The 70,903-nt window shown below is 49.2% G+C and overlaps 2 protein-coding genes across 3 annotated transcripts in view; both read right to left on the bottom strand.

The window, feature by feature from the left end:
* Positions 1-1,321, bottom strand: part of RFWD3 (ring finger and WD repeat domain 3) — a 47,167-nt gene extending 45,846 nt beyond the window's left edge. Inside the window, exon 1 of one of the 2 annotated variants that reach the window (XM_025888933.2) lies at positions 364-1,321. The gene's annotated coding sequence lies outside the window, so the exon portion shown is untranslated. The remainder of the gene's footprint in view (positions 1-363) is intronic. The other variant, XM_025888932.2, reaches the window with a different exon arrangement.
* An 18,725-nt stretch (positions 1,322-20,046) lies between these two features.
* FA2H (fatty acid 2-hydroxylase) lies at positions 20,047-68,826 on the bottom strand. Its single transcript, XM_025889078.2, has 7 exons — positions 68,488-68,826; positions 41,690-41,782; positions 31,776-31,918; positions 31,069-31,175; positions 24,769-24,941; positions 23,061-23,313; positions 20,047-21,599 (listed from the first exon to the last, which is right to left on the bottom strand). The coding sequence occupies exons 1-7, from the start codon at positions 68,755-68,757 to the stop codon at positions 21,520-21,522; spliced, it is 1,119 nt and encodes a 372-aa protein (XP_025744863.1). The 5' UTR covers positions 68,758-68,826; the 3' UTR covers positions 20,047-21,519.
* Between the last annotated feature and the right edge of the window lie 2,077 nt (positions 68,827-70,903).

Raw genomic sequence — 70,903 nt, 5'->3', positions numbered from 1 at the left:
CGGAAAGTAACGCAACAAACGGGCGCTCAGCGGGAGAGCACTTATATTTGCACAGGAAGAGTTGGAAGACTGGCTCAAGAGAGCGGCCTGCGGCGAACTCCGCTCCTGCCTTCGCCCTCCCTCCCCCGCCCCCACCTTGGGCGCCTTCCCCGAGCAAGCCCGAAAGAGCTTGGGTTTGGGCACCACGGGCCCGACGGTTGGGGCAATCCGGAGCGGCCGAACCTCCCCAGGCCGCCGGGTTCGGTACCCGCCCGCAACTCCCCTCGTGGGGCGTCCCCGGGCCCCGCAGCCAGGGATCAAGCCCGGGAAGTTATCCTGGAGCCAGAGGCCCAAGGCCTGCGCAGACGCAAGCGCCCGCCTCACCTAGAGCCGGGAGGACGCCGTGAGCTTGCAAAATCGCCGCGGTCCCAGCAGATTTTTGGAAGAACTCGCACAGACCCGGGCCAACAGCCACTTCCTGAGCAGCTCAAGCGGCCCGCCTGAGTTGCGGGCGCGGCCTGCTCCTATTGGGCAGCAGTTCTAGACGGCGGCCAGTTCCCTGTCGTCTTCTTCTTTAGGTCGCCGCTGACTGAAAAAGCGGCTCTCTCATTGGCTGATATTTCGTAATCTGACTAGGCGGGACCACGCGCGAGAGGCCCTCGTTCAATTGGTAGAAACCTTCGCCAGTCACCTCGTGCCCAGCCCACAAGGAGAAAAACAGAACCAGCGTTTTACCGCTCTTTATTTGAACTTTCTGGCGGGAGAAAGTTGTAAGAAAAAGATCTCTTCGGATCTTTCCGGAGCCTGAGGCGTGGGACAGTCGCGTTCCTGTATATCCTCTGCTGAGGTGGAAGAGCTCATGGAAAACAACTTGCCTACACCGTCTCTTTAATCCCAAACCATTGCAATAAATTGCGTGCTACTCTATCGTCACATTACTTGACAGCAAACTTTTTTTAAGAATCTCACTGAAAGTCGAAATCTCACTTCTAGGAGTAAGACCTAGAAAATCTAAACCTCAGGCAGAGACGGCACATTGCCAACATTTTATTTGCTCAGCTGTCAATTCTCAGGGGAAGTGATGGCATAAATAATTGTAAGTCGTGGATAATCAAATATTTTCTCTGAACCTGTTACCAAAGTCAGCATTAGCATTTTTACTTTTTCTTCTTTTCCTGCCATCTAAGGGCCCTGCTACTGAATTACAGCATGGCTAATAGGAGAAACGAAACTTTCTTTTGTAAACAAACAGGTATGTTATGGAATAGAATGAAAAACGTCTGTACTCATATAAATCCTGCATGTTCAATACAGAAATATTAGAGGATGCAGAGAAGTGAAAAAGAAAAATTGTGTCTATCCCAGAGAAGTCATTATTAACTTCCCTTAAAATCTTCATCTACCTAAATACAGTGTTTTAATCTTAAAATGTATCTTGAATTCCTTTCCATGTTAATGAATGCATAGGCACATCATCAAATACTGAGTGACTCTTTGAAAAGAATTTAAATAAAAATAGGTAAAATATCACATGGTAGAAAAAACTGGACAACAGTTATGGCTACTTGGTGAGAAGTATACAGAATGTTTCTAAATGATTCTGATATTCATTCACGATCCACCTAATGGCCATGTTTACTAGCTAGGAGAGGAACAGAATACAGACACATGCCAGAAATTTATAGTCTTGTCTCCAACTACCAAAAGTTATATATAGCTAGAGGGAAAAGGTGTTGGCTGTGTTCCATTTTAGGGGTGACATTCCCACCTTTATGGGTGATTAGTTGAATACCAATGTGTCTACTGGCTCATTTGTAAAAAGACTGAAAAATAAATGCACTAAGGCTCACTTCATAGAAAGTTGTTTGGATGGAGGTCTTTTTCTTTTTCTCCACCAAAAGACAGGACTAATGAGTTCTTCTATACTGCATAATAGTAATTAGAACCTGCATGTATAATTTAAAATGCAAAATTTGAAAGAATTGTCAAGGTTAAACAAAAGATGCCAAAGAAAGTTTTATACTAGTGGAAACCTTATCCTCCCACTCTGGGAAGTCATTAATTTTCCTCTATCATTAGGAGTACCATTCATTCATTCACTCATTCATTCAGTCTACAAGTATTCAACAACTACTGCAATCCTGGCTCTGGTCTGTATGGTATGGATATAGTATATAAGACAGGGAAGACCTTGCGACGCCTGAGTGGCTCAGTCTGTTAAGCGCCTGCCTTCAGCTCAGGTCATGCTCCCAGGGTCCTGGGATGGAGTCCCACATGGGGCTCCTTGCTCAGCGGGGAGCCTACTTCTCCCTTTCCCTCTGCCTGCCATTCCCCTGCTTGTGCTCTCTCTCTGACAACTAAATAAATAGAATCTTAAAAAAAAGAGAGAGAGAGAGAAGACCTTGACCTAATAGAACTTCTATCCTCCATGGGGCACCTAGGTGGCTCAGTTGGTTGGGCTTCCGACTCTTGATTTCGGTTCAGGTCATGATCTCTGGGTTGTGAGATCGAGCCCTGCATGGGGCTCGGTGCTGGGCATGGAGCCTGCTTAAGATTCTCTCTCACCCTCTCCCTCTGCTCCACCCTCTCCATGTGTGCTCTCTCTCAAAAACAGAAAAAAGAAAAAGAATTAGCATCATAAATGATGTTTGGAGATAGGAAGGTAGAAACAAAACAAAAAGGTGGGAATTTCACTCCTAAAACCAGAATAAAGACACAAGTCATAAAAACAAAACAAAAAACCCTTCTATCCTCCTAAGGAGAGGCAAATCCTAAACCAGTAATCAAGAATAAATAAGGTAATTTCAAGTAGTAAGTATCATAAGAACAGTAAAACAGAGGGATATGAGTGGGAAGTGCTCAGGAAAGCTAGTTTCAATTGAGGGATTCAAGCAAGGACTCTCTGAGGTGCTGATATTAGAGCTGACACCTAACTACCTTAGAGAAAAGTTTGAGAAATGGTGTATAGTCAATAAATGACCATAATAAAAAATAGAGTAAGTTAAGTGCTGTGATAGGCATGGTAGTGGCCCAGATAATGCAACTGGATAGGACTTCAGGACACTGAGTTCTCCCTCTCCTCCCCCAGCCACCACTAATATCTACAAGGTGCTGCCCATTTTTGGATCTCATTTTTTTTTATTATTTAAAAAAAAGATTTTATTTATTTACTTTAGAGAGGAGGAGGGGGAGAGGCAAAGGGAGAGGAAGAAAATCTCAAGAGACTCCAACCAGAGTCTGGAGCTGGTCAGGGGCTCTATCCCACAACCCTGAGTTCATGACCTGAGATGAAACCAAGGGTCTGACACGTAACCGACTGAGCCACCCAGGCGCCCCGGATCTCATTTTTTTGCGTGGCAAAATTAGGTACCTGGACGCAGATGAAAACCTCTCTTTGTTTAAAGTGCAGCAAATCTGTGAAACTACAAAATGATGCAGAGCTTCAAAGCAGATTGGGGAAAAAGAATGATCTCCACCAAATGCTGACAACCAGAAGAATGTTCGGTCCTTAAGTCCTTTGGCTAATTCCCATATTAAAGAGATCATAGGCTTAAATGTAAATTCAAGAACTATAAAACTTCTGGAAGAGAGCAAGAGAAAATCTTCATGACTTTGGGTTAGGCAAAGATTTTTTAGATTTGACCCCCAAAAGCATGATTCATAAAAGCCAAAATTGATGAATTGTATTACATCAAAATTTAAAACTCTGCTGTTCAGAAAGACATTGTTAAGAAAATGAAAAGATGACCTGCATACAGGTAGAAAATATTTGCATATCATTTATCTGATAAAGGACTTGTATCCACAATATATAGAGAACTCTCAAAACTCAATAATTAGCAAAACAACCCAATTTAAAATATGGGCAAAAGGGGAAGCCTGGGTGGCTCAGTTGGTTAAGCATCTGTCTTTGGCTCAGGTCATGATCCCAGGGTCCTGGGATCAAGTCCGGCATCAGGCTTCTAGCTCAGCCTGGAGCCTGGTTCTCCCTCTGCTCCTCCCCCGACTCTTGCTCGCTTGCTCTCTCTCTCTCTCTGACAAATAAATAAAGTCTTTACACAAATAAAAAAAAGTAAAATATGGGTAAAAGATTTGAACAGACACTTCACCAAAGAAGATGTATAGATAACAAATTAATTGAAAGGATACTTAACACTATCATTAATCATTAAGGAGACGCAGATTAAAGGCTCAGCGAGATACCATTCATTATGTACTTATTAGAATTGCCAAAATTAAAAAGCCTGGCCAGGCACGCCTGGGTGGCTCAGTCGGTTAAGCGTCTGCCTTTGGCTCAGGTCATGATCCCAAGGTCCTGGGATCGAGCCCCACATCGGGCTCCCTGCTCCGCGGGAAGCCTGCTTCTCCCTCTCCCACTCCCCCTGCTTGTGTTCCCTCTCTCGCTGTGTCTCTCTGTGTCAAATAAATAAATAAAATCTTTAAAAAAATTTAAAAAAATAAAAATAAAAAGCCTGGCCATACCAAATGTTGGCAAGGATATAGAGGAACTGGAACTCTCACACACTGCCAGTGGAATGGAAAATGGCACAACCATTTTGCAAAACAGTTTGACAGTTTCTTAAAAAGGTAAATGTACACCTATCATATGATCCAGCTATTTGTTTCTCAGTATTTACCCAAGAGAAATGAAAGCATATGTTCAAATAAAGACTTATACGTGAAAGTTCATAGCAGCCTTATTTGTAATAATCAAAAATGATAAACAACTCAAATTTTCATCAACAGGCAAATGAATAGATCAGTTATGTTAAATCTGTACATTGCAATCATTTCCAACAGTCAAAAGGAATAAATTGTCACGACCTGCAACTACATGGATGAATCTAAAAATAACTATACTGAGTAAAAGAAAGCAAACTTTTGCACACCATATAATCTCATTTATATAAAACTTTAAAATGCATACTAATCTATAGTGACAGAAAGCAGATCAGTGGTTGCCTAGGGCGTGGGGGGAGTAGAAGGCAGTGATTATAAAGGAGATTGAGGACACTTTGGGAGTTGATGGGTATATTCATTATGTTGATTGTGGTGGTATATACATACATCAAAACTTACCAAATTGCACACTTTAAGTATTATAGTTTATTTTGTGACAATTACACCTCAAAAATCAGAATTGGCAGGAGTGGATTTTATGAGCATAATGGAATTTTCTGGCATGATGATAATGCTTATTCTCTTGATGGAGTTCGGATTATTCATGTGTACATACATACATTTGTCAAAATTCATCAAGTGATGTATTTAGAATTTGTGCATTTCACAACAATGGAAAATTTACCTGCCTGCCCCCTCCAAACCCATAAACAATTATTGAACTCCAGTTCGTGATAGAAATGCTGAAGTGTTTAGAAACAAAGTGTAGTGATGTCTGATATTTCCTTTTAAATGCATAAAAAATAGGATGGAGTAGGGGCTCCTGGGTGGCTCAGTTGGTTAAGTGTCCAGCTCTTGGTTTTGGCTCAGGTCATGATCTCAGGGTTGTGAGATTGAGCCCCATGACTGGCTCTGTGCTGGGTGTGGAGCCTGCTTAAGATTCTCTCTCTCCCTGGGGTGCCTGGGTGGCTCAGTCATTAAGCGTCTGCCTTTGGCTCAGGCCATGATCTCAGGGTCCTGGGATGGAGCCCCACATCCGGCTCCCTGCTCGGCAGGAAGCCTGCTTCTCCCTCTCCCACTCCCCCTGCTTGTGTTCCCTCTCTCGCTGTCTCTCTCTCTGTATCAAATAAATAAAATCTTAAAAAAAAAAAAAGATTCTCTCTCTCCCTCTTCCTCTGCTCACCCACCTCCCCCCGCCTCGATGCTGCTCACATTTGCCCATGCACTCTCTCTCTCTTAAAAAAAAAAAAAAGGATGGATTAAAGGATAGAAAGAGGCATGGATATATGGGTAGGTATGTGCTAAATATAGTACATTGCTAGTTGTAGAGTTTAGGTGATGGGCATACGGGTGTTCAGAGTATAACTGTACTAACTTTTCGGTGTATTTGAAATTTTTCATAAATAATGTTGGAGAAAAAATTAGGTACAGGGCCTTAGAAGATATTCTGTGCAAGAGAAGGACCCTGAATATTAAGTTGTATTAGTTTCACAGTGAATCCACCTCTGCCTGTGGGTCTGCCAGAGTATAAATAATAAATCTACAAGAAAGACTTTTGTTGCACTCCTACAGCAAAGACAACAAAGGCTCTTAAAGATGAAAATAGTAGTACCTGATAAGCTCTAGAAAAGAATATATATATATTTTTAAAGTAGACTCCACGCCCAGCCCGGAGCCCAACACAGGGCTTGAACTCACGACCTTGAAATCGAGACCTGAACTGAGATCAAGAGTCGGACACTTAACTGACTGAGCCACCCAGGCATCCCAAAAAGAATAATTCTGAATGTTCAACATGTCATATTTATTTTTCCCCATTTTTACTTATAGAAAAAATATGTTCTAGGTTTTAAAAAAATCAAGAATAAGTAAAAGGTAAAAAAAAAAAAAAAAGAAATCAGCCATAATTTTATTCCCCAGAGATGATTACTAGAATAGAATATAAGCTCTAAATGTGTTTTGTCTGTTGGTTCTTCAGTGATTGGAACGATGCCCAGCACATTTGCTGTTGAATGAGTTGGGATGAGTCCTGGGGAAAAAAAGCAACATGTAAAGGTAAGTGTTAGTGTACCCTAGGTACAAATGGTACACCATGAGCAAAAGTGTAAGAATTTCGGAACAAATGGGCCCCATGCAGGAAACACAGGAGACATACATCTGAGTCTGGCAGGGTTTAAAATTTGAGAGCTCCTAGGCTAACATATTGTGTTTGTCCTCTACAGCATTAAAATAATTTTTAGATGCCAACCTTTAAAAAGATGAACAATTTACAGAAAAATATGAATTTTCAGCTTTTTTTTTTTGGCAAAATAGAAAGCTCTGGAAACACTGGAATCTCATTCCTATGTGATAAAAATAGGCTGGAGCAGAGTGGAGGCTGTCTCTTCACAAAGTTCATCTGTTCACTGAAGTCCCTTCCAGGCAGAGCTTACTCATTTAGATCCCCCCCTAGACTCTTTAGGCAACCAGAGTTTGCAATCTCTGGTAGGAGAGCTCTGGGACCTAATAGCGGAAATCAGGTTTGAGTCCGAGATATAAGGCCAACTGTTTCCAAAGGAAGACTTTGTACCCATTTCTATGGGCTAGAGGAAGGATCGAACAGTGTTTGCTCAGTTACTACCCTTGTGTAGCAATTCACCCCAAAATTTAGTGGTTTAAGACAACAATTTACTTAGCTCATGTTTTTGTATGCGGGCAATTTGGGCTCGTTCAGCTGTGCGGTTCTTCTGGTCTTGCCTGGACTTGCTCGTGTGACCGCTGCTGGTCTGGCCGGTCCCGTATGATCTCAGCTGGGGCAGGCTCTCTCTGTTCCATGTGGTCTCTCATCTTCCAGCACACTAGCCCAGCTCATTCATGGATGAGCAGGGCTCCAAGAGAGGGACTGGAAGCTTGTAAGGCCTCTTGAAGGCTAGGCTTGGAACTGGAATACCGTCATTTCTTCTACATTCTTTTGGCCAGAGGGAGTCACCATGCCAGCCCAGATTCCAATGATGGGGAGGTCGACCCCACTTCCTCATAGGAGAAGCTGCAAAGTCACATTGCCAAGTGGGGTGGATATGTTTTGTAAAATATCTATCACAGTTACTATCAGAGGTGTAATTTTGACCATATCCTTTGGAGTGGGAGGGAGTCTGTATGACCAGAATTGTTTTCTGTTTGTAACAGGGAGGTCCTGCCTCCCTGTACCCACAAATAACTCCATGCCAAAGGATATGAGACAGAAAGATGCCCAGCTTATGCCTCTTCCCTGTTTCTTGTCCAGGAACACTCCTTAGTTTCCCTTTCAAATCACAGCTTAGTAAAAGGTAGACAATTTCTTTAAGATTTCTGTGAATGAATGAACAGAAAGTTAGGCAATAGCAGAGACCAGAGAGCCCAGCTAAAAACAAAAAGACATTTCTACACTGCACAATAACGTAGAAACTGCATTCCTCTTGGTCTGCCTGGAGCCTAAACCACCATCTGCATTCATGTCTTTGTGATATGAAGTTCCTTCTTACTTGGTCAACTTTTAAAATGCAACCAACTTGTGGGAGGGGGAAACTCACATCTTGGTGTGAATTAGTCTCCAGTATTGGATTCTCTAATACCAGGAGGACCCCAGATCGTAAGGGAGCCTGGAAGAGGAAGGAAGAAGACAAAGGAGAGTCTGAAGGAAAGGAAGCTACATAGAAAACATTGTCAGCTTCTCGTCCACCCTGAAGGCTAATTCTTTGGGAAGCACCATTGAGTCAGCTCTTCTGCTCTGCGGTGGCAAAGAGAAGTTTCTGATAGACGCCAGGCCATGATTTTGATTTTTCACTCCAAAAGGTTGGGGATGGGGGTGAAGGGCAGGGTGGGATGAGGGATGAGCTACCTTCTGTTAGAATGATTCCCAATGCACCACCTATCAGAAGGCCTTGAAGGACAGTCGTCATGCCAGAGACTTCTGCAGACAGTGCCGATGTCCTTGGAGAACTGCCTCAAAAGGCTAGATACTGTCTCTTTCTTTACTTCCTCCCTCAAGGCATTCCATCCACAATAATCAGTGTTCTCCACCTCCAGGTCTCTAAGTCGAGATACTCTCACATGTGTGCCCCAGAATGTATGCACAAGAATGTTTAAAGGGGTATGGTTTCCAAGATCAAAGTACTGGAACAACTAAAATGTCCGTCAGTAGTGGAGTAGGTAAGTAAAGCACATGGTTATCCAATGGTCTACTCTACAGCAGTGAAAATGAATGAATTGAAACCACCACATTAGCATGGACGAATGTAGAATCATAATGCTGAGCAAATGTAGCAAGTTATAGATTATGATATCATTTATCAAAAGTCCTCATACCTGAGAAACCAAATAATGTAGTATACCTAAGTTGTAAACCTATAAACAAATTTTTACCACCAAAGTTAGGACATCAATTACCTTTGGAGGAAGGGAGAGGGATGTGAAAAGGAAGGGATGTGTAGGTGGTTTCTGAGTTAATGGCAATTTTCTTTCTATTCCCTAACCAAGGGGTGGATGAGTGGTGTTCTTTTACTTGGCTTTTTTAATTTTTATTTTTAATTTTTTTTAAAGATTTTATTTATTTATTTGACAGAGGCAGAGACAGCGAGAGCAGGAACACAAGCAGGGGAGTGGGAGGGGGAGAAGCAGGCCTCCCGCGGAGCAGGGAGCCCGATGCGGGGCTCGATCCCAGGACCCTGGGACCATGACCCGAGCCGAAGGCAGACGCTTAACGACTAAGCCACCCAGGCGCTCCTTAATTTTTATTTTTTTAAAGATTTTATTTATTTATTTGAGAGAAGGAGAGAGAGCACGAGCAGGAGGAGGGCAGAGGAGGGAGAAGCAGACTCCCCGCTGATCAGGGAGCCTGACATGGGGCTCGACCCCAAGACCCCAGGATTGTGATCTGAGCCAAAGGCAGATGTTTAACCGACTGAGCCACCCAGGCGCCCCTGGATTTTTTTAAAAGAAACTTTACATATACATTTTATACAGTGCTGTAGTAGAATACAGATCACAATAAAGATAAGAAAAAAATATTCTGTGACTTTGAAATCTGTAGTAACTTCAGTGGAAACACTTCCCCAATCCAGGGCTGCTCTTTTGTGTATGGAGTTCTGTGGAATGCCTGAGAGACGTGGAGCTAGAGTGAGAGAAGGAGACTTTTCCAGGGAGGGAGATGATGTAAGGGAACTACGAGTAATAACATGGTGAGATAAAAGTCTGAGTAGGGGAAATTATCCCAAGGATATTAAAAAAAGGAAGGAAGGAAGGAAAGGGAGGGAGGAAGAAAGACAGAGAGAAAGAGAGAATATAGACAGGAGTAAAGTAACCTGCCTTTCCAACCTACTTCAGACTAAGCAATGACCTTAGGGCAGGGTTTCTGAACTGCTATTCTCATGATATTTGAGCTGGATAATTCTTTGTTGTAGGGGGATCTTCCGTGCCTTGTAGGATGTTGAGTAGCATCTGTCTACTAGATGCCAGTAACATGCCCGACCCTACCCCACCTCCCCTGACTTGTGAAAATCAAAAATGTCTTTAGACATTGCCAAATGTCCCCCGAGGAGCAAAACCACCCCTGGTTGCAAACTACAAAGGAAATCTTTCACAAATGTGAAATAACATGTGTGGCTCCTGCTCTTTGGACCACAAAATTACCCCCACCATTAACAGAGGGCCGCCTGGAGGGCTCACATGCCCAACAATCATCAATGATCTCCTGCAAGTGTGAAGGGCAATCATCACCCAGTGGCTCCTGGTGCTGGGCCATGGATACCAAGTGGCAAATCTTAGAATCACAGCCTGGCGTGAAAACAATAGCATGGGAGGCTTAAAAAGTTGCTCTGGTACTCAAACATCTCTCTGGATGCTGACGGTGGGCATCAGAACTAAGGACTCTAAGTATTTAAGAAATAAGAGCTTCCAGGGACCCCACTGACCAGCTCAGGCAGTGCCCACATTGAAGAACAAAGCTCCCGGGACAGCACTAGGCACCCCTAGTTATTACCGTTTTTAACGTATTTTAATATTTTGTAACGTAATTTAATATTTAACATTTTAATATAAGTCACCTTTCTTTTTAAAAAGATTATTTGAGAGAGTGAGTGAGAAAGAGAGAGAACACGAGGGGGGAGTGGGGCCCCAGAAGGACGCCTGGGTGGCTCAATCCGTTAAGCGTCTGACCCATGATCTCTAAGTCATTAGTTCAAGGCCCCATTGGGCTCCAGGCTGGGCGTGGAGCCTAGTTTAAATAAATAAATAAATAAAAAGGGTCCCCGAAAAGGAAGATGGCACTCATCGTTAGGAAGTGGAACGTATATCTTGGTAATTTCCCACTGACAACCTGGAGTTTGTCTGGGGCTGCTTCTGCTTGGACAATCCCCATCCTGCCCTCCCCACCCCCAGCCGGTTCCCCAGGCTCCTCCTCCGCCGTCCCCAACTCCCCATCCCCCGTTCTGCACCTTCCTTGGCGGGAGCTGCTCCCGCATCAGAGCGGAGGAAAGGAAACCAAGTTGGTTCCGAGTTCCAAAAAATGGGGCTGTGGGTCACCCCACTTCCCACCCCGCGTCCTTCCCTCGCTGCGCAGGATCCGGCTGCAGCCTCCCTGCCGGCCGCCTCCGGGGACCGCGGGCGCTCCGGGCCGACGCCAAGACCCACCCTCGTCCCTCCCGAGGGCGTCCGATCTGTCCCGTGCACAGTTCCAGGAAGACGCCTCCCGCTGCTCCGACCGCGGCCTCCCGGGGAGCCACTTGCGAAGATCAAGTCCCTGCACCTCCTTCCCTCGGTGCTCTGCGCTCCCGCTGGTCCAGTTTCCTTGAGAAGTGAACCTCGGGTCAGCACCCTGCGCCTGAACCCCACCCCTACACGTGTGGCCCCGCCCCCCGGCCAGCCTACTGGACTGCGTCCTTAGCTAGGACGTGGGCAAGGGTGTCTGACTTGCCTCCTCCGAGCTTTCCACGTTGTTCTTGCTGCCAACCACCCGGCTCACAGTGCCCTGACTCCCTAGAACCCCCTTTTGGCAGTTCCGAGCGAAGGCTCCTTCCTTCCTCCAGCCTTTTCCACACTTTCCCTCACTTTCCCAAAATCACTCAGTAACTACGTATAGAGTACTCACCAGTATCAGGCCCTCTACTGATTCAGAAAAAGAGTAAGGTCCAGAGAACTATTATAGCCGGAATACAGTATGGGAAGGATTGGATGAGCAAAAACAAAACAAAACTGTGGAAGCTGGAGAAAAGTTTCTTGGGTCTGCTTTTTTTTTTTTTTTAAGATTTTATTTATTTGAGAGAGAGAGAGAATGACAGATAGAAAGCACGAGAGGGAAGAGGGTCAGAGGGAGAAGCAGACTCCCCGCTGAGCAGGAAGCCCGATGTGGGACTCGATCCCGGGACTCCAGGATCATGACCTGAGCCGAAGGCAGTCGCTTAACCAACTGAGCCACCCAGGCACCTTTTTTTTTTTTTTTTTAAGATTTTATTTATTTGACAGAGAGAGACACAACGAGAGAGGGAACACAAGCAGGGGGAGTGGGAGAGGGAGAAGCAGGCTTCCCGTGCCCGATGCGGGGCTTGATACCATGACCTGAGCCAAAGGCAGACGCTTAACGACTGAGCCACCCAGGCGCCCCTTGTGTCTGCTTTTGTGTGCTTGAAAATATGGGGGTGGGGGTGTGAGGGAAGAGACGTACCTAGGAGGGGGAAAGCACCTCCCCCTGTTAGGTCAGTGCTCAGCTTTCTTTTACAGTGTGAGACATGTTTTATTAAAGTTAGCTGTGTTCCCAGCGAAAAAGCCTAACTGATGTCATTCATTTACTCATCGGACGATTTTCCTCTGAAAGGACAGGACTGGATTGCAGTTTGAATTGGGAAGGCAGAGGTAGAGGACGCCTGGGGTGTTTGTTTATTCGTGTATTGTTCTCCATCTATTGTGTCACGTTTTCTTCTTACCTGAGGTTCCCTAGAAGCAGAATCTGAGAAAGAAGTGCAGGTACATGTGATCTATGGAAGGAAGGCTCTCAGGACAGAAGTTAAGATCCGGCAGAGGAAAAAAAGAAAGCTAAGCAAGGATGTGGTCTCAGGGGAGACTGGCTTCGGCCAGATTCCATGGGGGGATCCAGAGCAAGAGGCAGTGTCTGTTCTGCCTACGATAAATCACATGTTAGGTCAGATAAAGTCTTCACAAATTTAAGAACACTGAAATCATATCAAGTATCTCTTCTGACCACAGTGGAATGAAACTAGAAATCAATAGCAGAAGGGAAACCGGAAAATTCACAAATATGTGGAAATTAAACAACTCTAGAACAACCATTGTGTCCAAGAGAAAGCAAATCAAAAGAAAACTACAAAATGCCTTGAGACAAATGAAAATGAAACACAACATACCAAAACTTACGGGACACAGCAAAAGCAGTACTAAGAGGGAAGTTCAGGGACGCCTGGGTGGCTCAGTGGGTTAAACGTCTGCCTTCGGCTCAGGTCATGATCACAGGGTCCTGGGATTGAGTCCTGCATTGGGCTCTCTGCTCAGAAGGGAGCCTGCCCTGCTTTGTGCTCTCTCTCTCTCTCTCTCTCTCTGACATGTAAATAAATAAACTCTTTAGGGGCGCTTGGGTGGCTCAAGTCGTTAAGCATCTGCCTTCAGCTCAGGTCATGATCCCAGGGTCCTGGGACCGAGCCCCACATCGGGCTCCCTGCTCAGCGGGAGGCCTGCTTCTCCCTCTCCCACTCCCCCTGTTTGTGTTCCCTCTCTCACTGTGTCTCTCTCTGTCAAATAAATAAATAAAAATCTAAAAAAAATTAAACAAATAAAATAAAATCTTTAAAAAAATAAAAGGGAAGTAATTTCATAGTGATAAATACCTACATTAAAGAAAAAGCTCAAATAAGTAACACAGTTTTACACCTCAAGGAACTAGAAAAAGAAGAACAAACTAAGCCCAAAGTTAGCAGAAGAAAGGAAATAAATATTAGAGTAGAAAGAAATGAAATAAAAAATAAAAAAAATAATAGAAAAGGGGGCACCTGGGTGGCTCAGTAAGTTAAGTGTCTGATTCTTGACCTTAGCTCAGGTCTTGATCTCCGGGTCATGAGTTCAAGCCCTATGTTGGGCTCCATGCTGGGTGTGGAGCCTACATGAAAGATGAAAGAAGAAAGAAAGAAAAAAGAAAGAGGGAAAGAGAGGAAGGAAGGAAGAAAGGAAGGAAGGAAGAAAGAGAAAGAGAAAGAAGGAAAGAAAGAGAGAAAGAGTGAAAGAAAGGGAGAAAATAGAAAAAAAATCAGTGAAACCAAAAGTTGTTTTTTTAAAGAAAAGATAAAATTGACAAACCCTTAGACTAAGAAAAAAAGAGAAGATTCAAATAAATAAAATCGCAAATGAAAGACCTTATAATTGATATTACAGAAATAGAAAGGATCATAAGAGACTATGATAAACAACTACATGCCAACAACCTAGATAACCTAGAAGAAATGAATAAATTCCTAGAAACATACAACTCACCAAGACTAAATCATGAAGAAATACAAAGTCTGAACAGATCTATAACTAATATGGAGATAGATTGACTCAGTAATCAAAAACCTCCCAACAAAGAAAAGTTCAGGGCCAGATGGCTTCACTGATGAATTCTACCAAACATTTAAAGAATTAACACCAATCCTTCTCAAACTGTTGTGAAAAATTGAATGAGAACACTTATAAACTCATTTTTTGAGGCTGCATAACCCTGAAACCAAAGCCAAAGGCACCACAAGAAAACTAGAGGCAATATCTTTGATGAATATAGATGTAAGATTCCTCAATAAAATATTAGCAAATCATATCCAACAGCATATTAAAAGGATCATACAGCATGACCAACTGGAATTAATTCCTGGGATGCAAGAATGGTTCAACATTTGAAAATCAAATAATGTGATACACCACATTAACAGAATAAAAGACAAAAAACATGATCATCTCAATAGATGCAGAAAAAACATTTCACAAAATTCAACATTCTTTCATGATAAAAACTCTCAACAAACTAGAAATAGAAGAAATTCTCTCAACTTAATAAAGACCATATATGACAAGCCCACAGCTAACATCATACTCAATGGTGAAAAACTGAAAGCTGTTCCTCCAGATCAGGAATAATGCAAGGATGCTCATTCTCACCACTTCTATTCAACATAATAATGGAAATTCTAGCTGGACCAATTAGGCAAGAAAAAGAAATAAAAGGCATCCAAATGGGAAAGGAAGAAGTAAAGATGTTTGCAGATGACATGATCTTATAAATAGAAAATCCTAAAGACTCCATTAAGAAAAAAATTCTCTCCTACTCCCTTTGCCCCTCCCCCATTTGCATTCTCTCTCTCTCTCTCTCTCTCTTCCTCAAATAAATAAATCTTTAAAAAATGAATTAGGGCACCTGGGTGGCTCAGTTGGTTAAGCGACTGCCTTCGGCTCAGGTCACGATCCTGGAGTCCCGGGATTGAGTCCCACATCGGGCTCCCTGCTGATCAGGGAGTCTGCTTCTCCCTCTGAACCTCTTCCCTCTCATGCTCTCTATCTCTCATTCTCTCTCTCTCAAATAAATAAATAAAATCTTTAAAAAAAAGCTTAAAAAAATAAAAATAAAAAATGAATTAACAGCAATCCTTCTCAAACTCTTCCAAAAATAGAAAGGGAGAGCATACTTTCTAAAACATTTTAGGAGGCCAGCCTTACCCTAATACCAAAGCTAGACAAAGACACTACAAGAAAGAAAACTACAAATGAGTATCATTGATGAATACAGATGCAAAACTCTTCAAAAGAATTTAGAAAACTGAATTCCAGAACATATGAAAGGATTATATACTGTGATCAAATGGGATTTATTCCAGAAATGCAAGGCTGGTTCAACATATAAAATCAATGGAATACACTATATTAATAGAACAAAGGGGAAAAAAATCCACAGGATCATCTCAAAAAAAAAAAAAAAAAGAAAGAAAGAAAGAAAGAAAAGAAAAGAAAAGAAAGAAAGAAAAAGGAAAGAAAAACATTTGACAAAACTCAACATGGCTCTAGCAGCCATGATGGAAACACTCAGCAGACCAGGAATAGAAGGGAACTTCCTCAATATGATAAAGGACATTTATGAAAAACCCATAGCTGACATAATACCTAATGGTGAAAGACTGGATGCTTTCCCCTTAAGATCAGGGACAAGGATGCTCATTCTTACCACCGTTATTCAATATTTTACTAGTTCTACCCAGAGCAATTAGTCACGAAAAAAATAAAGACATCCTAACTGGATAAGGAGATGTAAAACTATCTCTGTTCACAGATGACAAAATCTTGCACATAGAGAACTCAAAGAATCCATAAAGTCTATTTTACTAGAGCTAATAAATGAAGTCAGTAGAGTCGCAAGATACAAGACTAATACAAAAATCAGTTGTGTTTCTATAAATCAGTCATGAAAAATAAAAAATGGAAATTAAGAAAACAATTCCACTTACAATAGCAGTCAAAAGAATAAAAACTTAGGAATAAACATGACCATGTGGGTGAAAAAACTTGTACGCTGAAAAGTACAAAACACTGCTGAAAAAAATGAAAGAACAGGGTAGAGGTATTCGTTCCTGGACTCTACTCCTCTCCATCTTGCCAATCTCTTGAGGTACCTCTATTTGCAGCCAATAAGCAAAAGAACACACCAATGCAGTTCACAAAGGATATGGAGTGGGATGGGGAAAGATGCAGAGTGAATCTGGAGAACAAATGGAAAATAACTAGCACATCTCATAATTCCAATGTTTGATGTCTTTGTGTGTTTCTGTTGCATTTTGTTTCTATCAGCTTTTACTCACGGTGCCTTTTTTCCTTGTGTGTTTTGTTTTGTTTTTACTGTGAGTTTATAGTCCTTGGAATTTTATCTGTGGGAGTTTTTTGAGGCCTGATTGACATTGCATTTCTCCACAGAAATTTGTAAATCCTTCTTCTGAGAGCCTTGAGGTTTTACCAGCCATGCATACTTTACACTAAATTTTTGACTTGAGGTGTTTGGGACCACACAGTTTGCATAAATTCGGGCTTCAGACCTCCGTCAGTGCTATGCCTGTGGTTCTACATTCTCCTTTCTCCTCCCCACGCAGGCAATGCCCTGGGAAGGTGGGCTTAATGCTGGTTCATTCTTACGTTGACAATGCAGCCCTTTGGGTTCTGTGTCAGATACATATGGTGATCCCTGTCACATCCCTTCTGTCTACCTCTGGTCTTCACTTCAGTTGTGGTGAAAGGTTCTGTCTGAACACAGTCTCATCTTTGATTTCAGCCACAGTTCTGGTATTTCCTAGCAAGCTCTCACTCAACTTATACCAACTGCATCCCACTTCAAGTGTACGTAACCATATTTCTCCTTTTGCTCCAGGAACTTTGTCAAAGCCAGAGAATTTGGTTGTCTTGCATGCCAGGACAGCTCATATTTGAGGATGGGGTTGACACCCCTGAATACAATCCTGAACCAACAGGAGAGGAAGCTGGTGGATAAATGTTCCAGCCTCTTGTCCTTTGGGTGGACAATCCTGGCAGGTATTCTGTCTGCTTCTCAAGATGCCCCTGCAGAATCTGCATAAGGACCTCACATCCTCATCCTTATATGGCCCCCCATTTTCCCTTTCTAATCCTTCCCAGTTTCTCACGATTTCTGCAATTGCCTTCCAAATTAACTACTACATGCACGTAGTAGTTAGGGTCAACCTAAATGAAAACAGGATCCCACCTTTATGCTTTTGCCAAAACGAGACTTCTTCTCTTTTTTCTCCTCCTTCCTCCTCCTCCACCCCTTCCTCTTCTTCTCCTCCCCTCCTCCTTCCTCCCCTCCACCTCCTCCTTCTCTTCCCCCTCCTCTTCCTCCTCCTCCTCCTTCTTTTTAAATCCTTTCTTCCTTCTCCCTGCTACAAGCTTATAAGGTATTTGGGATGGAGTGAATATGAGAGTTCTGGCATTTTCCAAATTTCACATTCAACTTGTAGCATCTTTAGCCGATAAAATTTATTCATTGTGGGGTGCCTGGGTGGCTCAGTTGGTTGAGCGACTGCCTTCGGCTCAGGTCATGATCCTGGAGTCCCGGGATCGAGTCCCGCATCGGGCTCCCTGCTCGGCGGGGGGGTCTGCTTCTCCCTCTGACCCTCTTCCCTCTCGTGCTCTCTGTCTCTCCTTCTCTCTCTCTCAAATAAATAAATAAAATCTTTTTTAAAAAGTTTATTCATTGTGCTATTATCACCTCACTGTATTGAAAGCTCCAGTCGAATTTCTGCAGCCATCATATCTTCCTGGAAAATTAGAAGGGGAAATTCATACACACAATTCCAGATTTCCCTCAAAAACAGTCGACGAGACAAAACTGTAAGTCCAGAGAACAGGTAAAGTGGAAAAGTGCTGGAATTTTACAACCACACACATCTGATACCAAAACACTCACTGTGAGGGTAGTCATAAGGGGTAGAGCCTCATGCTGTCACCAGAGGGCAGCAGAGGCCAGGGAACAGGTGGAGAAGTAGCTATCAAACAATGTAACCTGCCAGAGATCCCACAGAGACAAGACTAACATTTATTTAGGCCTGTTACAAGTTGGGCATTGTGCTGGGCACAATAAGAAATGGTACAAAGTTCAAAGGCAGAGATCAGAAGCCAGAGCCAAGGGAGGAATGGAACAGAGTGGAGTTAAGAGGGCAGGTCTTCAGGTCAGCCAGGAAACACCCAAAGACAGCATATCTCTAAGTACAAGCAGAGTGCCAGAAATAAACGTAATGGCTATGGGCCTGTCCTCTGCCAGGGCAGAGGTAAGATAAGGTAAGTTTCCAGGATCCCTGAGAGTCAGTCAGCCCGAATGTTTACACCGGTCAGAATTTAAATGGCCCTTTGCCCAAGCAAACATTAAACTTTCTTGATCGTTTGTGACTCTTCTCTCACTATAGGAATAAACATAATCAGGGGCGCCTCGGTGGCTCAGTCAGTTGAGCGTCCAACTCTTGATTTTGGCTCAGGTCATGGTCTCAGGGTTGTGAGATCAGGAGATGGAGCTGCATCAGGCTCCCTGCTCAGTGGGGAGTCTGCTTCTCTTCCTTTCCCTGTCCCTCTGACGCCCCCACCCCCACCCCAGGGGTCCACGGGCTCCCTCTCTCTATAAAGTAAATAAATAAATGTTAACAAAAAGCCATACACACAAAAACAAACAAACAAACAAGAAACATAATCACATGCCACGAGTTCCAGGCTTTCCCATCATGCTAGCTGTGTTGATCATGTCTTTGACTCTTACTTACGTCTCTTGCACTTGATAATAAAATCCCTGGACTCTGCTAGATGGTGACGGAGTAGGGAATGCACTATGAATGCCAACTGGCTTGAGGTTAATGGCCTCATGGCACTTATATTCTTCTCTGTACAGTGAGGCTGACTGTCTTCCAAAGGCTCTGTGGAAATTCCTAACCCCCTGGAAAGTTCTAGTGGGCACAACAAGAAGCTCTGGGGGAATCTGTCCAGTGTTCACGGAGTAGAACTTTTCATTAATAGATTGGCTTGGTTTCACTATTTTTCCCCCCCTAAATCTTGTTACCATGCTATAAACTTGCTTGGATTTTGGCGTTTCTTACTAGTTCTGTTTCAGTCTTTTTACATAAGTTTCCCCCCCCCAATTAATTTTTTTGCTCAAACTTGCTCATCTTAGACTCCTCTCTGGTGGACTTGCCCGCGTACACCTAGTGAATCTCTTCCTTTGCTCCTCCTTTTTGTTTCTTCCTATCCCTGGGGCGTGGTGCTCCGTGGTCAGATCTCCCGCACCACCGAGGAAGTGGAGGCGGTGATTTCTGCCGCTTGCACGGGCCGATTCCAGGAGTCTGTGGGATGGGTGGCTCAGTCAGGTCAGGCCCCCGCGCGCCGTCTGGAGCAGGGACGGGCCGCAGACGCCGGGACTCCTTCCGGGTGGCCAGAGCCTCACCAACATTAGCCTCCTTCCTCTTCCGGTTCCGTCCCACGTCCGGTTCTGCCGCCGCCAGACCGATTGGATCAGACACTGAGTGTCAAGGACAGGCTTCCCAGGTGGGAACTGATGTGGGTGAGAAGACCTCTTGAGAAACTCTTTTATCTGCACTGAGCTAGCCTGAATTTCTAGTTCCCAGTGTGGGCATTTGTTGTCACAGCCTTCCCCCTTTGTTTTAGGACAGTCCAATGGAATCTCAGTTGGGGTCTGATAAATCCCAGAAGAAACTCCTCCGCGGTGGTGTGTCCAGGCAGTTGGTGGGCCTGACCACCCACCAACCTCCACCCCAGGCGCCAGCAGAGAGGGGCGGTGTGGTCTGCAGAGAATTTTAAAACAGTAATAAGACCGAATAAGAGGGTGAGAGTTGGTAAGCTTTTTATCATCACGATGCTCCCGCAAGTCTACACAGCCTGGTCAGTGATAAAATAAATGTTCCCTCCCCGCTGGACCAGCCACTCCCATCCCCCAGCCGGCCGCCCCTCCCCGAGCCCATGACATCTGGTGAGGCACCGTCGACAAGAGCAACAAACTTCGTTGGTTTTCTTTTTCGGCGTTTTTATTTTTCAAAATATACAATTTATTTACACCTTTATTTCACAATTATAGTTTGCATATTTATTCTGAAATCTTTAAATAACTCCACGGTAAACAGTACAAATCACAGGATCCCTCACACTGCTTCTCTTTAGCCTTTACACTCGGCGAGTTTTCAGAAAATTTCAAGTAGTAACGGTTTGTGGGTCAGAAGGGCACAAGAACAGGACAGAATTTTTTTACAGAAGCCTGACATGTGGGATTAGATGGGGCAGTCTGAGCAGCTACTTGGTCTGGGGCCAGACTAAGGGCATTTATAAGGTTTATAAATAAGACTCTCTTACAAGCAGTGAGGGTTTTGGTTATGAGGAAGGAGGGGCGGGAGCCTCATCTGCTGGGGGTGGTGCAGAGAAGCAAAGGGAGAGGGAGATAAGGCACGCATGAAGGCTCCTTCTTGGTGTGAGGAGGCACGAGCTGGAAGGGTCCTGAGTGAGCGGGGTAGAGGCCCACCTATTCCAGGTGGAGGTCAAGAATGGCCAGACATGGGGTGGGGCTCCTACCCACAGAGAGGCCTCTTTAGCCTCCCCTGGGGAAAAGCTTTGTGATTCTGAAGGCAGGCGGGAGGAGGGCTAGCGAAGCTGGTGGTTCCTAAAGAAAGGGGCCTGGGCTCCCGCCAGCTTGGAGGCCCTGCCAGCAGCCCCGGGTCCTTCTGCAGGCAGGTGAGGGCCATGCGTGCGGGTGCTGAATGAGCGGTAGCCCGGCGCATCTGGCGCTACAGCTGGTGAGTGGCGGGGGACGAAGGAACTGGAGGTGGCCTGTGGGAGGCATCATGTCGTCTCTCCTTGTGAGAGCCCTTCATCCACCTCAGTGTTGTCCACTCATCAGAACAGCAAGAGCCACCAAACCCTGGCCAGGAAGGGAAGGTGAGGAAGACAAGGACACGGGCCCTGCAGACCCGCTCTTTGCAGCCCCACCATGGGGGGGAGGGGTGTCCTAGGGAGTCCAAGGTGTAAGACACAGGTGGGACACAGGCTTGGCCCCAGAGGTCAGTTTCCTTCATTCCCCTTGGAAAATTCCCCGTTGACCAGGTCCTGAAGCAGTCCCGTGGGCTAAGGCTCAGGGCAGGGATGCTCGTGGGGCGGCTGGGATGCTCCAGGGAGGCGCTAGTCCCTGAGAGCGACTTGGTGGGTCAGGAGAGCCGTCTCAGGGTCAGTCCCAGTCTTCCTGGTCTCCTCAGCACCCCCACCAAGCACAAAGGCCTGACAAAGCCTGTCCTGCCTGGCCAAGCAAACCTTCTTGGCAGGGGCTGGATGGGGGTTGGGGGTGGGGCAGGGGCCGTGGCCGGGCTTAGGGCAGGACGGTGGGGCTGGGAGTTGTCATTGCATCTTCAGGTGGGGTTCTTCCGGTATAAGGGTGTGGAAGAAGTGATCCCACAATTTAGAGCTGATGCCATATCCTAGAGAGGGAGACAAATGGGGAGAATATGAGGCAGTGGTGAAACGTGCGAGGGATTTCCTCGGGAAGGGAGCCTGGGGAGGGCCAGCGCGTAGGCAACATTTGAACATCTGTCCCCGATGGCCTTCCCAACTCTCAGGGCCATCCTGGCAGAAGTCCAGAGCCCGGTACTTGTGTTTCTAGTCTCCCGAGGATGCCATTAGAATAAACCCAAGTTCCTTATCCGTCCTGAGTTCCGGGGAGAGCCTGGCCCCTGTCTGATGCTTGCCCTCTCTCTCTCACACACTTCAGCCTCTTCCTTCTCTTTGGAGATGCCAAGTTCATTCCTGCTTCAGAGGCCGGAACAGAGGCTTTGCACCTGTTGCTCCTGGGATGCTCTTTCCCCGGACGCTGGATGCTGGCTCCCCTTAGCGGACGCCTTAGCTGTAAAGACAGCTCTGCACAGACACCTTCCGGGACCACTCGACCCAGTGCTGTGCCGTCCGAGGCGGGAGCCCCTGGCCCATGTGGCTGCTGAGCACCTACCACGTGGCTAGAGCTATGGAGGCACTAGATTCCTAATTTCATTTTATTTTAACTGACTTAAATCTCAATTTGAAAACGTAGTGTTGATTGAGTTACTGGAAAACTTGTAAGCACGTTTATGACAACTCAAATATATGAATCTACTTTTTTGGCTTTTTTTATAGTCAATTTTATAAACTCTAAATATAGATCAAGTATTTCTAATGAAAACTTAGCACTTGAATCGAGATGTGCTCTAAGTGCAAAGTACACATCAGATGTTGAAGACCTGATATACGACGAATGTAATATATCTCATTAGCGATTTTTTATATTGGTTACAGGTTGAAATGACGATATTTTGGTTGTATTTGGCTTAATAACATATATTATTAAAGCTAATTACATCTGTGGGGCCTGGATGGCTCAGTTGATTGGGCGTCTGCCTTTGGCTCAGGTCATGATCCCAGGGGTCCTGGGATCGAGTCCTGCACTGGGCTCTCTACTCAGCGGGGCGCCTACTTTTCCCTCTGCCCCTCCCCCTGCTCGTGCTTCTTCTCTCTCAAATAAATAAATAAAAATCTTTTAAAAAATTAGAAAAAAACTAATTATATCTGTTTAATTTTACTTGTCAATGTAGCTACTAGAAAATCTAAAATCACATCTGTGACTTGCATTATATATTTTTTTTTGACTTGCATTATATTTTGTTAGAGCTGGACCCTCCCCCACATCCTGTTGGTTTCTTTTCTCTATGGCCCTTAACACTGCCTAAAATTATCTTTGCTAATTTATTGATTTCCTGTTTGTCTCCCAGTGAGCAGGGTGGGAGCCCCAGACTTGCCTTACCGTGGATCTCCGGTACCCAGAACAGTGCCTGGCCCTTGCTAGGGGCTCAGTGGTGGCTGTCAAATAAATAAGTAAGCAAATGGAGGGGGCAGGGATGTGTGGGCCTCACCTGACTTCTGATGTGCAAAGTGATGCTTGGCGTGGTGGGCCTTCATGTTGTACAGGTAGGAGCCCTTGTGCGGTGAGCCGAAGTGCAGGTAGTAATGGATCATGTCATAGATGACGTAGCCCAGGAGGCCCCCCGCAAACATAGTACCCCCCACCGCCTCAGGCAGGAGGAGCCGTAGGATTACATAGAAGAAGGCAATGCCCAGAGAAGCCGGCACGGGGGGGAAGACCAGGCGGGATTCATCAAAGGGTGCCTGTGGATGGAGAGGCTCACATGTCAGAAGACAGCCAGGCCGGCCTGCCTGTAGTCTCAGAAAGGCAGAGGATGGAGGCAGAGCAGCCCGCCCATTTCAGCGAGGTGGCAGCAGCCTGTCATGCATGGGGCGGGGGGGGAGGGGAGGCCTGGCACCTTCGGTGGCCTTGGGGAGCGCAGGCCGCCACGCTTGAGAGCCCTCGAGAGACTGTCCTGCTCCCAATCTCCAAGCCGGGATGGGACCTGGAAGCCTGTCCAAGTATATGGTGGTGGACAGGATGCTCACGGCTCAGAGTCCTGCTTTATGCTCATGAAGCCACTTTGGCTCTGGAATTTGCAAAGTGCTAGAGAGGAGCCCCACCACCAGACTGAGGCCTGACGTTGTCCGGGAGGGCAGCACCCCAGCAAGCTGAGGTTAATGCAGGCTCACAGGGAGGACTGGTACTGGAAGTGTTCATGGATACGTTCTCCCCATCCCCACATCCTAATGGGAGCCCTTCTTGGTTCCAAGGGGGTGTAGTCACAGTGAACCAGACAAAAGAGCCAAGCATCAGGCTCTGGAGCTTCAGAAGCCAAGGGCCGGGCATAGGGGTAAGATTTCAGAGACACCCCGGTGAGTATTCTGAGAAGAGACAGACCCTCTCTGGGCTGGGGGTGGGGGGGAACGAGTGAGAGGAAGCAGGTGATAGCCACAGAGCAATGTGCTGATGTGGGCCTCCCTCCCCCCAGGACCAGCTCCTCGAAGAAGGAGGCAGGAAGGGAGGGAAGGGGGGAAGGAGAAAAGAAGGAAGGGATGCCCTGGGAGAGGCCGAGAAGAGCACCGTGCAGGAACTGAGATGCAGGAACTGAGAGGCAGCCAGGGGGATGCAGCCTCCTCGGTCAGCCCTGGCTTCTGCTCCCAGCCTCTGGATGACATACTGTCTGTCCCCGAAGAGCCCCAGGGTGGTGGAGGGTTGAGCGCACGGACTCTGGAGTTCACAGAACGGGGCACAACCTCCTGGCTGTGCCAGGTGTGACTTTGGGCAAGTTTCTCAGTTTCTTAATTTCTCCAAGCCTCAGTTTGCTGCTCTGTGGAACGGGGAGAACTGTGGCACCGTCTTCAGAAGGAAACTCCACAAGGGCCGCGACTTTTTACTGCTTTGTCCAGCGGTGTCTAGAACAGTACCCGCGCATGGTGAGCACTGGGTGAACATTTGTCAAATGAATGAATGAACTCGTTGCTGTGAGGATGATCTCTGAAATGTACCTGCAGCGTGCCTGGCGTTAGTAAGGACGGTGGGCAGGCACGCAGGCTCTCGAAGCCCACGCCCGGGTCAGATGAGGACCCAGTCACCCCTCCGAGCAACATGGAGTGCCCTGATTGCCTCTTGCTCCCCCGCTGACCCCCACAAAAACCCGCGGCCCCCCTGCGCTGGGGACAGCTGCCAGGCCCCAGGCGGGAGCCTGCCCCGCTCACCTTGTGGTGCTGGCCGTGCAGGATGAAGTGCAGCATAATGAGGTAATGGCTGTCCCTGGGGGGCTTCATGTGGAACAGGAAGCGGTGGATGAGGTACTCTAGCAGGCTCCAGAAGAGCATCCCCAGCACGAAGAGGCCCGGGAACACAGACTGAGGCATGGCTACAGAGTACTCTGCAGAACGGCAGGAGAGAGAGAGAGAGAGAGAGAGAGAGGCCAGAGTCAGGGCAGACGGCCCCAGGGGGCAGTGATGGCTGGTGGCTCCAGGAGTCCTGTCTCTCTGCCCCATCACCTTGGGAGCAGCTGCTCTCCATTCAGCAGCTATGGGGCCAGGCCACATTGGATGGGGCTCTTGGGTCAAAATGGGAAGGAGGCCATGAGGATCTGTCCTGGGCCGGGAGGGGTCCTCCCAGGGAACAGCGGTGCTGCCGGCCAGAGGTCTGAGATCTTGCTTGGGGGGAGTAAGAGGAGCAGCTGTTGCCAGTGCTGGAAATTTCCCTGGGGCTGTGGTCTGAGTGTCCTCCCCGCCAAATTCTCACGCGAACCGAAACCTCACTGCCAAAGGGAAGGTATTGGGAGGTGGGGCCTTTGGGGGGCTCTTAGGTCACGAGAGTGGAGCCATCATGAACAGGACTAGTGCCCTCATCAAAGAGACCCGCCTGAGCTCCTCCCTGTTTCGGCCATGTGAGGATACAACAAGAAGTTTGGGACCTGCAAGGGGGCCCTCACCCGACCAGGCTGGCATCCTGATCTGGACTTCCAGTCTTTGGAACTCTGAGCAATCCATTCCTGTTTTTTATAAGCCACCCAGGCTGTGATGTTTTGTTAAAGCGGTCCAAATGGCTGACATGCCCGGGAAGGGTGACCCTGCTTTAGTGGCACCGGGGAGAGGGAGGGATGGCTTCGACTAAGACAGTCGAGCCAGGAGGCTACTGAGGAGAGATGTTTTAACAAAAAGGGACGGGGGAGGGAGGGGCAGGAGGGAGAGAAAAACCCAAGTACAGAAATCTTAACAGATAAGACTTGAAATCATAGCATACGAGGGAGATGTGGAAAACCTGAAGATGATTCGCCTGGAGACCAGAAGACCGGAGAGATGGACTTGTCATCAAGCGTGAGGTTCCCCACCCCCCACCCTCTGATGACAGTCTTAGAAGCTCTCATTTCTTGTCCCCATTCATTCTTGGCTTCACAGGGACACCAGCTCCAGTCAATGTTTTCTCCACGCCTATTCTCATTCCGAGTTGTACTTTCCTCCATGAGCCACTGCTTTGGCCAGGCTTCCTCTCCCTTTTGAAAAATAACAGCCTTCTTGAAATATAATTCACATATCCTACAATTTGCCCCCTTAAAGTGTACAATTCAGTGGTTTCTTTCATATATTCAGTATTGTGTAGCCAATCACCGGTCAATTCTAGAACATTTCTGTCACCCCAAAAAGAAACCCGGTCTCTGTTAGCGGTCACTCCTCATTTCTCCGCACTCCTGCCGTTTCCCAGCGCCTGGAAACCACAAACCTGCTTTTGGTCTACAGATTTGCCTATGCTGGACACTCCATATAAACGGAATCCTATGATGTGTGGTCTTTTATGACTGGCTTTTTTAACATATACTATTTTCAAGGCTCATCCATGTTGTAGCATGGATCCGGATGTCATTCCTTTTTAAAGCTGAATATTTTTCCATTTGTATGGATATACCACCTCTGTTTATCCGTTCCTCAGTTGATGGACATCTGGGCTGTTTCTACTTTGGGGCTATTACGGAAAGTGCTGCTATGAGCATTCAAGTACAAGTTTTTGTGTGGGCATGGTTTCCGTTGTCCTGGGGATAAGCCTAGGAGTGAGGTTCCTGGGTCATATCGTAACTAAATTTAATCTTCTGATTTTTGTGCGATGTTTCAGGGGAGCCCATCCACAGCTTTTCAGATTCTCGAAGGATCTACGACCGATATAGTTAGAATACACAGCTCCTCTCCCTGCCTGCTGGGTCACTTGGCTTTTCTCCTCTTCTCTAGATGCCCCTTGTCAGGTGCCATCATGGAAATGCTGCCTCTGTCCCCAGCATCAAAGCCTTGATCCTCTACTCTCACACACTCTCTGCTGGATCCTGGAAGTCGGCCACACCCACAGGCCACCCCCCTCCCCCCCGCTGCCTCCATCCCCACCCAGACCTCCACCTCCACCCCGGTCCTGGACAGCCACTGGCTGCTGGGCACCTCCAGATGGCTGTCCACAGGCCCCCAAAGTCACCAGCTGTGAAGTGAGGCCAATCCTCCTCCACTTCTTCCTGCCCACCTCGTCACCCTAGGTTGCTCCTCTTGGGTTTCTTCCTCAACCAGAGGTTCCAACATCCACCTGTGACCAAAGGCTTAACTTATCCCTCCCTCCCGCATCCACCCGGACACCAGGCCCTGTGGGTTCTCCCTCTTTAACATCTCTTGGCAAAGTAAAAGAAGCCAGATACGAAAGTCCACGTGTTGTACGATTCCACGTGTATGGAATGTCCAGAATGGGCAAATGTACGGAGGCAGGAGGTATATTTGGTGGTTACCAGGGGCTGGGGGAAGGGGAGATGGGGAGCGACTGCTCAGTGGGCACGGGGTTTCCTTTTGGGGTGGTGAAAATGTTCTGGAACTAGGCAGAGGTGGTGGTTGTACCCCGTCACGAATGTACTAAATGCCACTGAATTGATCACTTTAAAATGGTTAACTTTATGTTATGGGAACCTCATCTCAATTTTTAAAAAATCTCTCTGGTCGATTCACTGCTCTTAAATCTCCTACCACCTTATCACCTCTTGCCCAGTGAGGCATCTGCCTCCCATCCCAATCCCGTGTCCGTGCACTGTTCAAACTCTTCAGTGGTGCCTCATTACCTTTAAGGTGAAGTGCAAACCCCCAGCAGGGCACTCAGAGTCCCTCGAGACGCGTGCTGCCGGCCACATCCCTGCCTCGTTTCCCTGTCCACCTGTCCTGGGGCCAAATCAGAGCCCTCGTGGCTCCTTAGCTGTACCTCGTCCTCCTACTTCCCCACTCTTACCATATGCCTAATTTTGCTCATCTTGTCTTTACTTCCCTCCGTGCCCCCTTATCCTTGGAGATTCAGCCCAGGTATCTACCGCGAGAAGCCTCTGAAGATGCCCTTTATCCCCACCTGGGCTGGTTGCGGAGCTCCTGCCCCGCCCTTCACATCATGCTTATCGCCCTTTGTCCCCATTTTACAGGCAGAGTGGTCCCCTCGTGGATGACCACAGGTGGCTGCTGAGGAAGGAAGAAAGCCCAGGAAGGCAGGGGGTGGCGGTGACCTTCTGGCTCTTTGAAACAGAATCCAGGCCCAGCCCCATTCGACAAAACAAAGAAGGACCAATGTGAATCTGACCTTTTGTCCCAGGCCGAGCTGAGGGGCAGGGGGGGAAGGGTGAGCAGTAACCGTAAGAGAGCCCTGAAGGCTTCTCAGATGGGACTGTACTGCTGACTGCTGACTCAGCGGGGGGGCGGGGGGCGCAGTGGCCTTCTGCAACCCCTCCCCCACCCAGGGCCTACCAGCCAAATCCCTAGCATTTGGCACCCTAAGGCTGGCTTTCTCCTCAGTCCACTTGTTCCTAACCTGCAGCTCTGCAGATAACCGTCCCACAGAGATGAGCTCAGCGGGTGGAAGTTCATCAGGATGTCAACCTAAGCTGTGTCCACATTTGGTACAAGATGCTTGCCTAACAGCTTTGTGTGAGTGGCCATCCGACCTTGGCGGGGCTGCTCAGGTAGGAAAGAAAGCCCTCGTTCCGGGGAAGCTCTGACACCTCTGGGGGTCCTTCAGAACACTCTGGGGAAGTACACTGAGCACAGGCTTTGGATTTGCAGACCTGCATTCAAATCCTGACTCTGCACCACCTTGGTGTTTTCTCAACAGTAAAATGTCCTACCCACCATGAAAGGCTGTTGTTAGGATGGAGGAAACAGAATACCTGATTATATGATGTATAGGATATATATTATATAGTAAGACTAATATATAATTATATATTAATACTGATAATAATATGCTCCTCATATATAATAAGTAGCCTCTGTGATTTTCAAATGGGACCATTTAAATTTAAGTATGAGGCAAAATACATCTAGGTTCTAATTTGTGCCCACCTTGTCTTGATTCTCCTTGTAGAGTTCTGGAGGGTCCCTGGCTGAAGAAGGAGGGTCCCAGCCCAGCCCCCTGCCTCCCCCCTCCCACAGTGCAGGAGCCCTACCTTGCTGCTTAGCTCTCTTGATAGCAGGGAAGGGACTGGACACGCAGGAACGTTCCCTGGCCACAGATTTTGGTCTTGACCTTTGCTCGGGCTCCCACCACAGAGTCCCGGTGGCGGCCTGCATCCCAAGGGGGTGGCCTGCAACCCGAGGATGCTGCCTGGCCATGGTTCTGGCGTTGTGCTTACTCTAACCTGCTCCCAGGAACCGCTCTGGGGGCCATCCTAAATTTGCAGAATGCCTCTGCCTTTTCAAGCATTTTCAACATGCACCTAGGAATTTCAGCATTGAACTGGTACCTCCATTCAGCTTCCCCAGCTCCTTGGCACCCTGACTTGTCTGCCTTTATTCCCGTACACCCTCTGTCCAGCAGCTGCACTGGGACCCTGCTGAGCATCCCCTCCCCTCCCTCTGTGGTTCTTGTCCTCTCTGCATGGGACCTGTGCCTCGCTTGATGAGCTAGGGGATGAGGGAGGGCTGTGGACACATCTCTCTCATGCAATCATTGTTGGCCTTGCGGTCACAGACTCTACCCTGGACCTCTATCAGACAGCACAGTTCAGCTCTCTGCAGAGGCCTGCCTTCGGACCCAGCCCTCAAATCACTCTCCCTGCCACGCAGAAGAGTCCCCTCCTATAGGTCAAGTCTCTGCCCGCCTCCTCACCCCAGCATCAGCCCTGTCGGCCCATCCGGCCGGAGCTGGTACCGAGTGGCATCTCTGGAGGAATCATGCAGAGGGACCTGGGCCAAAGCTCCGGCGTCCCCCGCCCCCTCCGGCTGCCAGCCTTGGCGGCCCGGCCACTGTTGGTGATTGTTAGAGCAGCGCCGGGTGGACAGTGGGCGATTCAGTGAGCAGCCCTTCTGAGCAACAAGCCCTGTGCTGTGCCTGAGCTATTCAGCGTGGGCAGAAAAGGGTAACCTTGGCTTGCAGGGCAGGCGCGTTAACCCGCGGTGCGCAGGAGCCGTTCCAGGCACTGGGGGGCTTCCTGCTGCTTGTCCATCTCCCACCCCAGCCTGGGCCAGCTGGGACAACGGAGGCTCTCACCACTGCGGCCTCCTGGCCCCTCTTGCCTAAGCCATTCAGACCCTCAGCTTGCCACTCCCGGCAGAGACGGGCAGGAGCGAAGCCCTGGAGTGTGGGGAGAAGGAGCCGTGTCTGGCGAGGGGGGGAGGGCGCGGGGTTCTGACGGCTCACAGTTAGGAACGTGATGTGCCATCAGGAGAGGAAAACCCACCTCAATGACTCCCAGCAGCCCTTTCCTGCCTGTCCCCCAACCTTGCCTTGGTCTGAGCCACCCCCTGGGGGCTAGGCACCTCCCTGAGGCCGGCTGTGCTAGGGCAGGAGATCATCTGGGCAGGTGGCTTGTTCCTAGAGGCACAAGGAGGGCACTAAGCTTGGGAGGCAGGCTGGCAGAAGTGGCCACACCCAAGCCTGTCCTAGCCACGTGACCTGAATCACTTCCCTTGACCTCTGAGGCACACCATCTCCTCATCTCTGAAAGGGCATGATGACAGTACCTCTCTCGAGGGAAGGCTGGGAGGGTTAAGGGAGATGGTCCCTGGAAAGCAGTCGGCCTGGCCCATGGTAAGTGCTCAGCAGTGGTCAGGGGTTCTGCTGCATGGGCCTTTGCCCAGGAAACACGGTAGGATACTCCCACATCTTCCTCGCCCGTGTTCTAATCTGTGCTGTGTTTGTGGAGCATTGTGAGTCCAGCTCCCAGCTGTGCACCTAGTGAAATGATCTCATTCAGCTTCTTGACCATCCCACGTCATACATTTTCCAGCACAAGACTCAGCAAGAAGCCCTCTCCTTTACTGCTATGAAATGATTTCATTTAGTTTCTGCTAACATGTTGCTGGTTTTGTTTTGTTTTGTTTTGTTTCCTTTATCCACTTGGGGTTGGAATGGGGGGAGTCCGACATTGTTCTTTGGAAGTCTATTGCTACAGATAGGTCTCATCTACAAATGTTTGGAATGTGGCTTGGGGTTCTATGTTCTTCGAAACTCAGGACCGGAGACAGCACTGCAATCTCCTGCCTCCGGGAAGGAACCAACGTTACCTGTGCTGAAGGACTCGAAGAGTCGAACGTTGCCCTGAGCGAGGGTTCGGTAGTAGGACCAACTGAGGTACAGCATCAGGGGCATCCAGATGATAGGGACACTGTACCTGTAGGAGAGCCATCAGGGTAAGAGAGATACGTGCACTGGGGCTCGACAGCGTCCAGCTTCCCCAGAGATGCATCTCTCAACTAGAGGAAGGGATAAATGAAACCAAAGCCTATACAGAAAGCATATGGAGACATAGGGCCAAAGGGACACTGCTTTGGGGCGGGGAGGAGAAAAGAAGAGAGAGACTGTAAGTCTATCTGCTTCTCTCTCGGAGAGAAGTTATTGGCAGAAAAGAACTGCATCCCTGTGGCTAGACTCTGTGCAGCTGGATAGATGCTGACCTCTTGTGGCAAAGGAGCCAATTGCAGGCAAAATAATTCCAGTGGGCTTTAGAAGCTGGAAAATCCTCAAGAAGAGTTTGGACTAGAACAGGGGTGACATTGAAAGTGGTTCCTGGCTACATGTTAGGTTGCCACTCACTCGATGGACAAGCCATGCAGAGGAATGGATTATGCCTATGGCATGTTCCACTATCCCCCAAGAGCTATAGTACAGCTCTGGGCTCTGGGGGGGCCCCAGTTGCCCCTTCTCCTTCAGTATCTGACTGGCAGCATCAGGAGAGAGGGACAACCCACCATGGGTCCAGAGCAGGGCTCACCAGACACTCTTGGAGAGGGCCTCGATGAGGTCAGAGTGGAAGAGACGGATGGGCCTGATCACTGGCTGGTGGACCCACTCATCATACTTCTCTCCCAAGTGGCCTACCTGCCACAGTAGGGGCTTCCGCCAGTCTACCAAATCCTGCAAGAGACAAAGTCAAGTGGACTTGATATTCACACCTGTGCACACTCATTCTTCCAATATCCCGATCCCCATCCTCCACCTCAGCTCACGGGGTCTGTATGGCACAACCCACCCTTCCACTTTAATGATCCCAGAACTGACCAAGCCCCTCATCTCAGCCCCCCTGGTCATGGAAATATGATCCAGGACAGGCCCATGACCTGAGCTGGTGCAATGAGCCGTCAGACACCCTTTCTTTCCTCCTGCTGGAGATGCTAAGTTGGCAGGGCATGACCCTGGAGTTGCTAGCAGAGCCTACCTGAGGACTTGGTTAACACAGAGGATAGCCAAACCAGGAGCTGGAGACACTGAATCTGGGTGATGACACCTGCACACCCAGATTCAGCCACGCCTGAAGGCTGAAGTCCTTCCCAGGACTCTTTAGGTACAGGAGCCAATACATTCTGTACTGGTAATAAAAGGGGCCTTTTCCCTTTTACCATGGCTTTCTTCTTGATGTTGAGTGATTCATTCATTCATTCATTCATTCATTCAAAAATTTGCTTGCTATTTCATGTGTGTATGTATTTTTATGCAAGCTGCTGAGAAAAATAAACAGGAATATAAATGACCATCTTTGCTTTATCTAGCTTAGTGCTTAATCAGAGTAGACTCTAGAGTCAGGTCCAGGTACAGATCCTGGCTCCAACACTTACTGTGTGACCTTGGGCAAATTACTTGACCTCTCTGAGCTTCAGCTTCCCCAGCTATGAGATGGAAGTAATAATAATAGTCCCTGCCTAAAGTGCTCGGCAACATGAAACATGCCAGGCAAGATAGTTTGTTTAGTGGTGACGCAGGTAGGCTGAGATCAGGAGGCAGAATGACTGGTACAAATGCCTGGGTCCAGGGTCGAAGAGAAAGACTTTGCAGAAAACCCGGGGGTTGGGCTAGAGCTCACACAACATGGAGGACTCGGAAAGGAGGAGAGGGGAAGGGTGTAGAGGGAGACATGGAGTTGAGAATGACTGCAGCCCATCTGGTACCTTGACACTGATCCACAGGGCAGTAGGAAGAAATCTGCTGACAGCTTTAGATGGCAGAACACCCCGTACCAGGCCCACGACTTGGCACTTTTTCCTCCAGGCCAACTGTTTCCAAGGTAGGGATGTACACATATCCTAGGGGTACTCACAGGCTGGTCCACAGATGCAGGGAGAGAATATTAGGGACTCCTTCTATTTGTGATATAGTTATCTCATCTTTAAACCACATATTTTCTAATGTACATGGTACAAGAGTACATTAGCACATGCAAATAATTTATAGAAAATTAAAATGGACATAGAATGGAGAATGTGCTCTAAATGTTTTACTCATAGGGATGCAAGATAAAAAAAAAAACTTGGAAGCTGCAGCTCTAGGCAATGGGAAGCTCTTAAAGGTTTCTGAAAGTCCGTGTATTGAAGGAGATTAATCTGGACCAAAATCAGTCAACTTAAAACTGGTAAAGAACAACTAATTTGTAGTGAGGGACCACCTTCAAAGAATGACTCTGCCATTTATCAGAAGTGGGCAAGTGCCTTTACCTCTTGGAGCTCCTAGGCTCTCACCTCTATAAAGCCGGTGTGCTCTGACCTACCACCCACAATAGGAGAAAGGGTGAGATGTGCCCAGTGAGTGGTGGGTGCCAGTAAATCTCCAATATAAGGGAGGTAGGTGGCCACTGAGGGTGAGAAGAGAGATAGTGTCAGGAGAGTAAAGGAGAGGAAAAGGAGGTGTACGTGGAGGGAGAGCTCTCGAGCCTGGGAGAAGGAGTCAACAGTGATTCAGAGACCTGTCTTCCCACATCCCTGGCTGGAATGTCATCCTTGCCCAGACCTCCATGCCAAAGCTCACATAGCTTTAGCAGATCTCCCAGCCCTGCCACAGGTGAAACCAGCCCCACTATCACTGCCTTGGAGCAGGGGCGTAGGGGCCTTGGGGCAAGCAGGGAATTCACTGGGCATTCTTCTGTGCCTGTGACCAGGGGGAAAGGCCCAAGGATCTTTGTGGTTCCTGCCACGTGAACTCGGTAATTCCCACGTAGTGGCTGCCTTCCTGCTTCTCAGGCTAGGAGATGACTCAAGTCAGCCTGGAGCCCCATCCCATTCAGCACCAGTCATACCAGACAATCACCCAAACTCCACCTGGTGCCTGCTCCCTTCCTGGCCCCAGTACCCATGCCTCCTTGACTTTCTTTCTTGGGTCTCGTAGCAAACAGATTCATTGGGTGCAGGCTGTCTCATTCCCTCCACTCTTCTGCCTCATGTCTCTACACATGCACGCACATAGCACCACCGCTACCCGGAGAAAGGACTGGAGGAACCAGCTAGTGGCCTGTATTTACACCTTATCTTGCAGCAGCCTGCAGAGCCCCACCTCAGAGGAAGCAAAGCCAGGGTCATGGTGAGAGCTTGAGGCTTTGTCCCAGTTGCAATTACCTTGAGAACTAACATTCGCAGAGCATTTGTCATGTGCCAAGCATGGTTCTAAACATGTTATATGAATTAAATAATTTGAGGAAAAAGAAAAAGAAAAAGAAGGGAATAAATAATTTGATCCTCACCATACCCCTAACTAGGCAGGTACTGTTATTATTGCTATTTTGCAGACGGGAAATGAAGCTGGGCAATTTGCCCAAGGTTGCCCAGTTATGTCTTCTTGATGAATTGGCTCCTTTATCATTGGGTAATAGCCATCTTGGTCCCTGGTAATATTCCTTGTCCCAAAGCCCACTTTCTCTGATTTTAATGGAACCACTACTGGGCTTTCTTTATGCTTGGTGTTTGCATGGTCTATCTTTTCCCACCCTTTTACTTTCCTCTTGCATATGTCTTTACATTTGAAGTGCATCTCCTGAAGACAGCATATAGTTGGGTCTTGCTTTTTTAATCTAGTCAGACAATCTCTGCCTTTTAATTGGAGTGTTTTGTCCATTTACATTTAATGCTGGGGTAGGTCTGTCATCTTGCTGTTTGTTTTCTGTCTCCTCTGCCTTCTTTTCTTGTCTTGTTTGTATTAATCAAGTATTTAGAAATATTTTTTAAAAAGATTTTATTTGAGAGAGAGAGAGAGAGAGAGAGAGAGAGAAAACGAGTAATAGGGAGGGGGAGAGAGAAAGAGAGAGTGAGAAGCAGACTCCCTGCTGAGCAGGAAGCCTGATGTGGGGTTCAATCCCAGGACCCGGAGATCATGACCTGAGCCGATGAGAGATGCTTAACCGACTGAGCCACCCAGGTGCCCTGAAATAATCTATATTATAATCTCTGTTGGCTTTTTAGCTATGCCCTTTTGTATTTTTCCCACAGTTGCTGCTCTAAGGATAATATGCATCCTTAACTTATCACCATGTATCTTGAATGAAACCCCTGGATTTTCTATGTTCCATTTTGGCATGTTACACACAACATTCCATGCCTTTTTTTCATTTGTACACGTAATTCAAACTTAGCTAACTTAGACAGTGAACGTTTCTAGCTATAACAAGCTGTATGGCCAGGCAGACCCCTCTCTCAGCCTAGCAGTGGTTTGGGCAAATTTTTACCTATTGATCCATTTTGCCCTTATTTCATAAAGTGAGTAGAAAACAGCATGGGACTTATAAGCTTAATTCAGTTGCGACACAAGAAGAATGTCTAGGTGAGCAGCAAACCGGGATTCCAGCCTGAATCCTACACCCCATTGCAAAGAGAACAGAACAATAGGGCAGCAGATAGGAGGTCTGGTTGTTTTCAGGTGTGGTAGTCAGGGCCAGCCCCCTCAGCCCCCCACCCCCTTGAACACAGGGGTCTCCCGTTCGATGTCCTGTGGCCCATCTGGTCTTTGGAGATGACTTTGGTTCCTCCCTGGGTAGACCAGTGGTCACTGGCCACTGTACAAATGGCAGACTTGCTGTCTAGAGTTGGTTGCAAGGCTGCCTCTGACCTACTCCCCAGCCCAGTCTTCCCTTCACACAGTCTCCCGGGGGATGGGACATTCACCATATGCTCAACCTTGATTTAGACAGTACATGCACCAACGAGGTGTCTTTTCTCAATTCTCTTCCAGTCCTGATCGCTGACAGAGAAAGTCTCAGCTGGGTCCTAATACGTCCAGCACCACTCACTCACTTACTGGGTCGTTTCCAACATGGCACCTGTCTGGGAACTGCTCTTGAGAAGGGAGGACGGTAAGAGAGGACAGCTCAGAATCTGATGGGATAGGAAGATGGGAATCCAAAGAAAGTCCACTTCCTCTTCGCCCTGGCTAATGATCCCTTGGCTCCTTAGTCCTCCCAAACAAATGGCTCTCTTCTTCCCCCTCCCAGCACCTGGTCCTGGCCCCTTCCCACCCCTACTTCCTCAGGCTCTGGGACACAAGGAACGCATGGGCAAAGGTCTGTGGCTTCTGCGTGAGGCTGAGTGGGGAAAAGGAGGTGAGAACAGACCCCTGACCACACCTCCGGTTCCCAGGCATCCGGGGGCTTCCACAGCTACCTTCTCCATAGCAAATTCTCCTTTTACAGATGTGGAGCCTGATGCTCAGAGACTACAAGTGATTCACTCAGGGGTACCCAGTTAAAGCTGACTGTGTGAATGAAGGTGAAGATATACCCAGAAACTGCTTGTTGAGGGCGCGGGTGGGGGTCCTTTAAGGGACTCAAAAATCCTGTGCAACAGGCTGGGCCCCAGGAAACACATGCAAATGGGGTAAGTTTGGCCCAAGTCCTACTCCCCTCCCCCACCCAGCTCTGCCCCTGACCCAAGGGAGGGGGAGGGCTCTCCTGGGCTATGTCTGGAATGCAGCAAGGCCTGCAGGGGGAAAGGGCAGCCTGCTGCCCAGAGGGAGCACGGGAGGGCTTGCATGCCACCAGGGTTGGAAGGGGGCCTCCTCTGTGCCCCAGGTCCCCCTCCTCCCAGGCAGCACAGGGACAAGGTGGCACAGAACTCTTCCCGGGGGCCACCCCAGCTCAGGAGTGGCGAGTGGGGAATCTGCTTTGCCCTAGACAGGGCACATGTGAGGAGAGGGGGCCGCTGGGCCAGCATTCCTCCCACCTCCACAGCCGTGACCTAAGGACAAGAGTGAGAACAAGCAGCTCCACCAGAATCCCAGCTACTGTTTCTCTGTCCTTGTCATAGGCCCCCTGGGCTCAGCCTTCATGTCCATTATCCTACATGAGCTGTGATTTTGAGAGCTAGAGCCTGAGACGACCCCATTCTACAGATGAGGAGACTGAGGTCAGATGCTCAATGGTCTATGCTGCAGACAGGACCTGCACCCAAGCCAGCCCAGCTCCAGAGCCCAGGGTCTCAACCACAGGGCTGGGAGGCCTCCTATTAGCTGGCTCAGGCCCCCCGTGGCTGCGAATTCCCCAGCACAGAGGATCTGAGGGCCCCACAGGGGCCTTAAGGGGTGGCTGCAGGCCCGTCCTGTACAGTCTAACGGGGGGCCCCCAGCTGGACAAGCTCAAGTCCACAGAGGCAGTTCCGGTCCACCCACTTCCTCCGTGTACCCAGGGGAAGTGGTAGCCTCAGGCTTCCCCGCCATGAGGGTTCAGAGATGAGTGTGGCCGGGAAGCAGGGGTGAAGGGCCAGACCCCAGAGAGAGAGAGAAGGTCTGGCCGTGTCATACAGAAAGTCAGTGGGACCTCAGTCCTCGGGGCTGAAGAACAGCAGAGGCACCTGCCCTGCCCCCCATCCCAAAGCAAGGTTGGTTGGTCTTTCACCAGCAGCACACTTTCTATACCCCTTCCTACATTTCCAGATCCTCCTAATAAACCCACGTACGGTGTGGGAATAATTTCCTCCACCTTGCAGATAAACAGACCTGGAGCCGTGTGTGGCCACCGAGGTATAAGTCCCGCCCCCCCACCCCCCCACCTGCCCCGTCCACTGCCCTCGCAGGGATACAGAGGGCAGAGCCCACCCTGCGCACCTGCCTGTTTCCCTTCTGGGGGCAGGTATTTTTCTAAGCACCGCTGAGCACTGCAGAAGAGGGGCCGGGAGCTCTGGGCAAGGCGGCGAGCAGGAAAGAGACTCGGTAGACCTGGGCCCCACAAGGACAGCCTTGAGGAGGTCCCTGCGGGTCTCTCTGGGCAGCTGGACTCTCTCAACGCCTACCCTGAGGAGGGTCAAGGTGAGAAAGGAGGCCCAAGGTGACCGGGGGACAGAGTGTGGGGAGGTGAGTCAGGCCCGCACCCACAGTGTTGAGGTTGACCCTTCCCCGGATGTGGGCTGGCCAAGAGTGCCCTTGTTCTGATCCAGGGGCTCTTCTCCCCAGTTCTCAGGGACTTATCTGAGGGTCCCGAAAGGTTAAACCCACGTAGCCCACATCAACATCTGCGTAGGCCCTGGGGGCCCCTGGAGCGGCCCCTGATGCCAAGGATTATGTAGGTGGGGCTGTGTGTGTGTGTGTGTGTGTGTGTGTAGGGGACCTGGGGCTGGAGAGCCTACTGCTGCATATGGCTTTGTAAGACCCCTGGCTGGATGATTCTACCTGTTTCTGAGGGGAAGAGAATGGGCCTCACCCACTGGTAGCCGGGGGAGCTGGAGCGGTCTGTTGGAACAGTTCTGGCTTCGCCCCAGGCAGGATGGGGAAGAAGCCTGAACCTCAGCCTCCTCCCTCCCTTCTGCCAGCCCCCCTCCCAGGACAGGCCGTAGGCTCTTCTGGGCCAGCTGTCAGGGGGGAAGGGATCCAGGATATGCAGCAAGGGAGGGGGCTCCACAGGAACCACGGGCTGCGCGGCTAAGCCAACTAGCAGAGTGACTTTGGGCCAGAGACTTCGGTTCTTCCTCGTTAGTTAAATCAGGATCATTCTAATCCTTACCCTGTCCTGTTGCTGAAAGGATTAAATCAGGTAATAGATAATATATATAAACTGCCCTGCCCAGTGTCTGGCATGTGGTTAGAGCTCAATGAAAGAAGCGTTAATTCAGTGGTAACCCCGCTGCCCAGGGGGTTCTGGAAACCCCTCAAACCCCACCAGTTCTATCTGGTTCCTGGGAGGCTGGCCCCCAAAGTGGGAAGGGTGGAGGAGGCTGCCGTGGGTGGGGGCGGGGCAGTCAATGGTGAAAAGATGCAGTGGGGCAAATGGGACAGGTATGCCTAGAAGCCAGGGCCACCTGTACCCGGGCAAGCTCCAGGCTGGCTGGGTTCCAGAACAGAGGGAGAGACAAGTAGGGCATAGTGTAGGGTGAGGTGCCACAATGTAGTTTCTCATCCTGCAAGGAAGCTTGGCTCCTGCCCCGCTGAGTGATCGAAGGAATGGTTTAGAAATTGTTCCAGTAAAATCCCACGTAGAGCCCAAACGTCAGACCACACCGCACCTCCAAACAGGACGGGGCACTCTGGACCCCTTCCGGGCCCTTTCTGCTGCCTTTTTAGAACTTTCCACCCTTTGCCCTGGCACCCCGTCTCAGGTGCCCCTCACTCTTTCCAGCGCAGCCTATTCCTCCTCCAGCTTCTAGGGCTAGGGAGGCTGCGTTCTGGAAGCTAAGACTCCCTTCCTTGGCAGCACCCAGAGGGGCTCCCGTTGAATGCAAAACACTAAGGGTTAACTCCGGCAAGTCCTTCTGCTCCAGGAATGGTGTGCAAGTCCACCCCAGGCCTGGGGAAGCCCGGCCGAGGCAAAGCTGCAGCCTTCTTGGCTTCTCTCCACAGCTCCTCAAGGTCCAGACCCAACGGACCCACCCAAGCCCCTGACCTGGGGCAGAAACAGATGTACGGTTTATTTAAATCAGACCAGGGACTTGGGGGCTCTCCCAGCATCTCCACTTCCCATAAGGGGCCGGGATTGACCATTGGGTAGATGAATTCAAAAATAAGAAAAAGCTAGCAAAGCACTGTTCCCTTTCCCCGGGAGGCCCAGCTCTCTGTGCTGAGCCCCACTGCCCCCAGTGGGGCTGCGGGACGGGGGGCCCTTGCCAGAGCAGGTCTCCACAGTGTGTCTCAGCCCGGAGACACAGGAGGAGGGGGAGGAGGAAGAGAGAACAGTGTGTGAAAGAGAATGACAGGAGCAGGGAAATGAGTCAGGCTGTGCTGGCAAGGAGCCAGGAGCAGGCCCTGGGAGGGGAGGCAGGCGGGAGGCCCCTCTTCCCCTCTGGTGGGGCCGGGTGGCGGGGGGGGGGGGGCCGGGGTAATGGCGGAACAGGACTTGACTTCTCCTCTCCCCGCCTCACGCAGCGACATGGCTCGGGTCAGCCTAGAACCTGTAGCCTGGCAGGAGACTCGGAGGACCCTTCCCGGGGGGGCAGGGCCAGCAGTGCAGGATCTGCTTGTCCCCAGGCAGCCTCCAACGACAGCCCCCTCCCTTCCAGGATGATTCTTCCCTGCCACTGCACCACAGGGCTGTCCATATGCACCCAGCCCCGGTCGGCTCTCTCCTCAGAGTATTTTCTTTCCAACACTCAACCCCCAAGCCAGGCACACAGACGCTGGCCCTAACGATCCTTCTGCACCGCTCCTTTCAGTGCCATCCACTGGTCCCTGAGCCCTAAGCTGGACACCCTGCAGCTCACTCTCTGGTCCTGCCCTCTCTCCAGCGCCTCCTCATCTCCCTCCGCAGCTCCTCGTCCTCTAGGATGAGACCCTGACTCCACAGCTTCCGGGATCCTTGACCCATTCAAGCTGGCCGTCTCCCTCTCCATCCCACCCACGTGCAGAACAAGCTCAAGCCCCCAAAACTTCCAGAGAAGTCAGCCACTTGTACCGAGACCCTCCCAACCTCAGACCCTGGCCTGGGCCACAAGCACTGTGGCCAAACCCAGGGGTTGAGGTCAGGACCCCCAGTTCTGGTGAACCCTCTGGGGGCAAGCTGTGGGGCAAGGCTTCCCTCCCGCGGGCCCATTTCCCTTTTGGTTGTCATGCTTCCCCGAGGGAGACGGGCCCCAGAACAACTTGTCCGGACCTCTCTAGTAGAGCACCCAAGTGTCTTTGCCATGGGCTGGTGGGCTCCCCCAGAGGCAGTGCCAATTCCCATGGGACAGACACTGTCTCCGAGTTCCTGGGGTCCTGGCCAAAGGGGCCCAGGAAACAGTCCGCTCTGTGGAGTCCTCCCCACCTCTGGCCACCTGTGCTCTCTGGGTGTGCTTCTCACGTCTCCCCGTGTTGTAATAACTGTGGGTGAGGGTGGTCTGTCCGTCCCAGCAGGTGGTGAGCTCCCTGGGGGCCGGGGCCTGTCCCGATTGTGTTTTGTCCTCCGTGTCTAACACAGGCGGGGGCCATTTATGGATGGGCCTAGTAAGATCTATTCCAGGATTGGGACAGTCCCACAACCCAGGTTGGAGGGAAATGGCACTCAAGTCGGGTTCCCCCCCTGATCTCCCAGGCATCGCCCCCCCGCCCCCCGGCGGACAAATGCCTCCCCTGGCCTCAGCAGGCTCCCAAGCCCCTGTGGGCTGCTGACTCTTGAGAGGGATTGTTGGCCGCTGGGGGCAGCTCCGCACTGCATGCTGGTCGAGGCGGGCACGTCTGGACCTTCTGAACTTGTCATCATGCTCTTCTTAGCTCCAGGTCCCCGTGGGAGACCGCCCTTTGGGGTGTTCACGGCCGGGGTGTGCATAGACCTCCTGTGCACAGCTTCCCCACACCCACTCCCATCAGCTGGGGTTTGCTGCCCTAGATCATGCGTGTGGGCTATGAGCACCGGCTTCCCCATCCTCATCTCTCTTGGGAAAACTTTATGAATAACCACAGCCTTTGGCTCCACACACTCTCGCCCTGGCCCCAGGAGCCCTGGATCGTCACCCTGCCCTGCCCTGCACCAGCTACCTTGTCCCAATCCACCACTTTGAGCTTTGGCTCCAACCAAGGGTCTGTCTTCTGAGTGTTTGCAGAGGTCAAAGTCCCATTCTCCGCGGAGCCCTGCGGAGAGAAGATACAGGTGATTACCTACGGTTCTGGGTGAGGGTCGGGGGCTGGGGGAGAAGGGAGCAGGGAGCCGCCCCACGGCGCGTGGCGAGAGCCCCATACTGGGGCAGGGTGGGGGGGGTGGGTAGGGTGGAAATCAAGGACGCTGAGTGCATCTGAAAATAGGTAGACGCTGATTGTGTTATTCTCTGTACTTTTCTTCTCCTGTTAAAAAAATAATTTCTGCCCCGACAAGAGGGAGAAAGATACGGGAGAGAAAAGAAGCCTGGCAGAGAGGCGGTAGGGAAGTGAGAGCCATCAGTGGGTTCGCTGTAGGCAAGGGGACTCCTGCCAGTCTCTCTAGGTCCCTGGCAGGTGTCAGGCAGAGAGAATCACAGGGTGGCACCCTGGGTACCTGGCAGCCTCACTGTGTCATGCCGATGACTATACCAGCTCCCTCCCTTCCTGGTAAGATCATGCCAGAGCCTGTGCTGGGGCATCTAGGACCACCTGCCCATCAGAAAGGCAGCAGAGAGAGGGAGACGGTCCCTCCAGGAACTCCTATGCGTGGGTCAGCAGCCGTACGTGGGGCGGAACTGGCAGAGAGGTGCCCAGATGGGCTCAAGGTGAAACCGAAGTCACAAAGAGGCCAAGTCAGAAGGAAATGGAATGTACTGGGAAGGTCACATAGCTGCAGCTGGCCCTGACGTCACACAGGGTGAGGCTGGGGAGGGCAGGCCGGTGCGTAGGTGAAACTCACGTCTTTCTGCAGGAAAGGGGGGCGGGGAGAGCCCTTGCCAAGGGGAGGCCTGCCTGGGACTAAAGGGAACCGCGGTGCTGGTGGCCATGGCGGGGCCCCTGGAAGCAGGGTACTGGCAAGAACTGAGGAGCCTGTTTGGAAAGCCCTTTGGGGTTTCTATTGGCACAATCCTTACAGTTTTGCTTCCAAATGAACCAAGTGAACCTGGTGGTGACAGTGATGCTGGCATTTTTCTGGGGGAAACCCATATTAACCCAAGTAAAAGTAGGCTTTCTGTCTCGGGGTTGATAGCTCAGTATCTTAGTCTGGGCCACCATGCTGATACTTGAATTCTTTAAAAAAGCATCCCGGATGACCCCTTAAGGACAAAGAAGAGGGCGTTTTATAGCATATCCTGCAATGAAACTCCTTAAGTATCTGACATAAATGTCCTATAATACACCTGTCCCTTCTAGTTCCATTCTAGCCTCAAAATATCCCAGAGCGCCCCCAATCACTGAGGTATTGATTCTCCCTCCCTCCTGGCTAGTCATTTTCTCCTGGGCACCCCAAATCCTTTCTTAAGTAGGGTAATCTGATCCTTCTCTGCACCATCCACGCCCCCATCCCCACACATCCCAAACCGGGCAGGGGGGAGGCGGTCATCCCAAGGATTAGCATTTAGTATCTTTGTGCTAGGCTTTTCAGACATCCCTGAATAGCAGACACAGATCTGTTTGGGGCACAGCTACCTGAACAACGATGAAGCAGAGGAAAGGGCGTCCCCTCACAGCACAGGGCACAGAGCACCCATCTATCCAACCCATGTTTCTACTCACTCAAGTCTGGACTGTTCTCCGAGAGTTCCAGTCCCTGGAAAAGTCCTCATTCTGCCCACCTGGCTGCCTCAAGTTTTCAGGGATCGCTCCTGGTTCCTTCTCTCTAGGACTGTGCACGCTTTTTCTTTTTCACCTGCCAGCCTGACACATATTTGAGGACAGCCCACAGCCCACCCCCTGCCACCCGTCTTTTCCCCAAGACCCTCTGAGGACACAACAGGGTCTCTAAGCATAAGGATTGGCCCTCTGTTTCTCTTCCATGGCAGATGTGATGGGACCAGCACAGAGCCCAGCAGGGCTCGTGCCTCCCTGGCATGGAATGTCATGGGAGCTGAGCTCCCACCGGCCTTTGGGCAGCCCTCCTGTGCACTCATTCACTTAGCTTAGGCCACCTGGAGCCTTTTGTATGGGCTGCTGCTGCTGGCATTGTGTGCAAGGCTGACGTGGTCCAGGAGGTGATTTGGACCTGCACGCCTGTTCACTGGACAGCCCCGAAAGATGTGTGATGACTGGGCGCCCAGAACAGTGATGGGGCGGGCGGGGAGAGGGCGAGTAGCAGGCAATGGAAAACAGAGAAAGCCCGGAAATGAGATCTGCCACGGGAAGTCTGCAGGGACAGGAAGCCTTGGCCCCATACCAGCTTCCTCTTTGGGGCTGATGGTCTCCGTGCAATATCACTGCCTCTTCTCCAGATTTTCCCTCCCACACAGCTTTCCTCCATTCACCTGTCGACACACATGTTTGAGCACCCACGATGTGCCAGAGCATCAGCCCAGAAGACGCTCTCTCTGACCCTGGCCCCACTCCTGGCCTCTGGAGAATGTTCCCAACTGCCCACATCATCGTCTGACCCAAAAGCCCCGCTGACCCCTCTGATGCCACTTCCTAAAAGTGAACATAGCATCATCCCCTGTAAGTCGGCTTATGGTTGACCTCCCTATATTTAAAATCTTTCCCCTGTATTTCCAAACTCCTCTGCTGTTATACTCTTGGATGAACCCTAATTTTTCCCTCTAGAAGGAAAAGACATTTTCCTTCTCAAATGTCATCCTCCCAGGATGATGACAAAGATTAATATTCACGGGGAGCCTGGGTGGCTCAGTCGTTAAGCGTCTGCCTTTGGCTCAGGTCATGATCCCAGGGTCCTGGGATCGAGCCCCGCATCGGGCTCCCTGCTCGGTGGGAAGCCTGCTTCTCCCTCTCCCACTCCCCCTGCTTGTGTTCCTTCTCTCGCTGTGTCTCTCTCTGTCAAATAAATAAATAAAATCTTAAGAAAAAAGATTAATATTCACAAACGCTTCCTACGTACCCAGCTTGTCATCATCCTAGCAACTGTATGAACAACTCTATGACCTCTTCATTTTCCAGTGTTTAAAAAATCATACTTTCCACGTGTCCCACTGTCCCCGTTGGTTATTTATAATTTCCTGCCCCTTGCTGTTTTTTGTATGTTTGGGTGATTACCTTGTTTGTCCAATGGTGTTATAGATTCCAATAGGGCAGGATACGTTTCCTCTTTCTTAGCGTGCCTAGGATGGGCTCCTGAAAATCCTAAATACTCTACTCATTCTTTCTTTCTTTTTTTTTTAAGATTTTATTTATTTATTTGAGAGAGAGAGAGTGCAAGCATGAATTGGGGGAGGGGCAGAGGGAGAAGCAGACTCCCCACGGAGCAGGGAGCCCGATGCGGGGCTCCATCCCAGGACCCTGGGATCACGATCTGAGCCAAAGGCAGACGCTCAACCGACTGAGCCACCCAGGTGCCCCACTACTCATTATTTCTTGAGTGGGCCATGTGTCAATGTCCTTTGCCAAATGGCCAGGGTTCCCTGAGGCTTCTGCAGGATGGTGGGCTTGGCTGCTGGGGATAAAACCCTGGGGTTCTGCAGGGCTCCTGCTTCCTGGAAATGGAAAACAAATCTGCTTCGAGGAGAGAAGTGGCCCAGGACACTGAACACACCATCTTAAAATGCCACTTTGGATACGACAGTGCCCAGATACAAGGGTCAGAGTTGCAATAATCTGGGCCATATATCCTTGGTGCGCTTTGGCCAAGTACAATGGAATAAGCAGAACTAAAATTGCCTCAGACTGATACAGGAGTGCTGGCCTTTTATTTTGCCAAATAAACATATTTTTAAAAATTATCATCAGCAGCATTTCATAAATGAAAGGAAATTTCCAGACCAAATAGGTAGGAAATGCATACTTCCAGAATAAAAGGCAGTTCTTCCTAAGGAAGGACATTTGGCAACTTTACACTGACTTTTTTTTTTAAGGGTCCAGTTTGTAAACATTTTTAATGCAGAAAAATTACAACCTAAAATTTTGTTTTTTAATTATTTTCTTGGTTCAAAGTAGCCGGTGTGGGGCTCTATAGACTACGAGGAACAGGAAGTAGAGCAAATGTTCACTTGTTCCAGTCCTAAGGTTTTCTTTCTTTCTCTTTCTTTTCTTTTCTTCTTTCTTTCTTCCTTCCTTCCTTCCTTCCTTCCTTTCTCTTAGATTTACTTATTTATTTGGGAGAAAGAGAGTGGGGGGAGGGGCAGATGGAGAGAATCTCCAAGCGGACTCCACGCTGAGTGTGGGGCCCCATGCAGGGCTCGATCCCACGACCCCGAGATCACGGCCTGGGCTGAAACCAAGACTGGGACGCTCAACCCACTGAGCTGCCCAGGCGCCCCGCCCCTAAGTTTTTCTTAAAAATTGCTAAAAACCCAGGTTCACAGACAGGTGTTGGCTTCCAATGGAAACAATGGAACTCTGGAACAGTTCTTGTCGCTCATCTGGAAATATTCCAGGTGAAAGGAGAGAAGTGGGAGAGAGCCACGTCCACACGGCAGGGCTCACAGGGCTTGCCTCCCCAGCACCAAGCAGCGGGAGATTCCCTCAGGACGGGCCCCTCGAACCCTGGGCCAGACCCGCGCAAACGAAGGCTGGCATGGGGGTGCACTGCGCACGCGCGCGCGCAGAGGAGGAGGAGGAGGAGGAGGAGGAGCAGGAGGAGGAGGAGGAGGAGGAAAAGAGGGAGGCGGGGAAGGGAGCAGGCTCCACTTCTTGTCCTTTTCTTCCCTCTTTCTGCCGCCCCAGCCTGATCTCAACCTGAGAGCGCCGGAAGCACCAGGTAGCAGTGTCGTGGGTGATACACTCTTGGCAAATACATCCCAGACTGACCATATAAGCAAGGTGCTCTCCAGGTGGCCTCATCGGGACCACACCCCTCCCTGGCAGAAGCCCAGGTTCTTAATCAGAAGGCGGTCCACACCTCTGGTCTGGGAGGAGACTTCAAGGAGAGTGAGGGCGAGCAGCACGTTGGTATGGCCAGGGGCCGACACGCTCAGGCACCAGGATGTGCCCTCTAGCGTGTCTTTCATTAACTCTTTTTCTCGAGTCTCCTGTGGGATTTCCAAAGCTCTAAAAGGCTTCTCCACACACAAACGGGACGAAGCCCCTCCCGAAGATAGGCTCCCATTCCCACTCTGGAGGCTGCTCCCATCTGACCCAGGGTGCGGGGGATCCAGGAGTGAGTCCTCCTGGGAGCCACTGCACCGCACACACCAATCTGGGCCACATTTTCCAGCCTTCCATGCCCCAGTGTTTATTTTATAGTTGAGCCGGGCTCACCCTTGAATTCCACAGGCAAACACCATCCATGAATCAGAAGTGTGTAAAGGTCACTCCTGGCCACTAGGCTATAACTCAGGCTTTAAAAGATTTTTTTTTTTTTAAAGTTTCTTGGAAACTTCCATGATGCATTATTTAAAAGACTCTCCTGATCCTGGAAGCAAGCCCAAGAGATCTTTAAAAACCAAGAAAGTGTCAGAAAGCGAAGAACGTGTGCGTTATTTTCCAGTGTTTGGAAATTGTTCTGCCTTCCGGTCGAACGTGTTTTCAGTATTCTGGGAGGGAAGTTTGGTAAGGGAAGTTCAGGACTCAGGCTCTCACCGGCTTTTGCGAGAACAGTCAGCCTAAGTGGGAATGAATGTGCCTTGACCCAGGGTGTGCAACCCACCCGTGTAAGGCGATAGCTTTCTTAGAGGGTCCACCTGAAGGACACAGACGGTCGCGGGGCAGCAAGAATGGAGCTGAAGACCCACCCCATGGTCCTGGCGCCTCCTGTCCTTTCCACCCTGGGAAGGCAGGCCAGAGCACGACTAGAAGCACTTTTGTGATCAGGCCCAAGGCTGTTTGGGAGAAGCCTGATGAGTGGAGCCGGGTGGTGCTGGGGCTGAAAGCATCTTGCTCTCCTCACACGTTTCCCCGTGACTGTCTCCCAAGCCGGAACATGGGGTAGCTCCATGTGGGTAGAGATCCCGCTGTCTTGCTCACCCCTAGGTCCCTAGCAGCTGGCACGGGATCAGCATTCAAGGCTTACTGAATGATACAATAATGAGTCGATGGTGGCCTGTTGAGGCTTTAGGGGCCCAGGCCTGGAGAGGCCACCGAAGTGTGGGCAGGGCAGGGAGACAAAGAGCTGCCCAAAGCCTTCCAAGGCCTGTGTGTACTTGGAGAGAGAAGGTCAACGTGTTCAAGAATGGCCAATGTGCCCAACCAAGGAGACTGGGTGGGCAGGCACCGCCCATTCTGAGGTGAGAACCACTGAACGTGCTGGGCAATATGGTGGGGGCAGCAAGGAGGGCATTCCCTTCTCCTTGGGGCCTCCAGCCTCAGTGCAAAGCTGCAGGGAGAGAAGCCAGTGGGACAGTAGTACCAGCCCTAGCTTCCTCCAGGGCAATGCCCAGTTCCTCGCCGGTCGTGAGGCATTATCTCCTCTCGGGTTGGCCCAAGCCACAGACTTCCTCTCATGGGCACCGCTGCCCCTTCCCCTGGGCTCCAACCTCTGCCCTCTCTCACCCTGAGTTTAGCACCCTCAGACCCAAACTCAGAGGACCCAGGAGTTATTCCTGCCAGCTCCCTAAGGTCCCGCCAGTGCCCTCAACACACCTGTCCTCAAGGAGGCAGCCCTCGGGGGCAGCCTGGGGCAGGGGGAAGAATCTGGGGCCAGCCTCTAGTTCTAGATGCTGCAGATTCACTTCTAGACTGAGGGACCTGGTTCTAGACCAGGCTCCATTATCAACTTGCTATGTGACCCTCGGAACAAGAAATTGCTTATCCCTAACAGGGCACCCCGAGTTCCTGCTCTGTTCCCAGAGGTCGGGCAGGTGACACCAATGTGTGAAGCAGGCAGGATGTGGTTCATAATGCAGACTCATTTTGTTTGCATAATAAACATGGAGGATATCCTTCACCTCCACAAGGAAAGATGCTCACTCTCATTTTGGAAACATGAGGTACCATGAAACAAAATAAACAAAACCATGAGGCACCTTTTTGCTAGAGATGAAAGAAAGAAAGGAAATGCACTGAGAACAGTATTCGAAGGTCACTGTCCGTTGGTCTTGAATGGAGTGGACTGCGGTGAACCAGCGGGGTCATGCCCCATTAAAGGGGGCAGCCCTGACTTAGGTCCAGGTCAGGTAAGGAAGGAACTCAGGGTTGTAGACCTTCCAATTTCTAAGAAAAGCTGGGAAACCAGATTTTTATGGGAAATCTCCAGATTTTAAAATTTGCTTTCCATTTAAAACAAGCAAACAAACAAAAGATGTGGGCCAACCAACCTGTCTGAATACAAACGCGGCCCTTGGTCTGCACATGTGAAATGTCTGGGGGGCCACAGCCCTCCTGCCTCATGGTACTGCCACAGAGAAGGACACGCCCGGGCAGGCAGGAGCCAGGGTTTTGTCCTCTGGGGCACTGCCCAGAACAGGGAGTCTAGGTGGGAGCCTGGGCTGCACCCACATGGGGCAGGCCTACAGGGTCAGCCGTAACGAGGCCTTGGGTGGGTTGGGTGCCAGACCCCCAGCAAGGTTCATTGAGGGGTGACCCTCAGCCTCCTCCTCCTAGCAGAGAGGATTGGCTTCAAGAGGAAGCAGAAGTGGGTGGCAGATGCTGATTTCTACTGGTTCTCTTTCCCCTTGTGTGACTGAAGAGGAGACAAAATCTGTGATGGTGAAGGAATCTCGGTGGAGACACAGGCCATGCGCCAAGGATGTTACCTCCAGGGCCTCGTTTTCTGGTACAGAGGCCAGTTCTGGGTTGAACTTTGGCCCTCCCCACCTCACCCCACATTCATATGTTGAAATGCTGGCCCCCCAGTATCTCAAAATGTGACCTTATTTTGAGGTAGGGCCATTGTAGATGGGATTAGTTAAAATGAGGTCCTTAGGGGGGCCTTAATCCTATACGATTTGTGTCCCTAGAAATGGGTGAAATTTGGGACAGACACCTTCTCAGGGAGAACACCGAGTGAAGGTGAAGGCAGAGACAGAGGTGAGGCATCTACAAGCCAAGAATCAGCAGAGATTGCCAGCAAACCCCCCAGAAGCTAGGGAGAGGCATGGAACCCATTCTCCCTCTCAGTCCTAGAAGGAACTAACCCTACCAACACCATGATCTAGGACTTCTAGACTCTGGAACCCTGTGACTGTCAATCACTGTTGCCTAAGCCACCTAGTCTGTGGGACTCTGCAAGCCTAGCAAGCTAATACCAGGCCTGAGCCCGTTTCCTCCGGGATCAAGACGGGGCCGCAGAAGGAGAAGGAGTTCGACCAGGAGAGAAAACAACTGGGAGAGGCATCCAGGGCCCTGTGGAAAAAGAGTCGGCCTCTCATCCTCTGCTGAGGGGGCTCGTCATCCACCCAGCCTTCCTACCAGATCTGCCGGGGCAGCCCACACAGACAGCCTTCAGTGTGGAAGACACGAGGCGAGGCACTGCCCCCTTCCTAGCCCTCTGTTTGCTGTCGGCCCCCCACCCCTTCTTCGCCTTCCCCAGGGCCTGGAAAGTCACTCCTGGGTTTTCCCTATTCCGTTTTCAGAGGCAGGCTGAACTGGGAGCGGGGGCTGGGAGGGAGGGGGTCAGGCAACCTGCCGCCCTCTTATTGTAAATGTTGGCCTACTTCGCCCTTCCCCCCTCCAGTGGGGCATGCGGCCCCTGGGACAGCCATGCCACGCCCATGGTGGCACCATCAGCAGCCCACACGTGTGGCTGGTGTCTCCTTGGCATCGACGCAACTCTCCCTGAGAGGCAGGCAGGAGGTATCCACAGATCGGGGGGGCGGGGGAGACACCGAGAGCTCAAATCACTGCTTCAAGAAGTCTCACGTGGTGGCTGGGGCAGCTAGACAGGAAACCACTTCTAGGGCTGCCCCGCGAAGGTTCTTCATGCCCCTCCTCTGCCTCCCCCGGGAGGGCTCCCAGGATGGGGTGGGGGCCCAAGCCCCCGGCGCGGACACTGCCTTAGCCCCCCGCCCTCCTCCAGGGCCCCAGACCCTGCGGTGCCCAGGGAGGGTTTGCGTGCAGAGTGCCTGAGGGGGAGAGAAAAGAGAAGAACAACAGAAAGCCTGCACTCTGCACGACAAACAAACAAGCCGGCCCAGAGGCGGTGAAAGGCCGCAGTGTGCGGAGGGCGGGGGCGCAGGAGGCGGGGCCGGGGGGGGGCGGTGCTGGCATAAAGGAATGTTGTTCAGGAAAGCTGGGGCTGGGCACCCAGGGATGGACAGATGGCCTTTTATCCCGCAGCCTGGGTTTGGCCTGAAAACTCTTTCTCTGAAATGAGACGGTGCCCAGGCCCTGTGTCCAGCTGCCCCCAGCGTCTAGAGGCCCAAAGGCAGGCGGGGGCTCCGGGCGCCCCACGTGCCTGGGCAGCACACGGTCCTGGGCAAGTAGGAAGGCGCAGGCCTGGCGGAGGAGGACGGTGCCAGAGCCACAGCGGCGTCGAGGGTCCTCCCTCTGTGCTAGTTAACAAGCCCACCCCCGAGGCCTCCAGGGACCACTGGTTGCTTTCAGTAGCTAGAAATGTGGGACTAAAAATGAAGGCAGCAGGATCTACTCGCTTTCATTTCTAATAAGCTGCCCTCTGCCAGACTAGGTCCAAATCAGAAGTCAGGCCTGTCCTTACAACGTCTCAAACGCAGCCTTTCTGTACAAGACAAACAAACAAACAAAAACAATACGTGGCAAGTGACAAGGCATTCCAGAAGCATCCCCCCTTCTCACCCACCCAGGATGCCTGCGAGGAGAATAGCTCTGCCCGCAGCTAAGCCTGTGTTCATGATAGGAATAAGGGAGGAGGAGAGAAAGCTAGTAGGAAGTGTGCGCCTGACATGGGGCCAACTTCTGCTCAGGAGATGTGGGGGGTACGGACAGGACAGTCCCAGCCTCCTGGGTCCTTGCAGGACAGCAAGGGACAGCCATGGTGTTCCTTCTCCTCACGGCCTGATCCCCCCTTGGAGGACGTCACCAGCGACCTCGTCACCGGAAGCAGAAGCCAGTCTAGGTGGGCAATCCAGGACATCAGGAAAGGGGGCCAGTGGATTAAAAATACTAAATCACTCCCCAAACCTCTCCAGAGTACACACACATACAAGTTTTCAGGCTGTTAAGTTGATTCTCTACTAGCCCCTGCCATGGACCATCTGCATCCACGGGGAGCCTTTCCTCTCTAGCCTCTGACCTCGGGATTATGGCACCATTTCTAGAAAGGCACCAAGAGTCAAGTGGACACGTGTTTTTTTTTTTTTTTTTCAATGAAAGCCTGACTCTGGGATTTGGAGCAGCTGGGAGCCCGGGGTTGGGTGGGGGTGACGTGGGCTTGGCCAGGGTGGACAAGAGGAGCTCTCTGAGGCTCCCCTCCTCAGTCCTGCCTTACAAAATCCTGCCCGGCACAGCAGCACCTGGGTTTCAACTCAGCAGCCTGCAGGAAATGAGTTCCTCAGAATCCCTTTTGTGGATTTGATAGGACGTTTCTAGACTGTTGTCTCTCAAAACTTAGACCTCAACGTACCTCAGGGCAGGCTTATAGAATGTGCTATGCACAAGGGAAATACATTTAAACCATCTAAAATATATTATCCCCTCACTGGCCCAACTTCTAGGTTAAAATACATTTTGGTTTATCATGTAACACTCCAATCTGTAAGGATTATCCTCAAAATACTATATTTTGCTGTTTTTATTTTATTTTGAAAAAAGATTTTATTTATTTATTTGAAAGAGACAGAAACAGAGAGTAAGCAGAAGCAGGTGGGAGGAGCAGAGAGAGAAGCAGAGGGAGAAGCAGACTCCCCGCTGAGCAGGGAGCCCAACACGGGGCTCGATCCCAGGACCCTGAGATCATGACCTAAGCCGAAGGCAGATGCTTAACCAACTGAGCCACCCAGTTGCCCCTATACTGCTGTTTTTAAAAGGAGAAACAAAGCCACTGTTTACAAATGACTCCATATATCACTATCCCAGAAACAATATTCCTAAATTTTCCTTTTATAATCTATTAGTTTAAGAGAGATAACTCACTTGTTCTCACCACTGGTTACAAAATGGCAGATGATTATATTGCCAAAAACATGAGAAGGCACTGAACTGTTTTGTAAGCAAAACAGAACAACCACCCCCAAAACTGACCTGCCTCACACCTGCTACTTTTTACGGATTCCAACCTACTGACTCAAACAATTCCCTCCCCCCGCGCCTGGACCTGCAATCTTCTTGAGGATGTTTTTGTTCAGAGAGGTTGACTGTCTTGTCTCCAGTGGTAGGGTTAATTCTAGAACACAAGACTGTTGGACTCTGAGCCTGTGTCTTCTTTTCCACTCTCATTTAACCTAATTCCAAACCCACTGCACATCTCTTAAACTAGCAGAACTGCCACAGTTATAGCCCTAGAACAGGTATCTCCTGGTGATCGAGAGCCTATACTCCCTGTTTTATGCTCATTAAACACTATGTTTATACTTGGTGCTTTAGCCCCAGGGGATGATGTCCTTGAACAACCCCAGGGCAAGTTGTCCTTCTGGGTGGTCAGTGCCTCTCTGATATAGCTACCACTCAGGGACATCACTTAAATACACAAGCTGGTGTGGTCAAGGGCAAGAAGGAGCTATTTGTGAACAACACAGGGATACCAGCTTCCTGGACCAGAGTCACCAGATTAGGACGTCATTATCCTAGAGAGAAATACCTTTCAACTCTAGGCCACAGCTCTAGACCAATGCTGCCCCATAGAATTTTCTGCAATGATGGAAACGTTCTAGATCTGTGCTGTCCAATACAGGAGCCACTAGGCCCATATGTCTATGGAGCACTTGAAATGTGGCTCATGTAACTGAAGTACTGAATTTTAATTTTATTAATTTTAATTAATTTTAAATTAAATAGCCACGTGTGGTAAGCGGCTACCATATTGGAGAGCATAGCTCTGGACTCATGTATTCAACTACTATTTGAAATCTCAAGCTGAGTATTTCCTTGGCATTTCAAATCTAATGTGGCCCCAGTGAACTCTGATTACCTCAACCCAAATCTGGGTCTCCACCCCAGTAATCATGGTTTCCATATATTGAGCCACCCAGTTGCTCAAGTCACCTTGGCATCATCCTCAATTCTTTCCCTTACTCCCAGCATTTAACCCATCAGCAACTTATAATGGTTCCACCTCCAAGACATTTCCAATGCCTGTCTACTTCCTTTTGTCTCAATGGCGGCTCTGTCAACAGTAGCAATGTTAGCTCTCTTCCTGTTTCCACTCTTGACCCCCTTCAACCTACCCTCCACATGGCAGCCAGAACAATCTAGTAAGATACAGACCAACTCTGTCAGTCTCCCACTTAAAATCTTCCAGCCCATTGTTCTCAGGACAAAATCTAAAACCCCTAACGATGTCCATGATCTCTGCAGAGACAAGCCTCCTGCTCCCCCCGCTTCACCCACACCACATTCCTCCTCACTTGCAATGCTCTAGTAGTATAAGAGCCTCCTTTTGGCGGGGGGCATCCGGGTGGCTCAGTCGGTTAAGCATCCAACTCTTGATTTTGGCTCAGGTCACGATCTCAGGGTCGTGAGGTGGAGCCCCATGTCAGGGTCCACGCTCAGCAGAGAGACTGCTTGAGATTCTCTCTCCCCCTCTAAAATAAACAAATAAATCTTTTTTTTTTTTAGAGCCTTCTTTTGGATTCTTAATGTCACCAAGTCCTATCATACTCCAGGACCTTTGCACTTGTTATTCCCTCTGCTTAGAATTTTTTTTTTTTTGGCCCAGTTCTCCTTTATGATGACTCCTGTCATCCACAGATATCAGCTCTTCAGAGAAGACACACTAGACTACTCCCATCAGGGCTGCAAATGTCACTGTGTCACAGCACTCATTCTAAAATACATTATCTATTTGGTTGTATAACACATACACACACATAGACTATTATATATACACATGTATAAAAACATACATATATACATATATATATAATATTCTGTTGTAGCTCTTATCAATCACCTATAATTGTCCTATCTGTCTCCCTCCCTCCACTGGCAGGTACACCCCATGATGGCAGTTACAAGTTGTTTTTTTATCCTGAGCACCAAGCTCAGTCTGAGCATTTGTGCTTGAATAAAGGAAGAAGATGTGAGGGGAAGAAAGTGGCCCTGCACACCCGTGGGACCACTTGGGGCTTTGCCAGCCTCATCTTTGGAGACTGCCCATCCCTGATGGGGGTGAGTTCCCCGGTCCAGCCCTGCCCTTGTCCAGGTGAAGATGGAATGAGGGCAGCAGGTTGGAACAGACCCCCAAGGCCCTAACTGGGGGAAGGGACGACAGCGAGAGACTGGAATGTCACCAGTCTCCAACTCCTGTGGGGGTGGGTGGCTTTGCCCAAGAGGGTCAGAGCACATAGCATCTCAGACTCTGAAAACATGCATCTCTCACCACTCATCAGGAATCTACCTTTTCCTAGCAGAAGGTGGGGCTGAGGGGGCTTATAATCATCCTGATTCCGTTTAAGCTACATGTTCTATCTTACGGATCTCACGTGATCTCACTGTAGCCACACAAATCCTGTAGGGATGCAGGGAATAAGGGAACCAAGGCTGGGAGAGTTTAAACGATTCACACAGTGTCACACAGCCAATGGGACACACAGCTGGACCAGGGCACAGGTCTTGGGCTGCAGACCCCAGGCCCCTGCTCTTTCTGAATGGGTGGTTGAGAGGGTGGCCCTTCTGCACAGCTGCTCTGTGCCAAGCCTCACGCTCGGAGCTTGGGGATGCCAATTCTTTAGTAATCCCGAGAGATCTGCCCACTGACCAGCTTTCATGCCTCCAGTTTTCCATCCCATTTTCCCTCCGCCCTTAGCCTTCTAGGACAGTGGGCTGCAAACTTGACAATGCTTCTGAGCCACATTTCCAGGGTCGTCCCTCTGGAGAGTCCTTTTTTTTCTTTTTTTTTTAAGATTTATTTATTTGGGGGGAGGGGCAGAGAGGGAGAGAGAAAATCTCAAGCAGACTCCCTGCTGAGCACAGAGCTCGACGCGGGGCTCGATCCCACCACCCTGAGATCATGACCTGAGCCGAAATCAAGTTGGACACTTAACCACCTGAGCCACCCAGGCACCTCACCTCCAGAGATACTAATTTTATGGATTTGGGGCATGCCCCTGGAGGAAAAAATGCATATAATATATACATACTCATATAAATATATATAGTATATTATGTTAATTAATTCTTTGATTGTTTACAGGTATGTTTTTTCACTCAAATGAAACATCAGACTTTTCACACAAGTCTTCACTATTCGAATCTCTGTTGCCACTGGAGTCATTTTCCTGAAATCTAATACAGTTCTTGGTGTGCATCCTATTCACTTCCATCTAGGTTGTCTGAGTGGCAGACTTGTTTAATGATATCTGTACTGGGTGGAATGTTGTCTCCCCCCACCACCACCCAGACCAAATTCATGTTCACCTAGAACCTGTGAATGCGACTTTATTTGGAAATAGGGTATTTGCAGATGTAATCCAGTTAATTTAAGGTCATACTGGATTAAGGTGGGCTGTAAATCCGATACGACTGGTGTCCTTAAAGGAAGAGGGGAAATTTGGAGATGCAAATGCAGAGGTACAGGGAAAAAATGCATTTGTGAGGATGGAGGCAGAGATTGAAATGATGTACCTATAAGCTAAGAAACCAGGAAAGAGGCAAACAGATTTTCCTTCAGAGCCTCCAGAAGGAACCAACTCCACCCATACCTTGATTTCAGACTTCCAGTCTCTAGAACTGAGATGATAAATTCCTCTCATTTTAAGCCACCTGGTTTGTGGTACTTTGTTACAGCTGCTCTAGGAAAGTAGTACAATATTACTAGAAGTGTGATGCTTTGTTGCACTTAACCGTTCAAGTGCTGTTGCTTTATTTTTCCACTCATCCTTTAAGAACATGTATCTCTCTGTGATGTCTATAATGTGACTACTTAGTTTTTTCCCAATGTTTTATTACTGAAGAATTTTAAACTGCAGTCAATCTGAAAGAACCTCACCGTGAACACATGTATCCCCACTACCTAAGTCTTACCATTTATTTACAACCTACGGGTCCTTTTTAAAAGCACTCTTTAAAGGTTTGTATATATCAACATCTAACTCTTGTAATCACGAGGTCATATCCAAAGGCATGATTACTAAATAAGTGTTAAATTTATTTGCCTCACTTTAAAAAAATTTGGTCTAATTTTCATATAGTAAAAGATGACCAATTTTTTTTTAAGATTTTATTTATTTGAGAGAGAGAGTGAGCGAGAGAGCACGAGCTGGGGGGTAGGGGCAGAGGGAGAGGAACAAGCAGACTCCTCACTGAGCAGGGAGCCTGACATGGGGCGTGATCCCAGGGCCCCAGGATCATGACCTGAGCCAAAGGCAGACGCCTAACCGACTGAGCCACCCAGACACCCCAAAGATTGCCGATCTTAAGTGTATAGTTTGATAAGTTTTGACAATTATATGCCTCCTTGTAGCCAATGTCTAAATCAGGATGTAGAACATTTCCATCACCCCAGGAAGACCCAGGAATCTATTTTTAAGAAGCTCCTCATTTGATTTTGATGAAGGAAGGTGGGGGGGGGATAAGTATGCAGCTCCCTTGGCCAGAGGGACAAGAAGTGTGAGATTTACAGCACTCTGCAAGAAGGACACTAGGTTCCCTGTTAGCAAACACGGCTGCTTCACTATTCTTCTAGCTTCTAACTACAGGCTGTGGACACAATGCAGGGAAAGCACACAGAACCAGCCGCGTCCAGACTTCTAGCTGCAAGGCCGCTACCAGTCACTCTCTCCACACCCCTCCCCACCCCTGCATTCCCAGCTGAAATCATTACCATTCCATGACCGCTTGGACACCCACTTTGGATGCCCCCCCTCCCTTCCAGTCTTGGTGACTGGGGCATGTCGCCTGTGTGGGCTTCCTTGAGCTGCTTCCTCCCTGCTCTGGCCACATGACCTCAGGGTCCAGGGCATGCTAGACAGCCCCAGCCCCTGAAAGTCAGACTGTTTCCTCAAGGCCAGCAACATGGCCCATAAATGATGCTCAGCCCCTGTCCTGCCCTTTGCTTTCTCTAGTGGAGCAGGCGGGGGCAGAATCATGGCTGGAATGGAACAGGAGGAAGAAGAAGAAGAAGAAAAAGGTGAAGGAGAAGGAGAAGAAAAACAAACAAAACAAACAAACAAACAAAAAACAACTAACTAAAGGCTGAAACCTAACAAAAAATGAGTGATTTCACTGGTACAGAATAAAGCCCCAAAAGGGACCAAAATATATCTCTGAATGGTTGATGTGTGATAAAGGTGTTTTTTAAACCAGTGGGAAAAGTGATTATTCCATAAATCTACTGGGATAACCAGTTGGTCATTTGGAAAAATGTAGACCTGAAATAATCTATTTTGTTCCTTATACTAAAAAATACTCAGGTAGATAATAAATTTAAGGAAAAAAACAATAATCAAAACATTAAGCATAACGCTATTAGCAAGATACTAAAATATTTTTTAAGATTTTATTTATTTTAGAGAGAGAGAAAACACGTGTGCAAACACCTGTGAGCAGGGGCAGAAGCAGAGGAGAAGGGAGAGAGAATCTCAAGCAGCAGACTCCCTGCCGAGCGTAGAGCCCTACACAAGGCTCAATCCTACCACCCTGAGTGAGATCATGACCTGAGACAAAACCAAGAGTCGGAACTAAACCGATGGAGCCACCCAGGCACCCTGACACTAAAATATATTTTTTAAAGATTTTATTTATGTATTTGACAGAGAGAGCACAAGCAGAGGGGAGCAGCAGGCAGAGGGAGAGGCAGAAGCAGGCTTCCCACTGAGCAGAGAGCACCCTAGGATCATGACCTGAGCCGAAGGCAGACTCTTAGCTGACTGAGCCACCCAGGCGCCCCTAAAATGTTTTTGATGTATAAAATCTTAAAGTAGAGGTAGTCTTTCTAAGAATGATAAAACAACATGTTTTACAACATGGAAATTTTAAAGGTTTAAGTGGAGAAAAAACATTAAACAAGTCAAAAGACAAATGAAAACTGAAGGACAAATAGTAAAACGTATGATAGAAAATGGGCTAATATCCTTTATATGTAAGGAGTGATTATAAATCAATAAGAAAAAGATCCCCCTTGGTTTAAGCACATGCTTAAGATTTGCCCCATGTGTGTGCAGTGGAAATACTGGGCACCTGGAGACCCACCACATTCCAGGATCTCTTAGAACTACACGCTTCTCATCTATGAAATGGGAGAATTGGCATCTGCCCCACCTACCTTAAGGGTTCAAATAGAAATCTATGAGAAATAGCTAGAAAAATGTAAACCGCCATACAAACTATTAGTTCTAGAGGGATCATTATTATCCAAGTAGTCTTTTTTTTTCTAAAGATTTTATTTATCTGACAGAGACATAGCAAGAGAGGGAACACAAGCAGGGGGAGTGGGAGAGGGAGAAGCAGACCTCCCGCCAAGCGGGGAGCCTGACGCGGGGCTCGATCCCAGGACCCTGGGACCATGACCTGAGCCGAAGGCAGACGCTTAACAACTGAGCCACCCAGGCGCCCCTATCCAAGTATTCTTTATCTGGGTCCCTGAAGATTCAAGTTGCAAAGAACAGCAAAAATCACTTTAACATGCCACTGTTCACAAGCCAACTGACCATTTATGAGTTTCGTTCCTGCTTAAACACTGACCCCTGGCTCCCCCAAGTCCCCACAGTCTACCTAGCCAAAGGGATGGTTGGGGTTGCTGTCATCTGACAACATACAATGTAACAAAATGCAAACCCACAACAAAGTGAAATTGAATATTTTAAGATTTTTATTTATTTATTTGAGAGAGAGAGAGAATGAGAGAGAGAGAGAGAGCATGAGAAGGGGGAGGGTCAGAGGGAGAAGCAGACTCCCTGCCGAACAGGGAGTCCGATGCAGGACTTGATCCCGGGACTCCAGGATCATGACCTGAGCCGAAGGCAGTGGCTTAATCGACTGAGCCACCCAGGCGCCCCGTGAAATTGAATATTAATGTCAAAATACAAAAAATTTCATGAAGTCAATGAAACTGATAGAAAACCATTTACTCACAATTCCGTTGCAAAATAAGGATCTGGCAAAGTTAGGCTGTTTAACACTGAAATACAGGCGACCAGCAAAGGATGAGACTCTTCAAAAGAGAATGAATGACCTGTTTATCAAAGGATCAAGAGAGATCCCTAGCTCTTAAATACTCTTGCAAAAAGACTCTTTATGATCATGCTGTGAAAAGCCAAATGTGAAGTTTGGAATGCCACATTGTGCTTTCATACAGTTTTGCCAGAAAAACCACCCATATGCACAAAACCTACACAACTTGATTTGTTATTTGCTCAATTTAAGAACCTGCACGCAATTGCAATCTTAACTTGGTTGTCAGGTTAAAATAAACTAAAAAAAAATGTTTGGTTTCATTTTTGTTTTAATTTCCTTTTTTTTTTTTTAAGTAATCTCTGTGCCCAACATGGGGCTCAAAGTTATGACCCTGAGATCAAGAGTCTCACGCTCTATCCACTGAGCCAGCCAGGCGCCCCTTCATTTTCAATTTTAAAGATAATCAGTTCCCGTCTCCCAACCCCTATCCCATTTTCTATGAAATTTAGTCTTCATTTAAAGTAGTTTCGCTTCAAGTGACTTTTTTCTTAGGAGTCAAGGACCTTCCTACTTAGGTCCAAGGAACAACTGAATTTTTTTTAAAGATTTTATTTATTTATTTATTCATGAGAGACAGAGAGAGAGGGAGAGAGGCAGAGGGAGAAGCAGGCTCCCTGCAGAGCAGGCAGCCCGATGCGGGACTCCATCCCAGGACCCTGGGATCGTGACCTGAGCCGAAGGCAGACGCTTAACCAACTGAGCCACCCAGACGTCCCTGAACAACTGAATTTTTAATGGCACCCTATTTCCAACCTGCAAAAGCCATTACACTTGGCATGCCAATGGGCCTTGCCTGGGATAAGAGAAAGCAACCACTAAATCATTGGTTGGTTTGACCTTGTCCCTGCCTTGCAGGGAGTGGTGTATAGGATCACAGAAGCTGTCTTTAGTCAGTCCAGTGTAGGTATTCTTTATTCCTCAATAGCAGCCAGTCTCAAAGTGTGGGCCTTGAATTGACTTAAAAAAACTTGAGGTTTTTCATCTTTGTGGATAAATGATGACTGTTTCATAGAGTTTTGTTTTTATAGAAGACTAAGGACCAGGGGCCCCTGGGTGGCTCAGTTGGTTAAGCGTCTGCCTTCGGCACAGGTCATAATCCCAGGGTCCTGCGATAGAGCCGCATGTCAGGTGCTCTGCCTGCTTGTGCACATGTGCACTCCCTCTGTCATATAAATAAATAAAATCTTTTTTTTTTAAAGACTAGAGCTTATTAGCAATTAAGTGGGTTATCATGGTCCATCAACATTTGGACTTTATAAAACTAAAACTGTTACTGGAGATCCACTTTCCAGTGGGAAATCTGAGCTTAAGCACTGTTGGGAAGGTTCTACGGGGCACAGAAGAAAGTAAAGAACTAGAACTCTACTTTTAAATTCTATTCCCTTTAAAGGAGAAATTAAGACTACTTCACACAGGTAATTATCAACCAAGTTTGTTGTAGATCGGATGGTTTACCTCTGTAGTCACCTGTTCTTGTATCAGTAGAATTTCTGGCTGTTATTTTTCCTATGACAGGACTTTACATATTTATATGCATCACAGGTCCCCAAATTTGCTTATCTGGTACCGCTATTTAAATACCTTGCAATATACTATCAAAGCAGGAAAACAAAATATTTGGAGAATTAAGCTTCACAACAAAAAATCTTAAGTATGAGGTTGATATATCATATTGTCCTAGATGAGCAGTGACTAGAGAAGACTGAGAACTGCAGTTCTGAGACCATGTGCTTTAGAGAAATTTGCATGAAAAGACACAGGAAAGAGAAAACAGAACTGGAAATCCAGGCATCCTGGGTCCTGCCTGGATTTCTCGTACTTACAGCCACATGGGGCTGGTCATAGCCTGGAGAGCAATGAGGGCTCTCAACTGGCATTTTCCATGGTTAACTTCATGCCTACCTCCGTAGGGGACTCGTGAGCATGCGTGCATGGGAGTAGCCTGGTATGGAAGACACTGGCCAACTCTCTGGCTGAGAATAACTGGGGACAAAGGCAGAAATGAGTGACTCACTGGAGAGCCCTCCATGCTTTCCATCAAACTCCCAGCTCTTTTAGCCAACAAAGAGGAACTGGAACAAGATTTTTTTTTTTAACTTTGTAATTCTTGAAGTATCGTGTGTGTGCTAAGTTTACCACTATCCTTTTCAATTATGCTCAGGTCTCAGTTTTCCAAGCAGCTCATTCATTCATTGATTCAAACATTGATTAGTTCCTGTTGGCATACACCAGTGTATGTGTGTCCTAGAGGAACCCAGATGAATCAGACGATTCCAGTTTTCAGAGAGTTTATAGTTTAGTTGAGAAGATAAGACACAGTGAAAACACAGTAAATAAGGAAGAACATTACGAACTCTGTAACGCAGATGCAGGGAAAGGGTGGGAAATTCTATGAAAGAAGCAGGCATTGGAGGTGGACCAAAAGGGTGTGGCAGTGGGGAGGCCCTAACGGCTTAGGAATACTGCTGTAACATAACAAAATTCTCTTTAGAAAAGGTCTCAGGCACTTGGGTGCGGGAAGTATGGGCAGGGAGAGATCTGCCCGGGAGACTGCTGCAAGAATGAGCTTAGCGGGGTGCTGGCCAAAGCAGGGCTGCAGTGGGGAGATATCCTGGAAGGAAGACTAAGGACGCTCATGAGAATTAGCACGTGGTCTGTGCAAGCCATCCACTCTGTCTTCCAGTTATTCTCCATTTTTTCCTTTCTAGAGTGTATGGCAACTCTAGGACAGAGCGGACAGTGGAGACAGTTGCTATCAAGAGTAAGGAAGGGGAGGCCTGGGTGGCTCAGTCGGTTGGATGCCTGCCTTCGGCTCAGGTCATGATCCCGGGGTTCTGGGATCGGGTTCTGCGTCAGGCTCCTTGTTCAGTGGGGGGCCTGCTTCTCCCTCTGCCTGCCACTCCCCCTGCTTGTACTCTCCCTCTTTCTCTTTCTCTGACAAATAAATAAAATCTTAAAAAAAAAAAAAAGAGTAAGGAAGGGGTGCCTGGGTGGCTCAGCCAGTTAGGCATCTGCCTTTGACTCAGGTCATGATCTTGGGGTCCTGGGATCCAGCCCCGCGTTGGGCTCCCTGCTCAGTGGGGAGTCTACCTCTTGCCCCTCACCCTCCCACTCCTGCTCTCTCTTTCAAATAAATAAATAAAGTCTTTATTTAAAAAAAAAGAGTAAGGAAAACACAGATAATCTCCTAGACATAGTATTGAATAGAAGAAGCCATCTAGCACAGTACATGTCGTATGGTTCCATTTAAACTTTGCAAACTTTTCTGTGAAATGAGGAGCAAGAGAAACTTGCAAAAAAGAGACTGAGAACTAGTCACCAGGGCTACAGGTGGTGAGGTAGGTGGAGTAATGCACCCACCCGCCCCCCAGTCTATGTCCCCATACCTGGAACCCGTGAATATGTTACCTTACATGGCAAAAGGGACTTTGCAGATGTAATTAAGTTTAGGACCTTGAAATGGGGAAATGATCCTGAATGATCCCGGTGGGCTTAGTGTAATCACAAGGGACCTTAGAAGTGAATTATGAAGGGGCGCCTGGGTGGCTCAGTCGTTAAGCGTCTGCCTTCGGCTCAGGTCATGACCCCGGGGTCCTGGGATCGAGCCCCACAACGGGCTCCCGGCTCCATGGGAAGCCTGCTTCTCCCTCTCGCACTCCCCCTGCTTGTGTTCCCTCTCTCACTGTCTCTCTGTCAAATAAACAAATAAAATCTTAAAAAAAAAAAAAAAACTCTAGAACTAAAACAGAATACATTTGTGTCAAGTCACTGAGTTTATGGCGATCTCTTACAGCAGCCATAGGAAACTCCTGCAGGTGGAAAACTAAAGGATGCGGTCTCCGGAAGCCAGGTGAAGAAAGTGTATCAAGGAAGAGGAGTGTTGACTGCGTTGAGTTGCTGCCAGACCAGGTGAGGTAAGGTGTGAACTGGTGGCTGGGTTTAGTGAGGGAAAAGTCCTGATGACCCCGGCAAGGGTAGTTTCAGGGGTGGCGTGGACACTCTGAGTCTTCCTGTACTGAGATGTCCTGCCCTACTGAATTACTCAAGCCCTGAGGCTCTGCATGGCCAGACCCCCAAAGGCTGGCCTAAACACACGTGGCAGAAGCTGCGGACTTCTCAGCCACTCAGAGAGGGATGCACCCTGTGGGATGAGGACCCAGCACCCAGAGTCATTCGACATCAGAGTTATGCCAACAGCAGTGGCTGAGGAGTTGAGGTTTGCCTTCCTCCAGGGTCTTCTCAGAGGGCTTCTAGCCAGAGCACGGTCAGATGTTTGCCCACAGGAAGACCTCCCAAGGTCCGCAGGTGTTGGGGGGGTGGGGAGGGTACAAGCCACCCTTTCACAGTTATTAGCCTCTTGGTTTGGAGTGAGGGCAGGATTCTGGTTGGACTATGATAATAGCAGTTGCTCTCTCACTAGAAAAATGCACACATTTCATCTCATTCACCAATCCCACAAAATGATCCATAGAACACCAGGTTTAAGAAGCTCTGCTTTGTATGTTTTCCAAAGTATGATATTTACTCCATCGATGGTACCCGAGATGATTTTAGGAGATACAGGGGATGAGCATTTCTTATCTGAATAGCTCTCTATCTGTTTTCAAGTGCATGTAAAACTTATGATGTCACTGGTATTATTGCCTAGGGTGAGTAAGTGGGAACACAGAAAGTGAATCTACTTAAAAATGAATATCAAGTATAATAGATCAAGTAGTATACCAATTCAGAAAAAACAAACAAACAAACAAACCTGACAGTGATTAATGGATGACCCAACTCTGGGAAACATAGTATCTATGACCTTGGGAGGAGATTTGAACCCAAAGTTCTTTCCTTTCCTATTTACTCCTTTTAAATGCAGGTTGCAGCTCAGGGGCGCCTGGGTGGCTCAGTTGGCTACGTGTCCAATTCTCGGGTCGTGATCTTGGGGTTGTGAAATGGCGCCCCACGTCGGGCTCTGTGCTCAGTGGGGAGTCCGCTTGGGATTCTCTCCCTCTGCCTCTCCCCCTGCTCACATGCTCTCTTGCTTTCTCTTTCTCTCTCTCTAAAATAGATAAATAAATAAAATCTTAAATACGTAAATGCTGGTTGCAGCTCAATAAATGGACCTCATGCCCCCACTAATGACATGAACTACAGTTGGGAGAACATTGCTCTTACCTGAGCTTGGAGTGAGGAGCTTGATTCCCCCTCCCCCACCCAAGGGTCAGGATGAGAAGACTTGACTTCGCTGCTCAGCCGTAACCCTCTCACTTGCTCTAGGTGGGCAGCTCGGCTTCCTCAAGTGCAAGACCACGGCCCGAGCAGACCTTGTTTCATCCCGACAGTATGTTGGCTCAAACAAGTTTGACTTGTTTTGTGTGTGAGTGTGTGTGTGTGTGTGTGTGTGCCTTTGTGTGAGTGTGAATGTGTGTAAGAGTACCTAGGGGTGTGTGAGGAGGTGCGGCAAATTGGAGAACGGGGGAAACCAAAGGAACCATGCCTTCTCCCTGGAAATTTCACAGCCGAGCTCCGGGACGCTCCCCTCCAAGGACTACACTGGCGAAGAAGGACCCCTAGAAGGACTACCGTTCAGAAATGATCTGTAGGGGCGCCTGGCTGGCTCAGTCGGTTAAGCGTCTGCCTTCGGCTCAGGTCATGATCCCAGGGTCCTGGGACGGAGCCCTGCATCGGGCTCCCTGCCCAGCGGGGAGCCTGCTTCTCCCTCTGCCCCTCCCTGCCCTGCTTGTGCTCTGTCTCCTGCTAGTGCTCCCTCTCTCTCTCTCAAATAAATAATTAAATCTTAAAAAAAAGAAAAAGAAATGAACTCCAAACAAACGGAGCTGGTTCATGACATCCCGCTGTCCCATCACCCCTCCTGGTCCTCACATTCCAGGAGCTGGGCTCCAAGCTCTGCAGAGGTCAGCATCTCTGGTCTAGCAGGAGGAGAGAAGGGAGGTAAAGAAAGTAATATGAAGGTTGCTTGAAGGGCTTAGCCAGAAAGAAGGACATAAATGTCTCCATTCAGGCTGTAAGAAGAGGGCTTCTCTCTGTACAGGATACCCCATTCCAGATTTCTCCTCCAACTACCTTTCTCCCTCAATTTAAAGACAACACTATACTAGTTTCCAGAAGAGAAATCTGTAGACAGAAACTGACGGGCAGCTGGAGTATCGGGTAAGTGTGGCTACTGGTCAAGTTTGAGCCATGGGTTTGTAAGTATGTTGTTAGTTTTTAGTTTTTTTTCCCCCATATCCTCAGATTGGGGCCCAGATACAAGGACGCCTGCAGCAAGGCCACATTGGGACTCTTGGGGTAACAGGTGAGTGCAGGGGTAGGAAGCAAATTTGGTCTCCCTCTTCTCTGAGTCCTCCCTGAGGGTCAAGTAAAGGCAAAACACAGCGAAGCAAAAGCAAACCATAGTGTTTGGTGGTTCGCAGAGTTGGGGGGCGGAACCAACTAGGGCAGCTGGCCTGGGGTGATCCTTGCTATCTGGGAAGAGAAGCCACACCCTAAGGCTCCTGTTTATAGGACACAGTTACGTTGTAGGATGGCTTCCATTGGCCATCACAAGCCTGGAAACCTCTAGTGTTCTGGCCCCAACCTCTCGTTTCCTGCACTCACCCTGAGGTATATCTATAGCTAAACCTCTCTGCCCCTTCAGCATGACCTGACACCGAACACCAACTTCCAGGGGTCAGCTGGGCTGCCACAGCAGAGTGCTGAGCCTTGGCATTTTACCTATGGAATCTCCCAAATTCAACCCCCTTCTCCCCTTGGTCACCGCCACCATCGTGCAAGCCACCTTCACCTCTTGCCCAGGCTCTGCGGTAGCCTCCTGCCTGGTCTCCTCAAACCCACTTGGGCTCCTTCTATTCTTTCTTGGCACCGCAGCCAGGGTGTTCTTCCAAAGATGCAAATCTGACCACACCACACCCCTGCCTGATTGAATCCCTTCCCTGGTTTCCTGTCATTCTTAGAATCAAGTCCCAAATCCTGCCCACAGCCTAGGAGGCCCCGTGTGACGCAGCTGATCTCTGGCCTCCTCCCTCCTCTCTCTCCTTGCCCACCAGCCTCTGGCCACGTTGGTTTTATTTGTCCCTTGACTGTGCCGAGTCCTTACCCTTCAGAGCCTTCTTCACACACGCTGTTCCCTCTGTCTGGAATGTTCGTCTCACCACACTTCACCAGGCTAACACCCTATCCATCAGTTAGCTCTCAGTGCAAATGTCACTTTCTCAAGAAAGCTCTCCTTGAACTCCTCACCTGCAAATCCACATTCTGATGGTACCAGATAATGAAATAATTGTTGTGCCGTTAGTATGTTCCCTCATTAGCCTGTTAGCTCCCTGAAGACTGTATTGGTTCTGTCCATTGGCACCTCCCCAGTGCCTGTCTCAGTGCTAACAATCATTAAAGGACCAAGTGAGTGACTGAAGAAATGATTGACCTATTAGACTAGACGGCCCCATGCGGAGCCACCAGGAGCAGTGAGAGGCAAGTCCTTTTATCCAAAGATCTAAAAGCACTTCCTGGGGCCACCCTAAGAACAAGAGGTAGAAGCAAGAAAAAACTGTTGGCTTAATGCCCAAGCATGATGGTCCCACTGTCACCAGTCCGACAGCTGAACCTGGGGAAGCCCAAGGAGTCAGTTTGCCTCTGGCTCAGCCTACCTGGAGCCCTGTGGATTAGGGCAATCCCCCACATCCCAAGATCCTTGGGATGGAGATAGCATCGATTTTGGAGTCAGATATATTTGGCTTTTCCACTAACTAGCTCTTTAACCTTGGACAAATTACAGAGCCTCCCTGAGCCTCAGTTTCCACATCCTAAAATGGGGATAACAAAACCTACACCAGGATCAGTTGGAGGCTTCAATAGCGTCAGGAGGCTGTCCTGCACAGCAGCATGCAGTTCACAGTGCTAATCCCCCGCCCCTCTCCCCGCAACAGTGGCTTTTCGTTTCGCTCTTTTGGACACCCATGCCAGCATGCAAGACAAGAAATAAAGGGAGGTCTGAGGGATGGGAGCACACAGTCCACCCAAGACACTGCCCCAACCACTCCACCTACCCAGGGAAGCCCTAGTGCAGACTTGGGCAGTACCAGGAAATCCAAACTGGCTGAGAACGGTAACTGATCTGTGACTTTTGGAAGCAGCAGTAGGGTGAGATGGGGAGGGGAGGACAGCTGAGGTTGGAAGCTATTATTCAACAGAAATGAAGAACAGATGCAAAGAGGGAGGGGCTGATAAGGGAACAGGAAGGAAAGATTGGGAGTGTGAGGGGCTGGTAAAAGGGGATCCAAATTGTCAGATGGCCGAGGCTGCAGAAGGAACAAGTAGGAAGGAGGGAGTAACTTGGGAGGTGGTGGTAGAAGTAGCAGGTAGAAGAGGGTCAGGTCAGGAGCAATGCTGGAGAGGAAGGACAAGTCCTGGTGAGGGGGGCGGGTAGTGACCTGTTCCCTGGAGAGAAGGGGGAAGCGAAGGTGAGGGCGGAGGCTGTCACCTTGGGACCTCCTAGAGGGCAGGTGGACTGGGCTTGCCGGTGCGTGGAGAGTGGGGAAGGCAAGAAGGGGAGTCAGGGGGTGTGTGACCCCGGGGCCGGGATGTACCTGAGGGTCTCCTTGCAGCTCGCCCACGTAGTACTGCTCCAGCCAGCGGCGCGCATTGGCCGAGTGCCGGTGCGGCGGCCCGTCCAGGTCGGCGCTCACATCCTCGCCAGCCCGCGCCCGCAGCAGCTGCTCGCCCCCCGGGTGGTGCCGCACGAAGCCAGTGAGGTCGTAGAGGCGGGCCCCGCAGCGGACCCAGCAGGCGCCGGCCGCCAGGCGCCGCTGAACCTCGGCGGGCGAGAAGGAGACGGCGGGGGGCGGAGCGGGGACCATGGCAGGAGACCGGAGCTCGCAGCTGGAAGCCCGGGCTTCTGCTCGGCGGCAGCCCAGCTCTCCTCTAACATCCCCGGAGCCCCGGCCGCCTTGACGGGCCGTCCGCCACCGCACCTGCTCATTTGCATGCCGTGCTCCCATTGGCCGCTCGGCCGGACGCTGCCCGAGCCCGGAGGCTCCCTCTTCCTCATTGGCCGAGGGGAAGCCCGGGCGACCCGAGCTGGGCGGGCCACCCGTTGCGGGCCGCCCGCCAGGTGGCCCTAGGCAGGTAGAGGGCGCGCCCGCCAGGTGTGTCCCGTCGCAAGAGGAAAGCGAAGGGGACGCGCAGATGCAGGCGGAGGAACTCTTCCTGTCGCGGGTGGCCGCATGGACGGACATCCTCGGTGGCCTGATCGCTATTGGAATAACTCTTGCAGCTGCCTGTTGGGAGAAACTTGCACTTTTCCATTCTCAGGCTCCAGGAGGGGGCGAGGAGTGGTGGAGGCAGGGCGAGTACTAGAGTAAGACGAGTGAGGCTCTGGGCTTGGGCGCCCCCAAACTCCATAATCACAATACATAATATTTTAATGTAATATTTTAAAATCCCATCGTTACACAACAGTCGTGACTGTACTTAAGGCCACTGTACACTTAAAAATGGTTAAAATGGCAAATTTTACATTATGTGTATTTTATCACGATAACAATATAATAGTTATCACAATATTTAATAAAGTTTTTGTTTGTTCGTTTTGAGAAAGAGAGAGCAGGGGAGGGGCAGAGGGAGAAGGAGAGAGAAAGTCCTAAGCAGGCTCCATGCCCAGCACGGGCCTGACTGGGGCTCAATCCCATGACCCTGAGATCATGACCTGAGCCCATCGAAGGCTCAACCAACTAAGCCACCCAGGTGCCCCTATAAAAAAGAATTTTTAAAAATCAGGTTTTTGTAAATAAAGGTTATTGGAACCAGGGCTGGTGAGGCAGGAGAAGCAAGGTGGCAAAGTGCAAGTTTGGATCTTGTCCTTAATATTTAAAATTTTGGTATTGTGTTCATCATGGATTATTTTTTGCACTAATTTTGAATTAAAAATACTGCATTAAAATATTCTTTATCTTGATTATAAAGTTTTTTGGCACGGGCATAAATTTCACACCCTGAGTGCCTGCCTCGCTTGCAAAACTCTAATCTTGCCCTGGGGGGAGGACCCTGAGGGGAGAACAGAGTATCCAGCTGGGCTCTTGTCTCTCTCAGGAAAAGTTATTTTCAGGGTCACTCTTGTTTATGTTCTGGGACTGGGCACCTCTGCCCAGCCAGCACTGTGAGAAAGCCTGGCCCAGATGCCTCAGAAGCCACCCCAACAATAGATGTGCCCAAGGTCAGGATAGTTGTCCTTTCCTTCTCCCCCTTCTGGGCCTCTCCTGACGCATCTTCAGGGAGTGGGCAAGAGTTGGGCTGAGTCTCTGGATCTGGATGGAACTCCTGTCCAACAGGCCTGGAGGCATTAGGTCACAAATGTTGCTTTTCACAAGTGGTGAATGCATTGTCACCCTCACCCCATTTCCACACCTTCTCTGTTCCAAATACCTTGCGTGTGCAAAAGCAGTCAGGCACACACTCACAGGTGTCCTCCGGTACTCCTTGCTGACAATATCTTCGGGGAAACCCCTGTTTGCATTTCTCACCATTACCTTAAACTATTATCTGAAGTTGGACAAGTGGTTTAAAGCATCTATTCAGAATCATAACACATTGCTTGCCACAGTAATTCCAATTCTAGAAATGTGACCTTACGGATATGTCGTATAAGGATGCATGTGTAATAATATTAATTGCAACACTGTTTATAGACCAGAAACAACCCAAATGTTCATCGTAAGGGAGAACTGACTAAATAACTAAGTGATGGTGCATTCACAGTGAAATGTTAGGTAGCCTTTAGGGAGAATGAGGTAGATCTGGGTGTACTGAAGGGAAATAATCCCCAGGACAGTATAAGTGGAAAACAACAACTCTGTAAGGTATGCTAACAATTGTTTTGCTATTTTCAATTCTTTAATCTTTCAAAAGACTTTGAATGCAAACAAAAGAAACTTTGTAAGTTTCAAAGTAAAAATAGTATAACCAATTCAATGAATTTGCCTCCCAACCCAAGGGCTGGGACACTGC

Source organism: Callorhinus ursinus, unplaced genomic scaffold (assembly GCF_003265705.2).
Source record: "Callorhinus ursinus isolate GAN/ISIS: 27379988/994484 unplaced genomic scaffold, GSC_fseal_2.0 scaffold37, whole genome shotgun sequence".
Taxonomy (NCBI): domain Eukaryota; kingdom Metazoa; phylum Chordata; class Mammalia; order Carnivora; family Otariidae; genus Callorhinus; species Callorhinus ursinus.
This window is presented reverse-complemented; position numbering and strand designations above follow the sequence as displayed.

Coding starts and splice junctions, on each gene's coding strand:
- FA2H (XM_025889078.2), bottom strand. CDS start 68,757: ATGGTCCCCGCTCCGCCCCCCGCCGTCTCCTTCTCGCCCGCCGAGGTT. Junction 31,919..41,689: donor AAGTGGTGGATTGGGACAAG/GTAGCTGGTGCA, acceptor TGTCTCTTGCAG/GATTTGGTAGACTGGCGGAA. Junction 23,314..24,768: donor TGCACGGCCAGCACCACAAG/GTGAGCGGGGCA, acceptor CTCCATCCACAG/GCACCCTTTGATGAATCCCG.